Source organism: Pristiophorus japonicus, chromosome 15 (assembly GCF_044704955.1).
Source record: "Pristiophorus japonicus isolate sPriJap1 chromosome 15, sPriJap1.hap1, whole genome shotgun sequence".
NCBI classification, from domain to species: Eukaryota; Metazoa; Chordata; class Chondrichthyes; family Pristiophoridae; genus Pristiophorus; species Pristiophorus japonicus.
Window position 1 is genome coordinate 94,579,077 of NC_091991.1, and position 72,089 is coordinate 94,651,165.

General features: G+C 48.3%; 1 protein-coding gene across 5 annotated transcripts; it reads right to left on the reverse strand.

The window, feature by feature from the left end:
* Positions 1-13,580: 13,580 nt before the first annotated feature.
* On the reverse strand, positions 13,581-57,589 carry wdr91 (WD repeat domain 91). Of its 5 annotated transcripts, none has more exons than XM_070900716.1 (16): positions 57,522-57,589; positions 55,570-55,713; positions 48,339-48,518; positions 46,508-46,715; positions 41,987-42,069; positions 41,265-41,371; positions 40,314-40,497; positions 40,012-40,212; positions 35,299-35,489; positions 34,267-34,417; positions 27,330-27,424; positions 21,247-21,406; positions 19,735-19,843; positions 18,949-19,061; positions 17,998-18,195; positions 13,581-15,194 (listed from the first exon to the last, which is right to left on the reverse strand). In XM_070900716.1, exons 2-16 carry the CDS (start codon positions 55,690-55,692, stop codon positions 15,024-15,026), a joined length of 2,274 nt encoding a protein of 757 aa, XP_070756817.1. In that variant the 5' UTR covers positions 55,693-55,713; positions 57,522-57,589; the 3' UTR covers positions 13,581-15,023. The 5 variants fall into 5 exon arrangements, with proteins under 5 accessions (XP_070756817.1, XP_070756816.1, XP_070756818.1 ...); XM_070900715.1 differs by lacking the exon at positions 57,522-57,589 and adding an exon at positions 57,433-57,504; XM_070900717.1 differs by lacking the exon at positions 57,522-57,589 and adding an exon at positions 57,200-57,416.
* Between the last annotated feature and the right edge of the window lie 14,500 nt (positions 57,590-72,089).

Sequence of the window (72,089 nt, forward strand, 5' to 3'; positions counted from 1 at the left end):
TGTATTGATGTAAATTACCCTGTTTTTGTCCTCAACTATGCTGCAGGGCCCAAATGGCTCGCAGGCACTGTGATTGCCAAAGAGGGAAATAGGATTCTGGTAGCTAAACTTACCAATGGACAAATCTGTCGCAAACATGTGGATCAAACAAAAAGGAGGTTCAGCAACCCCATAGAAGAAGCAGAGGAAGAACACAATATAGAGTTCACTCCTCCACAGGTGACCGAACACAGAGACCAAAGAGAGGAGAGCCCAGTCACTGTGGGCAGTCCGGATAGGCCTGAGGCACCGCAAACAGCAGGCACTCAGGCCAGCGCCAAACAAACGGAGCCCCAACTCAGGCGCTCTACAAGGGAGCGTAAACCACCAGAGAGACTCAACCTGTGACCCCAATAAGACTTTGGGGAGGAGGTGATGTCATGTATTCAACCAGCAATGTAACCCATGTATAATCTGATCTAAGTTGGACACCGTGAGAACACTGACCACTAGGTGGTGAACTTGTGGGAGACACTCCTAACCTGGACCTTCAGGTATAAAAGGGGAAGCTGCACCCACTTCCTGCACTTGAGTGCTAAGGAATAAAGGACAGGTCACAGACTGACCTTCTCTCAAGCCTGGGCCTCGTGTGAATTTATACTGTATAGTAAGGATGTATCACTCTCTATCCTCTCTCTCTACCTCTCCCTTTGCCTTCTGTGCATGTGTGGATGACCCCTGACCTCCCGAAATGCGGGGAAACCTGCTTACCAAAAAAAACGCATGTGCAGAAGGCCGTTGCTAGGGAAGCCTTGCCTGCCACATCGCTAGGGCCCATTTCACATCTCTGGGCTATCGCCTCCCAAAAAAAGCCGAAAGTCACGATCCCAAAAATGGACCATGTTCCAGCGATCCTGAAGGCTGAAACATCGCTCAGGCTGGAACATCACCCATTTTTTGGGCCCTAGCGATCGAAGACTAAGTCTAGCCCGATGCTAAGCATGATGATGAACCAGGTAGGAAGCAAACCAGAATTAATAACTTTCAGAAATTGGATGGGAAATCTTTAAATTACTTTTATGTAAATGCAAGGAATGTTCGAAGTAAATTGTTAGAATTGCAATCCTATGCTGTTTTGGAGAATCTAGACATATTGTGTATTTCTGAGACATGGCTAGTTGAAAGTGATTGTCATGTATGTAACCTTTATGTTACAACACTGCAATATTGTATATATGTAAGAAATGCACACCTTGACCACAGGGGGTGAACTTGTGGGAGACACTCCTCACCTGGTCAATCCAGGTATATAAAGGCAGGGTCATCACTTCTTAGTCCTGTGAATAAAGGTTCAGGTTATGGAGTGACCTTGTCCATAGAATGTGCCTCATGTGGATTTGTGGTATTGTGTAAGGACTTTACATTGGCGACGAGAAACGGGAATCAACAACCCACGAGAATGGCCAGCAGCAGCCCAGATGAATGGTACTGTGTTGGTGAGGACTGGGGCGATTTCATTGAGAGGCTCCAGCAGAGTTTTGTCACGAAGGACTGGCTGGGAGACGCAGCGGCCGACAAGCGAAGGGCTCATCTGCTGACCAGCTGTGGACCTAAGACTTACGCGCTCATGAAAGACCTGCTGGCACCCAAGATTCTATACCCACCGACATCGGGAAGGACACAGCATACCGGATTTCATTGCAGACCTCTGGCGCTTGGCCAGCCTCTGTAAGTTCACAGACGCCTGCAGGGGGGAGATGCTAAGGGATTTCTTTATTGAGGGCATCGGTCATGCTGGGATTTTCAGAAAGCTAATTGAGACCAAGGACTTGACCTTGGAAGCGGCATTGTTGATGGCTCAGACTTTTATGGCAGGGGAGGAGGAAACCAAGATAATATACGCGCGCAGAGCCCCGCAGGCAGGCACGGGCAGTTCGACACACCCCAGGCAGCAATAGACCCACGAGTAAGTCTCCAACAGAGACAATGGCAGGCTGAACGGACATTTACGCCACCCCCCCCCAAGTGGACAATGCTGCCCGGGATGGGGCCATTGACACCCACTAACAGGGTGCTCAAGAGCAGTCAAAGGGACGCTGCCTTGCAACAGCTCTTTTGTTCACAACAATGGGAATCTCAGTTCATGCTGGAGGTGTGGGGGCAGACATGCTGCCAGGACGTGCAGGTTTCAACAGTTCGTCTGCAGAAATTGTAACCTCAGTGGCCATTTAGCCAGAATGTGCAGAAAGCCTGTGACCAGGCTAATATACGAGGCGGATGAACCAGATGAGGGGTCTGCGAGGCAGGTTGACACTTGGGGAAAATCAATGGACACTAAAGTTCAGCGGGTTCATGTGGCAAACATTCGCAGCTCATATACCAAAACACGACCTATGATGATGAAAGTCCTATTAAACGGCATCCCTGTATGCATGAAGCGGGACATGGGGGCCAGCCAGTCACTCATGAGTGGTCAACAATTCGAAAAGCTGCAGCCACTCAAAGCCAGCAGACCCAAACTAGATCGCATTGAGATGCAATTACAGATGTACACCAAAGAAATCATTCCAGTGCTAGGCAGTGCAATGTTGGGGGTCACACACAATGGATCGGTGAACCGACTGCCACTTTGGATTGTCCCGGGCAATGGTCCCGCAATGTTGGGGAGGAGCTGGTTAGCTGAAATGAACTGGAAATGGGGGGGGTGTGCACGCCATGTCATCTGTGGAGCAAAGTTCATGCTCACAGGTCTAACAGCAATTTGAGTCACTATTTCAACCTGGCATCGGGACGTTCAAAGGTACCAAAGTAGTGATACGCATCACCCCGGACGCTAGACCAGTGCACCACAAAGCCAGAGCTGTGCCGTATGTGATGCGGGAGAAAACTGAGAGTGAGTTGGACCGGTTGCTGAGAGAGGGCATCATCTTGCCCATTGAATTCAGCTACTGGGCGAGCCCCATCGTTCCCGTCCTAAAAGCGGATGGCTCGGCCAATATCAACTGGGTGTCCCTACAAGACCAATACCCGCTCCCGAGAGCAGAGGACCTTTTTGCCACGCTGGCAGGCGGCAAGTTGTTCACCAAGTTGGACCTCACTTCAGCCTACATGACCCAAGAACTGGCCGATGAATCTAAACTACTGACCACCATCACCACACACAAGGGACTGTTTGTTTACAACAGGTGTCCGTTTGGCATTCGATCAGCGGCCGTGATTTTTCAAAGAAACATGGAAAGCCTGCTCAAACCCATTCCCGGAATGATTGTATTTCAGGACGGCATCCTCATCATGGGTCGTGACACCGAGGAACACCTCCACAACCTGGAGGAGGTGCTACGCCGACTGGACCGGGTAGGCCTGCGACTCAAAAGTCTAAGTGTGTGTTTTTGGCTCCCGAGGTTGAGTTTCTGGGCAGGAGGGTTGTTACAGATAGGATTCGGCCCACCGAATCCAAAACGGAGGCGATTTGACGAGCACCCAGGCCCTGCAACACATCGGAGCTGCGTTCATTTCTGGGACTCTTGAACTATTTCGGGAAATTTCTGCCGAACTTAAGCACATTGTTGGAACTGCTGCACGTGCTCCTGCGTAAGGGTTGCGATTGGTTTTGGGGGGAACTGTCAGGAGCGGGCTTTCAATCCGGCGTGGAACCTACTTTGTTCAAATAAGTTGTTGATCCTGTACGACCCCCGTAAGAAATTGGTTCTGACATGTAATGCATCGTCCTATGGGGTAGGGTGCGTGTTGCAGCAGGATAACGCTGAGGGCCAACTACAACCTGTGGCTTATGCCTCCAGGTCACTCTCTCAAGCTGAACAGGGATATGGGATGGTTGAGAAGGAAGCACTCGCATGTGTCTATGGGATGAAAAAGATGCATCAATACCTTTTTGGCAGGAGGTTTGAATTAGAATCGGACCACAAGCCGTTAACATCCCTGCTGTCAGACAGCAAGGCTGTCAATGCCAATGCGTCAGCTCGCATACAGCGATGGGTTCTCACACTCGCTGCGTATGACTACACCATTCGGCACCGGCCCGGCACCGAAAACTGCGCTGACGCGCTCAGCAGGCTTCCACTGGCCACTGATCAGCCTGCCAGATCAAAATCTGGACCAACAGAGATCCCCTCCTATCCCCTCCTATCCTTGATGACGAAATGTGTCCTGACTGGGGATTGGGTGCCCGCACACGGAGCATGCCCTGAGGAGGTCAGACCATTTCACAGACGGATGGATGAGCTCTCCATCCAGGCTGACTGCCTTCTATGGGGCAGCCGGGTAGTCATGCCCCAGAGGGGCAGGGAAGCATTCATCAGGGAACTCCACAGCGAGCACCCAGGCATCGTGCTGATGAAGGCCATTGCCCGGTCACATGTGTGGTGGCCGGGAATTGATTCAGACCTGGAACACTGTGTTCGCAGGTGCACGACGTGTGCCCAGCTGGGCAATGCCCCCAGGGAGGCCCCACTCAGCCCGTGGCCCTGGCCCACCAGGCCATGGTCACGTATTCACGTAGACTATGCGGGCCCGTTCATGGGAAAAATGTTTCTCATTGTGGTTGATGCGCACTCGAAATGGATCGAGTGCATCATTTTGAATTCGTGCATGACATCCACCACCGTGGAGAGTCTGCGCGCAGTCTTTGCGACCCACGGCTTGCCGGACATGCTTGTTAGCGATAATGGCCCATGTTTCACAAACTACGAATTCCGGGAGTTCATGTCGGGTAATGGCATTAATCATGTCAGGACAGCACCGTTCAAGCCGGCCTCCAATGGCCACGTGGAACGTGTGGTCCAAATCATAAAACAAGGCATGCTCTGGATTCAAGGACCCTCCCTCCAATGCCACCTATCGTGCCTCCTGCTGGCCTATAGGTCCCGACTGCACTCACTCATGGGGGTCCCGCCCACGGAGTTACTCATGAAACGAACACTCAAAACTCGGCTGTCCCTCATTCATTCAGTCCTGTCCGACACTGTTGAGGGCAAGCGCCAGTCCCAAAACGAGTACCATGACCGAAATTCAAGGGGGAGATGTCTAGAAATTGATGACCCTGTATTTGTTTTCAATCATGCTTTGGGGCCCAAATGGCTTGAGGGTACTGTAATAGACAAAGAGGGGAATAGGGTCACAGTGGTTAAACGTAACAGTGGGCAGATATTCCGCAAGCATGTGGACCAAGTTAAAAAAAAGGTTCAGCATAGACACTGAGGAACCTGAGGAAGATCATGAGATGGTGCTCACACCACCGCCAGTGAACGAGCAACAAGAACATTCAGCAGCATGCACAGTCCCGGCAGTCAGCCCGGACAGGCCGGAATCACCACAGGCGACAGACAAGCATACCAAGGCTCAACAATCAGAGCCCCAACTGCGGCGCTCCACGAGAGAGCACAGACCACCCGAGAGACTTAACCTATGATCCCAATAAGATGTTGAGGGGGAGGTGATGTCATGTATGTAATCTTTATGTAACAACAACAATACTGTATATACCTAAGAAATGCACACCTTGACCACTTGTGGTCACCCAGGTATATAAAGGGAGGTCCCATGCAGGGTCATCACTTCTCGGTCCTGTGAATAAAGGTTCAGGTCATGGAGTGGCCTTGTCCATAGAATGTGCCTTGTGTGGATTTGTGTATTGTGTAAGGACTTTACAGTGATGGGCCGGAACTTTACCTAAAGGACTACAAGGCTTTCAGAAAGGATAGGGTAGGTCAAAGGGGAGATGTGGTTGCTATTTTTATCAGTGAGAATTTAACAGCTGGAGAGAGATTTGGGGGGCATAATTGCCTCTTTTTCTAGCCCTGTTCGTGCCTCCACGGGCAAGGCAGTTTTTGTCCGGGTGAGGGGGGCACTTCCGGAGGCGATGACCCAGCAGTTCCGCGCCCCATGATTCACGCCCTGGGTCGCCACGCAACCGACGATGACATCATTGCCATGCATGGTGACCCTTCTCCGCACCAACCCCTTAACGCTCCATGGTGGAAATTGCCGGTCACAAGGTTGGCGGTCAGTTGCTGTCGGGACATTCTTTAAAGGGTAGGCCTGCAGCACCCGTGCTGCAATCTTTGTTTGTCAGCCGACTCTTGGGTGGGCTTGACCATGGCGGCCCTATCATGATCCAGGGCACCATCGTGCAGCCCCGCACTCTGTCTTGGGTGCCAGGCCGCTGGCCCGGTCTCATGAGGCTCTGGTGGCCCAGTGGAGGTCACCAAAAGGCCATTCAGAGTGTGCAGCAGCCCTCCCCTTTAATGGAGGAAGGAGGCTTGTGCCAAGAGTTTTTCGGAGGCTTTGGAGGGAGGTGGCACAGGACGTCTCTGCTAGAGACATGGAGCCGCGAACTGCGACCCAATGTCACAAGAAGTTTAACAACCTCATGAAGGGATCCAAGATGATTGGAGACCAGGCTCCACTGCATGGGCTTAGCACACACACACACACACACACACACATAATCCTACTATCCCCCTCCGTCCTTCCCACAGGTCCTCTCTCCCTGGGTTTCAGAGAATGCAGTGTAGGCCTCCTGACTTCGCTGTTGGCCCGTGCTGCACTTTCCCTGGGCCCCGACCTCGCTGCTGGTCCACCCTGCTCCACTCCTGGATCCCAACATCGCTGCTGGGCTTCGAACTCACTGCACCTCTCCCGGGCCCCGCTCCTGGGTCCCGACTTCGCTCCTCCTCCCGTCCTCGGTGTTCCTCCCAACCTCGCTCCTGGGCCCCGACCTTGCCGCCCCTCCCTCCCGACCTCGCTGTTCCTCGCGACCTCGCCCCTGGGTCCCGACCTTGCCGCCCCTCCCTCCCGACCTCGCCCCTGGGTCCCGACCTGGCTGCTCCCGACCTCACTCCTGGGTCCCGACGTTGCTGCTGGCCTGTATGACTCGGCTCCAACTCAATCCGACGGCAATGAGCAACGAGGAAAAAAATAGACGTCGAAGAGCCCTGCATCGGGGAACACGGGCTGCAAGGATCGGTGACATTTTGATAAGGTATTGCATAAGAGACTTCTCGATAAGATCGGTGCCTCTGATATTACTGGAAATATATTGAGTTGTATTCAGAACTGGCTGGCAGGACATTGACAAAAAGTAGTTATAGATGGACTTGGATCTGTTTGGAGATCGGTCACCACTGGTGACCCCCAGGGATCAGTGTTAGGACCGTTGCTTTTTACTATTTTTATTAATGATCTGGATGTAGGGGTTGGGGGCAGGCACAATTTGCAAATGATACCAAGATCTGTGCAAGTGTTAGAACTGTAGAAGATGCTCGTCTGCTTCAGGCAGATCTTAAGACTGGAAAATGGTGTATAACTTAGATAAATGCAGTGTTATGCATGTGGGCAGGGCAAATGCTCAGCATTCATACATCCTCCAGGAAAAGGCATTAAAGATGGTGGAGATAGAAAGATTTGGGCATTCGAGTGCATTCCCAGAGAATAGTAGACCTCTGGAACGAGCTACCGTTTCATGTGGTGGATGCAGACTCACTGAATTCCTTCAAGCAAAAGCTGGATTTGTTTCTGGCTGTGGCGGAGATCACACCTTACAGAAGATAGGTGCTTTGTAAAATGATTCATTCTGGGATATGGGCGTTGCTGACAAGGCCAGCATTGATTACCTATCCCCAATTACCCTTGAGAAAGTGGTGGTGAGCCGCCTTCTTGAACCGTTGCAGTCCTTGTGGTGAAGGTACTCCCACAGTGTTGTTAGGAAGAGAGTTCCAGGATTTTGACCCAATGACAATGAAAGAACGGCGATATATTTCCAAGTCATGATGGTGTATAACTTGGAGAGGATCTTACAGGTGATGGTGCTCACATGCGCCTGCTGCCCTTGTCCTTCCAGGTGGTAGAGCTTGCAGGTTTGGGAGGTGCTGCTGAAGAAGGAGATGCTGCAGAGCATCTTGTAGATGGTACACACTGCAGCCACAGTGCACCGGTGATGGAGGGAGTGGATGTTTAAGGTGGTGGATGGGGAGCCGATCAAGCGGGCTGCTTTGTCCTGGATGGTGTTGAGCTTCTTGAGTGGTCTTGGAGCTGCACTCATCCAAGTAAGTGGAGAGTATTCCATCACACTCCTGACTTGTGCCTTGTAGATGGTGGAAAGGATTTGGGGAGTCAGGTGAGACACTCGCCGCAGAATACCCAGCCTCTGACCTACTCGTAGCCACAGTATTTATGTGGCTGGTCCAGTGAGGTTTCTGGTTAATGGTGACCCACAGGATGTTGATGGTGGGGGATTCAGCAATGGTAATGCCGTTGAATATCAAGGGAAGGTGGTTAGACTCTCGCTTGTTGGAGATAGTCATTGCCTGGCACTTGTGTGGTGCGAATGTTACTTGCCACTTATCAGCCCAAGCCTGAGTCTTGCTGCATGCAGCGATGGATTGCTTCATTTTCTGAGGAGTTGTGAATGGCACTGAACACTGCAATCATCAGCGAACATCCCCACTTCTGACCTTATGATGGAGGGAAGGTCATTGATGAAGCAGCTGAAGATGGTTGGGCCTAGGACACTGCCTGAGGAACTCCTGCAGCGATGTCATGGGGTTGAGATGATTGGCCTCCAGCCACCACAACCTAGGTATGACTCCAGCCAGTGGAGAGTTTTCCCCCTGATTCTTATTGAATTCAATTTTACTGGGACTCTTTGATGCCACATTTGGTCAAATACTGCCTTGATGTCAAGGGCAGTCACTCTCTCCTCATCTCTGGAATTCAGCTCTTTTGTCCATGTTTGGACCAAGGCTGTAATGAGGTCTGGAGCCGAGTGATCCTGGCCAAACCCAAACTGAGCATCGGTGACCGTTATTGGCAAGTGCCACTTGATAGCACTGTCAATGACACCTTCCATCACTTTGCTGATGATTAAGAGGAGACTGATGGGGTGGTAATTGGTCGGATTGGATTTGTCCTGCTTTTTGTGGACAGGATGCCAGTGCTGTAGCTGTATGGAACAGCTTGGCTAGAGACACGGCTAGTTCTGGAGCACAAGTCTTCAGCACACAGCCGGGGTGTTGTCGGGGCTCATAACCTTTGCTGTATCCAGTGCGCTCAGCTGTTTCTTGATATCAGGTGCAGTGAATCGAATTGGCTGAAAACTGACTTGTGTAATGGTGGGGACCTCAGGAGGAAGCCAAAATGTATCATCCACTTGGACATCTGGCTGAAGATGGCTTCAGCCTTATCTTCTGCATTTGCGTGCTGGGCTCCATCATTGAGGATGGGGATATTCATGGAGCCTCCTCCTCTCATTAGTTGTTTATTGTCCACCACCATTCACGACTGGATGTGGCAGGACTGTCGAGCTTTGATCTGATCCGTTGATTGTGGGATTGCTTAGCTCTGTCTATAGCATGCTGCTTCCGCTGTTTAGCATGCATGTAGTCCTGTGTTGCAGCTTCCCCAGGTATGTACCTCATTTTTAGATATGCCTGGTGCTGCTCCTGATATGTTCTTCTGCACTCCTCATCAATCCAAGGGACCAACCCTGGTTCAATGGTAATGGTAGATTGAGGGATATGCCGGGCCATGAGGTTACAGATTGTGGTGGAATACATTTCTGCTGCTGCCGATGGCACACAGCGCCTCATGGATGCCCAGTTTTGAGCTGCTAGATCTGTTCTGAATCTATCCCATTTAGCACGGAGGTAGTGCCACACAACACGATGGAGGGGGTCTTCTCTGTGAAGACAGAACTTCTTCTCCACAAGGATTGTGCGATGATCACTGCTACCAATGCTGTCATGGACAGACAGATGCATCTGCGACAGGTAGACTGATGAGGACCAGGTCAAGTAGGTTTTTTCCTTGTGTTGGGTCTCTTACCACTTGTCGCAGGCCCAGTCTGGCAGCTGTGTCCTTCAGGACTCGGGCAGCTTGGTCAGTAGTAGTGCTCCCGAGCCACTCTTGATGATGGGCATTGAAGTCCCCCACCCAGAGTAAATTCTGTGCCCTTGCTACCCTCAGTGCTTCTTCCAAGTGGTGTTCAACATGGAGGATATTGATTCATTAGCTGATGGAGGGCGGTAAATGGTTATCAGCAGGTTTCCTTTTCCATGCAGGGAATTAAAGGCCAGCATGATCTCCTGGACTAGTTTCGATCGCCTAGATGGGTCGGAGAATAATTTCCCAGATTTTTTTCCCCCAAATTGGCCTGGGTTTTTCATGTTTTTTGGGGTCTCCCAGGAGATCACATGGTTTCGGGTGGGTGGAGTGTAGGCTGCTGACTGTTGTTGCCAGAGACTACAAATAACCTTGCAGGATGCCCTTGACTAGTTCTGGGCCTAGAAGGTGCGGCTGTAGACCGCAACATGTGATGGGCGGCGTCAGTCTGGATGAGAGGCAGCAACAAGTGCAATGGTAGAGTGGCAGGCTCATGAATGCTGTCATCCTGAAAGAGGACAACAAGTTCCTGCTCCACTGACCCACTGCCACACCCCCGGGACAGCACCTCAGCATCCCTACAGCATTAAGACTTTGCGTCACTTCTGTCTGTGATGCAGTGGAAGCTGCCACATCGCCCATGACATGCGTCACGAGGTCTGGATCCGCACGGTCTCTCTGGGAGTCCACCATCCTCTGCAGAGTAGAAATGATGGGCTCCATGGCAGAGCTCTGTGCAATGTTAGAGGCAGACTCCACACTCACCTTTGCCAAGAGGCTCTCCGACCCAAGCCATTGGACCTAACATTTTGGAGTGCATGCCCATTACCCTTCTTGTGCTTCCCCATCGAGGCCCTCATCTGAGACCTGTGCAGCAGAACTCGTGTGCGAACTCTCCTTCCGGGGAGCTGGCTCCCAAGCTACCCTTTCCCCTTGACCTTGCTGCAGCCCATAAGTCCTCGGTGCATCACCCAGTGTAGACCCCACTACTAAACTTGCCTCTAAAGATCGCGTAGTGCCAGTATCTCAGGTGGTGCCTGCGGGTGAGATGCAGTGACCCAGTGCTTTGCTTGTCCTCCTCTTCTCCTCAGGAACAGGCTGCTCAGCTGGTTGCTGATTATTTGACAGCATAAAGGCACAAGACTCGCGTGAGGGCAGGATTGGAGCAAGGAATGCATTCTCAGGAGGTGGAAAGTGAGAAAGGATGGTGGCATGAGGGGGAAGTGGGATGAGGAGGAGGGGATGAAGATACCATTGTTGCCTCCAATGGAGTAGATGTTGCCGACGGTCACCCATCCCCTGCTACTCAATGAGTTGCAGTACTCGCTCCTTGAGGTCTGTAAGTTGCTGGAGCTGCGCATCACCCCCACTTGCTCTCTGCTGCTCCCTCCTGCCGTGGGCTACCTTGGCCTGAAAGAGAAACGAATGTGCGCAAGTCAGAGTTCAACTATGTGTTTGGGAGATATGCCTGCCATTGTTGAATAACTAATTGTAAGCAAGGCGTGAGATGTGGATGTGAGTTTAAGTAGGTACAGATGCTTGGTGGGTGAGTGGTGGGGAGAGTGTGGTGCTTTGTACAGTGAGTACAGACTGAGGTTCAGATGCTTGAATGTAGGACCTGTTGAAGCACATGCTCACTTTGACCACGCGAGTGAGGCTGTTAAATTTCTTCCGGCACTGTGTCAGGCTGCGTACGCCCTGACTGGTCAAGACCCCCTGGCCACTTCCCTCCACATTGCCCTGAAGACCTGGGACAATGGCCTCCCTCCAGTGGCCGAGAACAGCACTACCCTCCTTCGTTCCACTCCCGTAATCAATGCCTCCAATATCTGGTTGGTGAAACGACAAACTCTCTCCCTGGGCGTGGGATCAGCCATTGCGATCAGGGCATTGAGTTGGTGCAGGTCGCCTTCACAGCCAGCAATGCTGATAATGAAGACCTGCACAATGATGCAACCTCCCCTTTAAGAGCCGGAAGGAGCCAGTATGAATTGCCAATTGCATTGCACTGAAATTCATTATCGCTCTGCTATAACGCCCTCCTGAGCTCATGAGTGTTCCAGTTTTTTCCTGGAGCACTAACAGCCAATTTACTGGAAGCTGAGAATCATTAGCGCCTGCCGTTCATTTTTCATGATTTCAAAAGTTAGCACTCCAAACAGGTGCTCCCAAATTTCTAGCCCTAGACCCCCCACCCAAACAGTTTCTCTCTGTCTACCCGACCTGTTCCCCTTAATATATTAAAAACTTCGATTAAATGACTCCTTAATCTTCTAAATTCCAAGAATACAACCCCAATTTGAGTCATTTCTCCTCATAATTTAACCCCTGGAGTCCGGGTATCATTATGCTAAACCTACTCTGCACTCCCTCCAAGGCCAATATATCCTTCCTAAGGTGTGGTGCCCAGAATTGCTCAGTGCCCCAGGTGTGGTCTAACCAGGGCTTTGTCCAGCTTTGGAATAACTTCTATCCCTTGTATTCTGGTCCTCTAAATATAAAAGCCTTTTTGATTATTTTCTGCACCTATTCATGACATTTTAATGATCTATGTACCTGGACCCCCAAGTCTCTTTGGAACTCCACTGTTTTTAGCCTTTCACCATTTAGAAAGTACCCTGTTCTATCCTTTTTAGGTCCAAAGTGTATGACCTCGCATTGAAATCCATTTACCACAGTTTTGCCCATTCACTTAATCTCATAATAGCTCTTTGTAATTTTATGCTTTCATCTATACTGCCTACGCCGCCTATCTTTGTGCCATTGGCTTATTTGGATATATGGCTTTCTATTCCACCGGACAGATCAGGAACATGACCGATTCCTGGCAGCAGATACATTACTTGGATAAAAATAAATCAAATCTGAGCATTACTGGACACCTCATGGGAAGTGTTATTATTTAATGTTGCTCAGTGAACTAATTATCTATCATGCAGCCTCTTGTTTCCCCCTCTCCTCCACTCAATGCTCTCCGCTCTACAGAAGCAGGGGCACAGAATGTACATTGCATGTACTTCAATGTCCGCCACCAACAGTGGCTCAGTATACCACCACTGACTCAGCTGGTTGAGTTCTGAAGGACATAGCTGCCAAAATGATGAGGAATCAACCGTGACCTCGCCAACCTACTGTCTATGATAGCATTAGTACGAGTGACCATTGAAAATCCTCGTGAAGCAAAGCTTCCACTCCAGTGAGGACATCCTCCAGCACTATCATTAGGTAGGATAAATAAAGACAGATCTAACAGCCCAAAACTGAACATCCATAAGGCGCTTTGGGCCATCAGCAGCAGAATTGTACATGACCAAACTGTGTAACCCTTATGACCCTTATCCCTCACTCCTTCATCACCATCAAAAATGGTATGCCAACCCAACTTCAACAAGTAGTATAAATGAGTCCATTGTCTCATCCCAGGCCCATTAGCCAGGAGGACCAGGGATGTTAAGCAATTTGTCATCATCTCAAGTGGCCCACAAATATTCACACACATTGTGATGAGGCCGATTCTATTTATGTGAGCAGTGCAGCGATACTCTTGTGGGGCTGTGGGTGGTCAGTTTGGTTGATAGGCCTGACTAATCTCAGCCCAGCAAAGTATCAGACACATGCCCCCTCTACTTCCTGGGTCAGAATTAACAGACCAAAAAAGGGGGAGGCTTGTGTGGAGAGTAGAAATGTGCGCCAAAAACAAGTCAGCCAGCCCACATGATTTATTATTTTTCAAAGGGAGGAGACCAGCTTAACAATTCCTATCAGGCTTCATTTCACAAAGTGTTTCAGGCTGCAGAAAGATTGGAGAATTGTACATGTCCATACGTGTGAAAGATAGGATATCCAATTCAGATCACAAGGGCATCCCACGGTTACATCTCCAGATTACACTACTGTATAATTAGTTAGTGCAGTTCAGGTGCATTCCTCAACACAAGACATTCAGAGCACTTACAGGAGTGAGCAGCAACACTGCATCCAACCGAAAATCGAAGGCAGGTTCAAAATTTGTAAGACTCTTAGACAACGTATTAACCATGAGCCATTGACCATTCCATTACCTTAGGGTAAGGAACACAAATCCATTCCCGGGAAAGATAAAGATCTGACCTGAGGCTTTGTACCATCCAAGCAGTTGGTATTCCACATCACTATCCCATTACATCTCCTCTTTGTAAAGCACTCAGTCTTTCTTCTACTTGAACAAACTATGTAAATGCAAGTTGTTGCCAAATTTACCAGATAAGAGTATTCTCAGATTCCTCCAAGTAGGGATCACAGTTTAAATCGCTGCAAGCCAGGGCAATTAAAAGTGAAGAATTCTGGACCAGGTGGTTTATTTTGTGCGAGGTTTCTTGCTTATAATTCAAACCCATCCAAGTTGTCAGTCTTCATACGTGAGGCTACACAGTGAATGCTTGCAGAATATTTGACAGTGGCAGGCATCACTCTCTGCCCAGATCCTGTTCTCAATCAACAGCCACAAAAGCACTTCAGCAGGTGGCACTGGATAGCAATGAGAAGCTGGCTAATAGTTACCCACCTACCCCAGGCGCCAGGGGCATTCAGTATCAACAGTTGTCCCAGCTGAGATCAGCCAAATCAGTGATCAAACCTGTGAATTTATGGTCTGGATCACACCAGCTGGTACTCGTATTCAGCAGATGAGCAGAACAACTGCTACACAATTTTAAAAAAACATGTTGTGACTCAAGTCCCAACTGTGAGGGGAGTAAACAAAATGCAGCATATTCTGCTCCAACAGAGGGCATGTTACATTGCAGTGACAAAGAGGACAAGGACCCAGTGTTAATGGGGTCCCAGGTTCTACCATTATTTTTAAAATCGAGTTTAGACAGTACACTAATCCTGGCACCTATATGGCACAGTATATTGTTTCTGAAGTTAATTGTTAGATATGAAACAATAGCAGGAATGGCTTTTCATACAAAAAGCTGTTAGTCAGAGAGCCAATACAGAACGGTGTAGTTGGAGGGAATGCAGAAAATGTCTGGAACCATTTGGTTAGTAGAACCTTCAAACATAGACACAGGTTCAATTGGAAGCACAATACTGCAATGCCCTGCACATTGCTAACGAAGCAAAGTCTCTCAGCAGCCACACCACAGCTTCAGTCCTGATGGGCTTTAGATTGATGGTTTTTGTGCCAGTAAAGTAGTCAGCTTTATCTTGCCATCCATAGATGCGGTCAGGCACGTCCCACAATCCATTGCAGTACACCAATCGACAGTGACCACAGGCGCTCGGTGACCTCCGAGGGACAGGCAAGGCTCCAGGGTTCGCTCTGTTTTCGTCAACTGGAAGGAAAGACAGAAAGCCCACTGGAGTTAACAGGCACAGAGAATCTAGAGCCTTTCATACTCCTGGATCGACTTTAGTCCACCCCATTAGCAGTTACTCCTGATGTCAGATGGATTAACTTTGAAGACCCGGTACTCCCAGTGTCAGAGAGCTAATACAGAACTGTGTAGTGGGAGGGAATGCAGAAAATATCATTCAAAACAAGCAGCCAGTGTCCTAACTCGCATCAAGTCACAATCACCCCTGTGTTTTCTGACATACATTTGCTCCCGGTTAAACAACGCCTCGATTTCAAAATTCTCATCCTTGTTTACAAATCACTCCATGGCCTTGCTCCTCCCTATCTCTGTAATCTTTTTCAGCCTCTCATCCCCACAAGATGTCTGCCCTCTTGAGCATCCCTGCTTATAACTGCACAACCATCGGTGGCCGTGCCTTCAGCTGTTTGGACCCGAAGCTCTGGAACTCGCTCCCTAAATCTCTCCACTTCTCTTTCCTCCTTTAAGAAGCTCCTTAAAACCTACCTCTTTAACTTAGCTTTTGGTCGTCTGCCTTAATTTCTTATGTGGCTCGGTGTCAAATTTATCCGTTTTGTCTTGTAATACTGCAGTGAAGCACCTTGGGACGTTTTACTACGTTAAAGGTGCTATATAAATAAAAGTTGTTGTTGTATCTATTAAAGAAAATGAAGATCTGAAAAGGCAGCAACTGAGGGGCAATTGTATAGAAACAAATATCAGTACTAAATGTTATATAAAAGGTAAATCCGGAGTATCACTTCAAGATATAAACACAACATTAGGAGAGAGTGCACAGCTTCAAACTGGTGATGGACAAATTAAGGAGGTAAAATGGGCTTGGCAGTCACTCTCATCTCAGTCACCTTATGGTCTCGTAAACGGGGCATAGGAAGAGAAGGAGGCCATTCAGCTCCTCAAGCCTGTTCTGCCATTCAATGAGATCATGAGGCTGATCCGTATTCCAACTCCATCTACCCCCGCCTTGGCTCCAGATCCCTTTATACCCTTTGCTAGCAATAGTCTATTGAGCTCAGATTTAAAATTCATTGAAGTATCATCTACTGCTTTTTTGAGAGAGAATGCCACACTTCTACCACTCTTTGCATGAAGAAGTGCTTCCTACCTTCTCACCTGAAAGGCCAGGCTCTGATTTTAAGGTTATGTCCCCCTTGTCCTAGACTCATCCACCAGCGGGAAAAGTTTCTCTCTCGACCCAATCAATTCCTATCAAAATCCTACAAAACCTCAATCAAATCATTGCTTAACCTTCTATATTCTAAGGAATACATGGTTAGTTTATGCAATCTCTCCTCACAATCTAATCTTGCAGCCCTGGTAACATTCTGGTGAATCTGCACTTCACTCATTCCAAGGCCAATATATCCTTTCTACGGTGCGGTGCCCAGAACTGTATACAGTGCTCCAGGTGTGGTCCAACAGAGTTTGTATAGCAAAACATCATCCCCTTTATAATCTAGCCCTACCATTGGCCATTCTGATTATTATTTGTACCTGCCGACTATATTTTAGTGATCTCTGTACATGAACCCCTAAATCTCTTCGGAATTCCACTGTTCCTAGCGTTTCATCATTTAAATAATACTTGGCTCAAAATGGATGACCTCACACTGACCTGCACTGAAATCCAACTACCACACTTTTCCCCACTTACTTCATCTATCAATGCCTCTTTGTAATTTTATTCTCCCGTCTACACTGCTTACCATACCACCAATCTTTGTGTCATTGGCAAACATGGATTTTTGGCTCTCTATTGCATAATTCCATACACCTTAACCTTCTCCAATAGTGTTCTGTGTGGTACCTTGGCAAAAGTACCTTCTGTTCACTGAGTATATCATTCATTTGAATATAGGGCTAGAGGGAGTGGTGTCCAAGTTTGCAAACGATACTAAAATAGGAAGCACAGTAAATAATTCTGAGGATCAAAGGAAGCTGAAAAGGGTTACAAGATGGTGGCATGGGCAAAGAAAAGATGGAATTTAATGCCAGTAAATGTGAAGTGGTTTAAAAAAAAGTTATAATGATACTTTGAATGTGAAAGGTTGGTGATGTGGAAGGAGAGGGGGATTTGGGGGTTTAGGGTCACAAGGCATTAAAAGCAGCACCTTAATTGGATAATTACAAGAATTTTGGCTATGACGAAAGGTTGGAGATGCTATGTCTGTTTTCTTTGGAACAGAGGAGGCTGAGGGGAGACCTGATTGAGGTGTATAAATTTATGAGGGGCCTGGATAGAGTGGCTAGGAAGGACCTGTTTCCCTTGGCAGATGGGTCAACAATCAGAGGTCATAGATTTAAAGTAATTGTGGAGAGGTTTAGAGGGGATTTGAGGGGAACTTTCTTCACCCAGAGGGTGGTGGGTGTTTGAAACTCACTGCCTGAAAGGGTGATAGAGGCAGAAACCCTCAACGTATTTAAAAAATACTTGGATGTGCATTGAAAGTGCCGTAGCCTACAGGGCTACGGGCCGAGAGCTGGAAAGTGGGATTAGGCTGGATAGCTCTTGGTCTGCCGGCGTGGACACGATGGGCCGAAATGGCCTCCCTTCCATGCTGTAAATTTATATTAAATTTCTATGATTCTATAAGGCCAAAAAAAATCTAATGGAGTACTGGGTTTATGGTGAGAGGTGTAGAATATAACTGGAGTTGTGCCTCAGCATGAATCATTCTTTAAGAGGGAAGAAACCGGGATAGGGGGAGACAATGAGATAGCCGATCTCGCATTACAAATCTAGGTAGGGCTCGTGACTTACCTTGTGAATGATTCCACCATTAGAGGAACAAATGAGCACATAGTGTCCCTCTGAGTCAAACGCAAACAGTCTTCCACGTGGCACCTGCACTTGCTTGTACCCACTGTACCCGGACAGTACAAACGGGCCAATAGCGTCCGACTGTACCCCACACTCGGAAACTTTGACTCCGCTCTTATGAATGTTCCACTGAATGAACTGGATCAGCAAGAGAATCAAAAATAAAACAGACTAAAATCATCAGGCAGAACCAATAAAACCTGCACATCTCTCAACTGTGTACACGGACCACCTTATTACAACTAGCTTCAAACCTATTCTGACTGCACCGGTGGAAGTAGAGTCACACAAGTGTCTAAGCAGAGAGACATGCACCACCCCCAGACACACGCAGCACCCCCGCCCGCAGACACACACACATCCCTGCCCACGCGCACACACACACCTGCCCGCGTGCACACACACACACCCCCCCGCCCGCAGACACACACACACACACACACACACACACCCCCATCCACGCATCCGCGCGCACACACACAGCTCCGCCCGCGCGCACACACACAGCCCCGCCCGCGCGCACACATACACAGCCCCGCTCGCGCGCACACACAAACACACACCCCCGCCCGCACGCGCACACACACCCCCCCGCCCGCGCACACACACACACACACCCCCACACACGTGCACACATACATACACACCCCCACACGCACACGCCCCCTCACAAGGGAGCCTCCTATGTGCTCCCACTGGGAAAATCCGAATCTGGAGAGACTAACATTTCAAATTGCAGGGAAAGTGAGACTCTGGAGGAAGGAGGATGATCCTTGGGTGCAGGACAGGTACACAGGTAGCGTTCTAATTGATCACTTGTGCTACCTTCCCTCCAATAGACTGGTTTGCTCACACCATCCAAATTCCCCTGTTTGGCAGCTGTCCCATTACCTTTCCATCCTCACCAATGCTGTAAACCGAGTTTTCATCATAGCTGAAATCCACTGAATAAACCTCCCCAGAATGTGCGTGCCAGCTCATGGCACAGTCGTACCGCTGCATGTCTGAAACACACCAAACAGAACACACTCTCACTCTGGAGACTATCAGTCTAGGTTGGAGGAAGGAAGAGTGTGAGAAGTTAGATTAGTCCCTGGTTTGGGGGGTGGGGAAGAGACAATGTGGCTCAACACGAGCACTTGCTGAAAGGCCGATGTGATGAACGGTGAGCCATGTCGTGCTGGAGCCGACAGGTGCTTGGCTCAGGAGTGCCCACCTCATTTTCTGCTTATGTCAGTTAGAAAAATCCCAGCATTTAAAACACAGACAGAGACCTTCAAAGGCCCCAATCCTTCCCCCACTGTCTAGTAGTTAAAAGCCTGTGTAAGAAAGTGCTCGATTTGATTCTGGTCTATGCTGAGTGAGCCAAGCTCCAGCTGGTCTCAGTACCCTTGGGCCCGGGACGGTGGGGAGGGCAGGTATCACACTGGTTATCACTATCCAGCAGCCCCTGCTGGAAGGTACATCAGTAGCCACTTGGCAAGATACCATGGGGTAACTGGTGTGTGTACAATTGGAGCCCAGTGGTCCATTACCTGGGGAGGACAGAGAGCTGGGAAAACAGGCTTTTTATCTTGTGTTCACATCAGATCGAACTGACTACAGCACCGTGTGATTAGACCAAAACTTGTTGAAACGAGGTTTTGAAGCCCAATACAGAGAAAATGTCCATCTTACCAAAGAGTCGGATGATGCCGTCGGCAGCTCCAGTCACCAGCAGATTTCCATTATGGTTGAAAGCCGTACAGTTAATAGCAATGGGCTCAGGATCCAGAGAAAACTGGTGCTGCAGGAAAACAAGTCAACCACTAAAAACTTTAAAGCTCAGCAGTTTGAAGATGCAAACACCGCAACTTCAACCTACTACAGTTTGCTATCAGACAGCGAGCTGCTGAACTAGACTTACCGCCCTGCACTGCTCATACTCCAGCCGGATTCCAAGGTCACTGTCGTCATCAAGTGGAGGAAATTAATCCCAACAACTGCCCATTTAAAGCAGCACATGGAACAGTCACAGAATCACAGAAGTTTACAGCACAGAAGGAGGCCATTTCGGCCCATCCTGTCCGCGCCAGCCGACTATGAGCTACCCAGCCTAATCCCACTTTCCAGCTCTGCAGGTTACAGCAATTCAAGTGCACATACAAGTACTTTTTAAATGTGGTGAAGGTTTCTGCCTCTACCACCCTTTCAGGCAGCGAGTTCCAGATCCCCACCACCCTCTGGGTGAAGAAATTCCCCCTCTAAATCTCCCAACAATTACTTTAAATCTGTGCCTCTTGGTCAACTTTCTTGTTGGGGCGGGGGAGTCAGATGATGGGACGAGACTAACAATAAGGTCAAGCTAAACTAAATACGCTTCATGCAGTGCCCGCAGTCACAGAAGGCATTCAGGGAGCTGGTATATGTTGAAGACCAGGACCAAGGACACCTATATCCCCAAGCCAGGAACCTAATGCGAATACATACATCTGGTGGGAGAGATGTGCAACTTATGAAATCGAGGTGTGAGGGAGTGCACAGTACTAAAAGGTTGGCCACTAAACTTCCCTTTGCTTATAAAAGGGACAGTTCAGCACACCGAATATACACATAGATTCCTCTCCCATTAGTCCCAGGCTGACTTTTTTCAAAATTTCATTCTGGGGTTGTAGGTGTTGCTGACAAGACCACATTCATTGCCCAGCACTACTTGCTCCGAAGGAGTGGTGGTGAGCCTTCTACAACCATCCTTTGTAGCAGTTTTATTCAACTGAGTGACTTGCTGGGCCCAGAGGGCAGTTAAGACTCAGCCATGTCTGTGTGGGACTGGAGTCACATATAGGCCAGACTGCGTAAGGGCAGCAGATTTCCTTCCCTAAAGGACATTAGTCACCCAGTTGGATTTTTACGACAATTTGACAGCTTCATGACTGAACTGGATTTTAATTTCCAGATTTTTAAAACTAAATTCAAATTCTCAAACTGCTTTACTTGGATTTGAACTCTCATTCCCTGGATCATTAGTCCAGGCCTCTGGATTACTAACCCAGTAACATAACCACTAGGCTACCTGCTGGAGACTGGCCCATTTAGAGTCTGCTGCAGTTTTCATCACAAGCTTACACAGAAAGGTTCTCGGGTAACGGAAGCTCTGCTTTTTAAAAAAAATTAAATGTTCATGTAATATGGGCAATGCAGGTTAAGTACCTGCTGCTTCATGGTCTTCGTATCCCACAGGAGGAGATTGCCTGGAACCAGGTTCACTCCTTTTTCTCCAGTATCCAGCAATGTCCCCAATTTGATGCTCGGAGCGGCTGAGGAGCAAACAAACGATGTACCGCTTGGACTGCAAGCTAGAGACAAGATCCTGGTAGACACAAAGAGGGGCAGCATGTCAGGAAACTACCCAGAGTATCCCATACTGACATGATACAAGTTAGGGAATAGAGTATCCCGTACTGACACTATACAAGTTAGGGAATAGAGTATCCCATACTGACACTACACAAGTTAGGGAATAGAGTATCCCGTACTGACACTATACAAGTTAGGGAATAGAGTATCCCATACTGACACTATACAAGTTAGGGAATAGAGTATCCCGTACTGACACTATACAAGTTAGGGAATAGAGTATCCCATACTGACACTATACAAGTTAGGGAATAGAGTATCCCATACTGACACTATACAAGTTAGGGAATAGAGTATCCCGTACTGACACTATACAAGTTAGGAAACTACTCAAAGTATCCCATATTGACACGACACCTGCTCTGCTTTGAAGTAAGAATGTGTTTACCATTTCTAACAATCTCCCCATCAACTGCTTCCCCTCCTCTATGTAGCCAAAACTCTTTCTAGAGTACAGACCGACAGATGTCTGCAGTTGTCTTCTACCTAAGCCATGTGCTCATTCTCAGACTATTCAGCTCTGTCAGCTGTGGCTCACTGACAGCACTTTCACCTCCGAGTCAGGTCATTAGTTCAAGCCCCAGAGACTTGAGCAGATAATCTAGGCTGATACGCCAATGCAGTACTGAGGGAGTGCTGCACTATCGGAGGTGCTGTCCTTCAGATAAGACATTATCTGAAGTCCCGTCTATTTGCTCAGGTGGATGTAAGCAATCCCATGGCACTATTCGAAAGAAAGCAGGAAGTTTTCCTTGTGTCTTGACCAACATTTATCCTTCAATCAACATCATCAAAAGCAGATCAACTGGTTATTTATCTAATTTGCTGCCTGTGGGATCTCATTGTGTGCAAATTGGATGCTGCATTGATTTCCCTACGTAATAGTGATGACACTTCAAAGTAATATACTGGTTGTGAAGCGCTTTGGAACATCCTAATAAAAGGCATTATATAAATGTATGTTCTTTCTTTGAAATGCATCACAGCTGAGCCAGATTCAATCTTCATCCATTTCCAGACAGATGGCTGGATTGTGATTAGGCACAGCTACCCGTGCTGATTGCTTCCCTCCCTAGCCAAGGGCACCAATATCAATGGTCCCCACTGCATTTGCTGCCTCAGCATAGGCCAGGGATAGAACCAGAGGCATTCTTGATCCATACCGCACAACACACCATGCGTGGGCTGCACTGACCAGCTGAGCCACTGGTCGGAAAACCCCCTGGATGTTCTAGTGAACTGTAAGTGATAAGTAGCTGATCGTCTAGGTAAGCAAACTAGCATGTCTTTTTTGGGGATTGTGATTCAGTGTCAATTCCCTGTACCTAACTGGTGCCTCGGAGAAGAAGTCTCACTGGATATTTGGTAAATACGTACAAATTGGAAAACTAGCTAAGACACTTTTTCACGCACAAATTCTCCTTCTCCAGATATCGGCGATGCACTCCTGGGTAAGTTTACTTAGTTATATCGGGCCCAAGTTTCCACATGATTTGCGCCTGATTTTTTAGGAGCAACTGGTGGAGAACGGATTATCTTAGAAATCGCAATTCTCCACATTTTTTTTTCTGCAGTTCTAGTCAGGTAGAACAGTTCTACTTTGGAACAGAATTTTTTCTTCAAAAGGGGGCGTGTCCGGCCACTGACGCCTGATTTCAAAGTTTCCACTGTGAAAACGTACTCCAAACTAAGTTAGAATGGAGCAAGTGAAGATTTTTGTAGAACTGAAAAAACCTGTTCTACACATTAAAAAATGAGGCGCAGGTTACAAATTAGGCGTCCAGAACAAGGTGGGGGGGGGGGGGGGAAAAGAGAACTCATTAAATTCTACAATAAATCCTTATTTATACTTCTACAAATATTATACAAATAAATCCAACCTGAATAAACATTTATAAGCAAAGAAAAGATTAAATAAACCATCTTCCTACCTGTGTGAAAGTGCTTCAGGCACGGAGAATGCTGCAGTCACGCGCGCCTGTTCTTCCCGCGTGGGGGGGGGGGGGGGGGGGAAAGAGGAGGTGCCCGTTCTTTCCCGTGGGGGGGTGGGGGGGAGGAGGCGCCCGTTCTTCCCGCGGCGGGGGGGGGGGGGGAAAGACAGTGAGAAGGCTGCAAGTGCTGATGGCAATGTGCTTTTATTAAAAAAGATTTCAAAAATTAAACAGCTACAAAGAACTACAAAAATGGCCGAGTGCCAATGTTTTTTTCACACTGAGCATGCGCGAACACCCCAACACGCACGCGCAGCGTTGCCGGCAGGAAAAAAACTAATTTAAATAGTACCCACCCCCTCCCACGTACAAAATCGGCGCGAGTGTAGGCTCCGCCCCCCTGGACGCTGCGCCAGGCAGACAAGGAGCTGCAGAACGCTCCAGAATCGCGATTTTTTTTTTTTAGGCGCCGTTTTAGGCGCGAAAAACGGGCGCCCAGCTCGGAGGGGCGCCCGTTTTTTATCGTGTGAAAACTTGGGCCCATCAATAGGTTGTCATACACAAGGCTCACCACATTTTTAAACCTTGGCTTAACAGTTAGAACTAAAGCCAAGTTTTGATTTGAACTGGCTAGTTTTAACTCCATCAGCAGTGTGATATTGAACCAAGTGTCATAGTAACTAAACACATGGGAACAAGCAAAACTGTAATTACTCATCAAAAGCTCAACGGTAACCATTTCTGAAGGTTTCTTGATTCTTTGCTGATGCCTCTGCAAGTTTATCTGGTGAGTAACTGAAGCATACAGAAGTCCCAGCTTCAATCTCTAGTCTGTGCTGAGCTGGTTATCACTGCCAGAGCAGCAAGGTTACTAGAATTGGCCTCAGTGCCCAGGGTTAGAGAAAGGCAGCCAGCTCATTCCCAATCAGTATGCAGTGACCCCAGCTGGACGTGTGCAAGTGGGGATTTGGGCAAGGGCAGGATCAGGACAATCCATGTCCAGGTTCACAATTGAAGCATGCCAACTTTCATGAGTTACTGAAGGGCAGGCAGGACCCCAGAGCCACGAGCAAGAGTCAGCACCTTCAGGGCAGATGAGAATGTTTGTAGGATAAACAAAATCAATCTAATTATACGTCACAGAACTGGATGCTCCGAGCACCAGCTACAGGCAACATACAATCGTCATCATAGGCAGTCCCTCGGAATCGAGGAAGACTTGCTTCCACTCTTAGGATGCGTCCTTACGTGGCTGAACAGTCCAATACGGGAACCGCAGTCCGTCACAGGTGGGACAAATTGTCGTTGAAGGAAAGGGTGGGTGGGACTGGTTTGTCACACGCTCTTTCCACTGCCTGCGCTTGTTTTCTGCATGCTCTCGCTGATGAGACTCGAGGTGCTCAGCGCCCTCCCAGATGCACTTCCTCCACTTAGGGCGGTCTTTGGCCAGGGACTCCCAGGTGTCGGTGGAGACGTTGCACTTTATCAGGGAGGCTTTGAGGGTATCATTGTAACGTTTCCTCTGTCCACCTTTGGCTCGTTTGCCATGAAGGAGTTCCGAATAGAGCGCTTGCTTTGGGAGTCTCGTGTCTGCCATGCGAACTATGTGGCCTGCCCAGCGGATCTGATTAAGTGTGGTTAGTGCTTCAAAGCTGGTGATGTTGGCCTGGCCGAGGACACTGATGTTGGTGCGTCTGTCCTCCCAGGGGATTTGTAGGATCTTGCGGAGGCATCGTTGGTGGTATTTCTCCAGCGTCTTGAGGTGTCTACTGTACATGGTCCATATCTCGGAGCCATACAGGAGGGTGGGTATTACTACAGCCCTGTAGGCCATGAGCTTGGTGGTAGATTTGAGGGCCTGGTCTTCGAACACTCTTTTCCTCAGGTGGCCGAAGGCTGCGCTGGCGCACTGGAGACGGTGTTGAATCTCATCAATGTCTGCTTTTGATGATAAGAGGCTCCCAAGGTATGGGAAATGGTCCACGTTGTCCAGGGCCACAGCGTGGATCTTGATGACCGAGGGGGGAGGGGGCAGTGCTGTATGACGAGGACAGGCTGGTGGAGGACCTTTCTCTTACAGATGTTTAGTATAAGGCTCATGCTTTCGTACCCCTCAGTAAATACGTCGACTATGTCCTGGAGTTCAGCCCCTGAATGTGCGCAGACGCAGGCGTCGTCCGCGTACTGTAGCTCGACCACAGAGGTTGGGGTGGTCTTGGACTTGGCCTGGAGACGGCGAAGGTTGAACAGGTTCCCACTGGTTCTGTAGTTTAGTTCCACTCCAGCGGGGAGCTGCTAGACTGTGAGGTGGAGCGTGGCAGCGAGGAAGATTGAGAAGAGGGTTGGGGCGATGACGCAGCCCGGACTTGGATTGGGTCTGTAATGGATCCGCAACATACAAAGGGAGGGGTTGGAAGACAGAAATGGGGGAAAGCGACAGGAAACGAGAATGCCACATGCACAGTAAATGAGATGGAGGAAACAGATAAAGGGCAGTTTCCAGAGTGGTTAGACGTGGGTAGTGGTGTCCCACAGGTTCAGTTCTGGGCCGCCTCTGTGCACTGTGTACATCAATGATTTTGATATAGGGCCAGAGGGAGCGGTGTCCACATTTGCAGACAATACTAATATAAGCATAGTAAATAATTCTGAAGATCAAAGGAAGCTGCAAGGAGATAAGATGGTGGAATGGACATAAAATGGCAGATGGAATTCAATGTCAATAAGTGTGAGGTGGTATATTTTGATAAAAAAAATATAAAAGTAATAATGATACTTTGAATGGGGGAAGGTTGGTGATGTGGAAGAGCAGAGGGATTTAGGGGTTCAGGGTCACAAGACATTAAAAGCAGCACCTCAAAGGAATAAGACCATAAAAAATATAATGGAATACTGGGTTTCACGGCAAGAAGTATGGAATATAAAAGTCCAGATGTAACGGTGCGTCTATGTAAACCCTCAGTAAGACCATAGTTGGAGTGCTGTGTGCAGTTCTGGGCTCCACACTAGGAACGATATTGAGGCGACGGAGAGGAAACAGATTCACTAGGATGCTGCCTGGTAGGAGGAAATCCAAATCTGAAGACTTGAAAAATTGGGGCCGTTTCTGTTTGAGGAGATTACGGGGTGATTTGATCGGTGTTTAAAATTGTGAAGAGATTGGACAGAGTCGATAGAAAATGACTGTTTCCAGTGATTGAGGGGTATAGACCAAGGGGAATAAACACAAAGAGATATAAGACAAAGAACAGAAGAAACACAGAGGGGTGTGAAGCTTTCGAATAGACTATCAAAGTTAGTGATTGAAGCAGAGATCTTTTCAACATTTAAGAATCAGTCAGAAAGGTAATTAAAGGAAGGGGGATGAAGGGATATGGGAACAGAGCTATAACAACTTGCATTTATATAGCACCTTTAATGTAGTAAAACGTCCCAAGGCGCTACAAAATTTGACACCGAGCCACAAAGAGATATTAGGGCAGATGACCAAAAGCTTGGTCAAATAAGTAGATTTTAAGCTTTTTAAATGAGGAAAGAGGTAGAGAGGTTTCGGGAGGTAATTCCAGAGCTTAGGTCCTTGGCAGCTGAAGGCACGGCCACCAGTGGTGAAGTGATTAAAATCGGGGTTGAGCAAGAGGCCAGAATTGGAAGAACGCAGAGAAGGGAGGGTTGTAGGGCTAGAGGAGGTTCGAGAGATAGGGGGAGGTGAAGCCATGGAGGGATTTGAAAACATGTACAAGATTAGGGCTCTTGTGGAAGATAAATATTGTGGAATGGTTGAGCAGAATGGCCTGTGTGTGTTGTAATTTCTATGTGCAAGGAATTTTTGATGCTGAAAAACTGAGCTTCAGCACTTCATCAAACCCGTTTTAAAACTGCAATCCCGTGAGTCCTCGCTTTGCCAATTCGCCCACGTCTCTTGTACACATTGAATCCAGAACCTACCTGGGGTAAGATTCATCGATTGTCAGCTCATACAGACTCTTCTTGGCTTCAGTATCGTAAAGTCGGACCGTTCCAACTTCACTGCCAAGCAACAGCTGCAGGAGAAATATGGAGCAACTTAAAAAACACAGCCGTGGTACAACACAATTTCACTATTCAGCACCCCGAGGAAAGCAAAGTCAGACCTTCACAGCAACTTGAACACACCTCATTCTTAATTGTGGTATTCATGGACAAACTGCAGCAAACAATCTCTAAAATTGGTGAAAATCCCATAGAATAGAAATGGAATTTGACTTATTCACGTTCCCATTGGCCCAGCTTATTCATTCAGTCACTATGCAATAGCAAAATGGGTCTAAGAGACAGACAATTGAACTGACTGTTCAGCAGACCAACATTGAAGTGCAAAGGGCCAGTGTAGTGTGGAGTTTAGCTTCAGCAGGACATTCAGCCTTGAAGTGCAGCTGGTGTAAAATATAGCTGAGCAATAAATCACCAAGTTTGATTGAATTTATCAAACTTTGAGTTTGTTGGGGGACAGGGGGTGTGTGGGCAGAACATCAGATGCTCTTGATGTGCGGTTCCTGGGGGAGATTGTGTGCCTGGGATGACCACACATACAGGAAGTGTCTACAACTGCTTAAGCATCAGCTCCAAGTTCCAGAGCTCCAGGATGGAGCATTCTGGGAATCACATTTCAGGAGGTGCTCACTCCACGGACAGATTGAGTTCGTGAGGAAGGGAAGTGGGTGACTATCCATCAGGGTAGCAGGAGGCAGTGGTATTCTGAGGCTGTTGAATTGACAAAGAGGTATTCAGTACAGAACACACAATAGGAGCAGCTCAGAAGAGGACAACCAAAACAATCTGCACATATAGCACCCTTAGCATGGGAAAGCATCCAAAGGAACCTCACAGAGGGATCAGCAGACAATCGTGGATGCTGGAAGAGATATTAGGACAGGTGACCGAAGGTTTGGCCAAAGAGGTGGGTTTTAAGGAGGTGGAGAGGCAGAGAGGTTTAGAGATGGAATTTCAGAATGGAGCCTAGACAGCTGAAGGCACGGCTGTAAATGGTGGTAAAGGGCGTGTGGGATGAGCCCAGGGTCAGACAGCAGAGTGGTGATGGGTTAAGGTGACTTGGTGCGATTAGAATAAGGGCATCAGGGTTTCGAATGAGTTCAAATTTACCGAGGGTGAAGATTGGGAGGCCAGCCAGAAGAGCATTGGCATTGTCGAGTCTGGAGGTGACATGGATGAGGTTTTTTAGCAGCAGAGCATCTGAGGCAGGAGCGGCGACAGGTGATGTTAGAGGTGGTAGTAGGATACAGCATTGAAAGCTCAGCTCAGGAGAAAGGACGTGAGGTTATGAGCAGACTGGACAGTAAAAATGAGACGATGAAACTATTGGATTGTTGTTAAAAACCCAAGTGGATCACAAATGTCCTTTTCTGTCGCCCTTACCAGTTCTGGCCTATATGTGATTCCAGTTTCACACCAATGTGATTGACTCAAAGTCTCTAGAGTGGGGCTTGAACCTACAAACCTCTGACTCAGGTGAGAGTCCTACTACTGAGCCGCGGCTGACCCCTGTACCTACACATGTCTGTGCCCCTTGGACTTGGAGCAAAGATGTGGCCATACCGGGGGAACCGACCAGGATGGAAGAGAGCAAGAGTTTTACTGGGAACAAGGGCATCAAAGGTGGAACAGAGGGAGTGGATGAGTGGATTGGTAGCTGTACAAGCATCAACAACTTGCATTTATACAGCAGCTTTAACATAATAAAACAGTACAAAGGCATTTCACTAGAGAGTTATCAAAATTCAACACCGAGCCATACAATGAGATATTTGAACAGGTGACCAAAAGCTTTGTCAAGAGGTCGGTTTTAAGGAGCGTCTTAAAGGAGGGAGAGGGGCGGAGAGGTTTAGGGAGAGAATTCCAGAGCTTAGGGCCCAGGCAGCTGAAAGCACGGCTGCCAATGGTAGGGTGATTAAAATTAGATGTGCAAGAGGCCGGAATTGGAGAAGCGCAGATCTCAGTGTTGTGGGGCTGGTGGAGGATAAAAAGATAGGGAGGGCCAAGGTCATGGAGGGACTTGAAAATATGGATGAAAATTTTAAAAATAGAGGCAAATGGAAGGTAAAAGGATCGGTAGTTGGCAGCTTGAAATTACAACTGTAAGAATTTTTTCTAGGGATGTACCAGAAGCAAGTAGGATTGGAAAGAGGCAGGGGACTGTGGATGAAGAGGGATATAACTAAGTGTTCGGAGGGACCAAGTCTACGATCGACATCCTGAGAGTAGAGTGGCCAAATGAGATGGCAAGGTTGAAGGGGTTGCTGTGAATATGGGTAGGAAGGTATCTATGAAGGGAGAGGTTAAGGAAGGACAGTGAAATCAGGTGAGTTGAGATGAAGATTGCAATCAACAAGGATGAGGAGTCGTCAGTGCAGTGGCTAAGGGAGGAAATCTCTGAGAAACTAGGGGAGGTGCTTGGGGGAGACAGGAGAATGAGGAGTTTATAGAAAACATAGAAACATAAGAGGGCAAGGTGAGTTGAGGCACGGGAAGGGTAGAACAAGGCTGAGAGGAGAAACCAAAGGCCACCCCACCTTTGCTTTGCGAGGAAAAAGTTATATAGAGATTAGAAGGATGGATTAGAATGAGCAAAATGGCCAGAAAAACAGATTTGAATTGTGTGTATGGAGTGGAAAGAAAGAGGAGCATAGATCTGGGAGGCAATGACACATTCAAGTACTTTGGGGATGAAAGGGGATAAGCTGGTAGTTAGCAAGGACAGAAAGTTTGAGGGTGGGTAGAACGCTTTTGATAAGGTCCCACATGGCAGACTGGTCACGAAAGTAAAAGCTCATGGAATCCAGGGCAAAGTGGCAAGTTGGTTCAGAGGCAGGAAGCAAAGGGCTGATGGGTGATTTTGTGACTGGAAGGCTGGTTTCAGTGGGGTTCCGCAGGGCTGGGTCCCTTGCTTATTGTGATATGAATCAATGATTTGGAATTGAATGTTAGGGGTATGATTAAGATGTTTGCAGATGACACTAAAATCGGCAGTATGGTTGATAATGAAGAAGAAAGCTGCAGACTGCAGGAAGATAATCAATGTACTGGTCAGGTGGGCAGAACAGTGGCAAATGGAATTCAATCCAGAGAAGTGTGAGGTGATGTATTTGGGGAGAGCTAACAAGGCAAGGGAATACACATTAAATGGTGGGACACTGAGAAGTGTAGAGGAACAAAGGGACCTTGGTGTGCGGGTCCACAGATCCCTGAAGGTAGCAGACCAGGTAGCTAAGATAGTTAAGAAGACATACGGAATACTTGCCTTTATTAGTCGAGGCATAGAATACAAGAGCAAGGCAGTAATGCTTAAAGTGTAAAAAGACACTGGTTAGGCCACAGCTGGAGTACTGTGTGTAGTTATGATCACCACATTACAAGAAAGATGTGCTTGCACTAGAAAGGGTACAGAGGAGATTTACGAGGATGTTGCCTGGACTGGAGAATTTTAGCTATGAGGAAAGATTGGATAAGGCTGGGTTTATTTTCTTTGGAGCAGATGAGGCTGAGGGGAGACCTTATAAAATTATAATAATGAGGTGCTTAGATAGAGTGATTAGGAAGGACCTATTTCCCTTAGCAGAGGGGTCAACAACCAGGAGGAATAGATTTAAAGTAATTGGGGGGAGGTTTAGAGGGGATTTGAGGGGAAATTTCTTCACCCAGAGGGTGGTGGGGTCTGGAACTCACTGCCTGAAAGGTTGGTAGAGGCAGAAACCCTCATCACACTTTAAAAGTACTTGGATATGCACCTGAAGTGCCGTAACCTACAGGCTACGCACCCAGAGCTGGAAAGTGGGATTAGGCTGGATAGCTCTTGGTCGGCCGGCACGGACACGATGGGCCAAAATGGCCTCCTTCCGTGCTGTAAATGACTATGATTCTATGAACACCAGTGAGTAAGATACATAGGGAGCAGGAGAGAATAGGCCAGTGTGATTAGATTCAGATTGCCCTGGGCAGGAGCTGCCACAAACACAATGTTCCGTAAACTTGTAAAGTTTTATGCTAAGGATGATATAGGTTGAGTTTATTGGTTGAGTTAAGAAAAAAAGTTACTCCCAGGGATGATCTAGAAAAAACACTCAGGTTCTTTTAGTAAACAGCACATGACAATTAAAAATTTCAAAATGCTGGAGAAGAAATCAGCTCCACAGAAGGGCACCTTGAATAAGCACAAGCAAAGGGTCGCAGAAGTGGAGAATGTCGTGGGAGGAGAGTTCATAGAAATGTATGGCGCAGGAGGCCATTCGGCCCATCATATCTGTGCCAGCCGAGAAAGAGCTAACCAGCCTAATGCCACTTTTCAGCTCTAGGTCCGTAGCCCTGCAGGTTATGACACTTCAAGTGCACATCCAAGTACTCTTTCGACGTGATGAAGGTTTCTGCCTCTACCATCCTTTCAGGCAGAGAGCTCCAGACCCCACCACCCTCTGGGTGAAAACATTTCTCAACTCCCCTCTAACCCTCCTATCATTTACTTTAAATCTATGCCTCCATGATTATTGACCCCTCTGCTAAGACAAACAGGTGCTTCCTATCCACTCTATCTAGGCCCCTCAATGTTATGCACCTCAATAAGGTCTTCCCTCAGCCTTCTCTGTTCCAAAGAAAACAACCCCAGTCTATCCAATCTTTCCTCAAAGCTAAAATTCTCCAGTCCTGGCAACATCCTCGTAAATCCCCTCTGTGCCCTCTCTAGTGCAATCACATCCTTCCTCAATGTGGTGACCAGAACTGTGCAGTACTCTAGCTGTGGCCTAACCAGTGTTTTACACAGTTTGAGCATAACCTCCCTGCTCTTGTATTCTATGCCTTGGCTAACAAACAAAAGTTTATCTACCTGGCCTGCTACCTTCAGGGATCTGTGGACCTGCACTCCAAGGTCCCGCTGTTCCTCTACACTTCTCACTATCCTACCATTTATTGTGTATTCCCTTGCCTTGCTCGCCCTCCCCAAATGTATGACCTCACACTTCTCTATTGAATTCCATTTGCCACTTTTCTGCCCACCTGACCAGTTCCAGAGTTACTCTGTCTACATCTTCGAAGTGATGAAGCAGATTCACCCCAACACCAGCATCTCCTCCAAGGCCATGAGCATCAGGAACTCCTTTGTGAGCAATATTTGAGCGCATCACGACAGAGGTTTCCCACCTGGCCCAGTAAAACACGTGCCAACACCATCAGCTCCCGGGAGATCCAGACCGTCATGCGCCTGATGCTGCCCGGGGAGCTGGCCAAGCACACAGCTCCAAGTAAAACTCCACAATGTACTGGAGACATCTATCTAGTGGAGGGACGGTGCGAATGGCACTGCAGGTTAGTACAGTGACTAGCAGTGCCATCTAGTGGAAGGATGAATGATCAAAGTCTAACCCTGCCGGGGCTGGAATGTTCTGAATGCAATGGAGTCAGCAGCAGAGAGACAAACAGTTTATTCTGCCCTCCTGAGAATCACTGATTATAATCGCTCAACCATTGGTGGCCATGCCTTCTGTTGCCTCGGCCCCAAGGTCTGGAACTCCCTCCCTAAACCTCTCCGCCTCTCTCTCCTCCTTCAAGACGCTCCTTGGAACATATCTTTTTGACCAAGCTTTTGGTCAGCTGCGCTAATTTCTACTTATGCGTTCGGTGTCAAATTGTTTTCTCTCATAATACTCCTGTAAAGCTCCTTGAGATGTTTCACTACGTTAAAGGCACTATATAAAGTTTTTGTTTGTTTAAATGTTTCAGTCATGATGGACACAGGTTTAAATTTAGTTTATTTTAGTTCAATTACACTTCTATTAATGTTCAATTGTATTAATGGTGTCTCCTCAGTTTGATGGGCACTTGTGTCGGCGCCTTTGTTATTAACACTGGGACATCCCAGCATCACCCCTATTGGTTTATTTAAAATCAGCAACTGAAGATCCTCCTTCTCTATAAACACCACATTTAAAGAACGAGGTGAAGACATCATCAGATAAGGTTAAATCTCAAATGGATGTCTTGTGATGACTTTGCTTTTAGCATCTTGTGAAACAGACAAATCTCCATTTGGCTTCATTCACAGGGTTTCCATTGGCTGGTTTACATTTCTGTAGATTTTTTTATTCCTCAAAGAATATTAAACAGAATCTTCAGGTTCAATTTACTCATGGAATTAAAACAGCAGCAACCCATAACAGTATTTGAGCAGCTTCAATGGGCACTGCCACACAGACAGGGAAAGGAAATCTGTGTCATGTTATACCCAGGGCACAGCTACAGAACCAAGTCTCCCACACACTGACCATCACAGGGATCAATCCTTTCCTCATCAGACATGTCCTCCCTGTATTCACGGGCCAGTCACCACTGAGGTTACAGCCAGAGATCTGTCACCGTGTCAACAAAGGAGAAACAGTGAGCGTGAGACAGGTTGGTGCAGACACAGGTCAAGGGACAATTGGACCTCAAGAAAGGAAGAATCGTGGAGAATTGTAGCCACGGGAAAAGTGGTTGTCCTCCCGCCAGGTGTCCTGGTGCCACTCTAACTCCGCGATTAGGAGAACTGTGGAAGCAGCTCAATGCTGACTCGCTAGCAGCCCCCGCCAAATTCCCCTCCACACTTTGCCACTGCACTACAAGGAAGTCGGCAGATTAGCACTTGTAGTTATATTTCCGAGCACAACAATCCATCGTACTTCACCCTGCCTGCGTCTCCCCATCACCATGCCACCCTGCTACACCACAGCACCACCCCACCCTGCCACTCCGCCCCGCCCCGCAGTACTTCACTAATGGCTCTTCCCATTTCATTTTCGTAAATATTTTGAAAGAAACCGCAGCTGTGAGAAATGTCCAGATAGCGCAGATTGTTCCTCACCAATCGGTCTGGTTTGGTGGCCCACTCCAAGGAAAGCAGCTGTGATTTGGACATTATGGTGGCCTTAGTCTGCATGCTAGGGTTGAATGTCCACACTTTAACGACTCCATCAACATCCAGACTGGCGACTCTCCTCCCAGAGCAATCCACCCTGAATCAATCACAAGACAAGCACTTACAAACCTGGAGCATTATGGTCAGAGACCAGGATTAGACCAATATCACTGTAACTGCACCATAAACCTCACCTGCACAACCACTGTGGACTCACATTATCTACAGCTGGTCCTCCAGGAGCATGAACACAAGTGCCTCTCTCCCAACACAGTTAGAAGTCTAACATCCCTCATACATAAGTGGGAGAGTCCTAAATCAGAGAACCCCAGAGAGATGCAGTTATTTATGTAACTGAGTTTAAATATCTGTCTATTCAAAATCAAGTAAAAGGAGTTTAAAAGAATCGATGTCTATGAATTGGCGATCGGTTAGTTTTCCTTGGAATAAAGCCAAAGAGCTGTCAAGCAAAGCCTGTGGATGACTAAACTTCATACAGTATTCAGTCACTTTAGCACTGCAGATTGCTGTACAGGTGTTGGAATAAAGTGCCTTCTCTTACTTTACTGCAGGCTGGTGCAGTTCACAACACTTGGTCCCTTTTTTCATTCAGACTCTGGGTGCCAATTATACACATTCGATTCAAGGCCAATGTAAGGAATACTTCTGGTAGTAGAAGTGATCCCTGGAATACAATTCCTTATCCCCACTAAAGGTGTTGCCGAGATCAGTCACTTCTCTGGAGAGAAAAGGCTTGCACAGTAGTGTGGATTAACGAAATCCACACACAATAACCACCCCCCAAAATAAATTAAACGCCTTGCATTATTGCTCAATTGCTTCCAAATCCACCACATACACAGAATGTCGGTTATGAGGGAGAATTTCATAACCCAGTCAAGTAGTTAGAAAGCACAAGATAAACAGAGACAATTCTTAACACTACTGCACCCCATCCCATCTCCTCCTCCCACTCACCTGCAGTGCATGATGGAGGAGTGATGCTCTGCATATTCCTCCTGACTCAATACTATGAAAGGCTGCTCACTCCCTCCCTCCGGGCTGCACTTGGCCAGTTTGGTAGGAGAGTCCAGTTGATCCACGGCCATCTCAGGACTGCTGGCAACATCAATCTCAGCGCTGCCGCCCTCAGGTTTTTTCTCCATACCCTACACACAGGGAAAGTACACAACTCGGTGACATCACACCCTTGCTGCAATCACCATCAGTGAAACTTAACACTCAACATTGTATTAAATAAAATAACTTAACCCTTCATAATGGCCTCGTGTGACTGTTTACCCTTATAGTAACTTATCAGACCGGATCAGAGGATCCCAGGTCCCTTTGCTACTCTAGCGAGCTCGCGAATGTCAGCCAGAGCAGCCGAAGGGATGGCACAATTAGCCTCAGTGCTGAAGGTAAAGTTCAGCCAGTACTGTCTCTCATAGAAACATAGAAAATAGGTGCAGGAGTAGGCCATTCGGCCCTTCGAGCCTGCACCGCCATTCAATGAGTTCATGGCTGAACATGCAACTTCAGTACCACATTCCTGCTTTCTCGCCATAGTCCTTGATCCCCTTGTAGTAAGGACTACATCTAACTCCTTTTTGAATATATTTAGTGAATTGGCCTCAACAACTTTCTGTGGTCGAGAATTCCACAGGTTCATCACTCTCTGGGTGAAGAAGTTTCTCCTCATCTCGGTCCTAAATGGCTTACCCCTTATCCTTAGACTGTGACCCCTGGTTCTGGACTTCCCCAACATTGGGAACATTCTTCCTGCATCTAACCTGTCTAAACCCGTCAGAATGTTAAACATTTCTATGAGATCCCCTCTCATTCTTCTGAACTCCAGTGAAGACAAGCCCAGTTGATCCAGTCTTTCTTGATATGTCAGTCCCGCCATCCCAGGAATCAGTCTGGTGAACCTTCGTTAACAAGACAAATAGCATTTACATGGGCAGGATCAGGCTTGACTGTAATGCTGTCTGATGAATAGCACTCGGCACTTTCTATCTGGGCTCACAATGCAGAAGTACCAGAGGACTCCTAGTGTCTGTGGAACTCAACCTCGCAGGAGTCAGCAGCTTCAGGAGCAGACTTGAGAATTTCAGAAATATTAAACTATTTATTGCACCATTATAAATGGTAACTGGCTGATATATTACTCATCCGATTTCATTAAACTAATCTGTAAACCAACAGAAAGTTTCAAAAACTAGGTTGCTTCAGGGATGGTGAGATGCTGAGCAGCAGTTTGGGGCTGTCAGAACCCTCAGCAATAGCCAGCTGAGTGGCATCCCCCTCTCTGTCTAGGCTGTATCTAAAACCAGCCCGCAGACAGCGTGCTGTGAGACACAACAACATACTAAACCTGCAGCAGGGCTCTAGATTTATTCAACACCTTCCAACAGCTAGGAAGGCACATGATATGTCGGCCTTTATTGCAAGGGGTTATAGAAACATAGAAACATAGAAAATAGGTGCAGGAGTAGGCCATTCGGCCCTTCTAGCCTGCACCGCCATTCAATGAGTTCATGGCTGAACATGCAACTTCAGTACCCCATTCCTGCTTTCTCGCCATACCCCTTGATTCCCCTAGTAGTAAGGACTTCATCTAACTCCTTTTTGAATATATTTAGTGAATTGGCCTCAACAACTTTCTGTGGTAGAGAATTCCACAGGTTCACCACTCTCTGGGTGAAGAAATTCCTCCTCATCTCGGTCCTAAATGGCTTACCCCTTATCCTTAGACTGTGTCCCCTAGTTCTGGACTTCCCCAACATTGGGAACATTCTTCCTGCATCTAACCTGTCTAACCCCGTCAGAATTTTAAACGTTACTATGAGGTCCCCTCTCATTCTTCTGAACTCCAGTGAATACAAGCCCAGTTGATCCAGTCTTTCTTGATAGGTCCGTCCCGCCATCCCGGGAATCAGTCTGGTGAACCTTCACTGCACTCCCTCAATAGCAAGAATGTCCTTCCTCAGGTTAGGAGACCAAAACTGTACACAATACTCCAGGTGTGGCCTCACCAAGGCCCTGTACAACTGTAGCAACACCTCCCTGCCCCTGTACTCAAATCCCCTTGCTATGAAGGCCAACATGCTATTTGCTTTCTTAACCGCCTGCTGTACCTGCATGCCAACCTTCAAGACTGATGTACCATGACACCCAGGTCTCGTTGCACCTCCCCTTTTCCTAATCTGTCACCATTCAGATTATAGTCTGTCTCTCTGTTTTTAACCAGCAAAGTGGATAACCTCACATTTATCCACATTATACTTCATCTGCCATGCATTTGCCCACTCACCTAACCTATCCAAGTCGCTCTGCAGCCTCATAGCATCCTCCTCGCAGCTCACACTGCCACCCAACTTAGTGTCATCCGCAAATTTGGAGATACATTTAATCCCCTCGTCTAAATCATTAATATACAGTGTAAACAGCTGGGGCCCCAGCACAGAACCTTGCGGTACCCCACTAGTCACTGCCTGCCATTCTGAAAAGTTCCCATTTACTCCTACTCTTTGCTTCCTGTCTGACAACCAGTTCTCAATCCATGTCAGCACACTACCCCCAATCCCATGTGCTTTAACTTTGCACATTAATCTCTTGTGTGGGACCTTGTCGAAAGTCTTCTGAAAGTCCAAATATACCACATCAACTGGTTCTCCCTTGTCCACTCTACTGGAAACATCCTCAAAAAATTCCAGAAGATTTGTCAAGCATGATTTCCCTTTCACAAATCCATGCTGACTTGGACCTATCATATCACCTCTTTCCAAATGAGCTGCTATGACATCCTTAATAATTGATTCCATCATTTTACCCACTACCAATGTCAGGCTGACCGGTCTATAATTCCCTGTTATCTCTCTCCCTCCTTTTTGAAAAAGTGGGGTTACATTGGCTACCCTCCACTCCATAGGAACTGATCCAGAGTCAATGGAATGTTGGAAAATGACTGTCAATGCATCCACTATTTCCAAGGTCACCTCCTTAAGTACTCTGGGATGCAGTCCATCAGGCCCTGGGGATTTATCGGCCTTCAATCCCATCAATTTCCCCAACACAATTTCCCGACTAATAAGGATTTCCCTCAGTTCCTCCTCCTTACTAGACCGTCCGACCCCTTTTATATCCGGAAGGTTGTTTGTGTCCTCCTCAGTGAATACCGAAGCAAAGTACTTGTTCAATTGGTCCGCCATTTCTTTGTTCCCAGTTATGACTTCCCCTGATTCTGACTGCAGGGGACCTACGTTTGTCTTTACTAACCTTTTTCTCTTTACATATCTATAGAAACTTTTGCAATCCGTCTTAATGTTCCCTGCAAGCTTCTTCTCGTACTTCATTTTCCCTGCCCTAATCAAACCCTTTGTCCTCCTCTGCTGAGTTCTAAATTTCTCCCAGTCCCCGGGTTCGCTGCTATTTCTGGCCAATTTGTATGCCACTTCCTTGGCTTTAATACTATCCCTGATTTCCCTTGATAGCCATGGTTGAGCCACCTTCCCTTTTTTATTTTTACGCCAGACAGGAATGTACAATTGTTGCAGTTCATCCATGCGGTCTCTAAATGTCTGCCATTGCCCATCCACAGTCAACCCCTTCAGTATCATTCGCCAATCTATCCTAGCCAATTCACGCCTCATACCTTCAAAGTTACCCTTCTTTAAGTTCTGGACCATGGTCTCTGAATTAACTGTTTCATTCTCCATCCTAATGCAGAATTCCACCATATTATGGTCACTCTTCCCCAAGGGGTCTCGCACAATGAGATTGCTAATTAATCCTCTCATTACACAACACCCAGTCTAAGATGGCCCCCCCCCCCTAGTTGGTTCCTCGACATATTGGTCTAAAAAACCATCCCTTATGCACTCCAGGAAATCCTCCTCCACCGTATTGCTTCCAGTTTGGTTAACCCAATCTATGGAGTGCAAGAGGTAAATAAGTCTTGCTGTAATTGTTCAGGGCTTTGGCGAGACCGCACCTGGAGTAGTGTGTGCAGTTTTGTTCTCTGTACCTAAGGAAAGATATACAGGGGGTGCAACGATGGTTCATGAAGTTGATTCCTGGGATGAGACGGTTCTCCAATAAGGAGTGATTGAGTAGAATGGGTCTTTACTCTCTGGAGTTTAGAAGAATGAGAGGTGATCACATTGAAATATATAAGATTCTGAGGGGGATTGACAGGGCAGACACAGAGGTTGTTTCCCCCGGCTGGAGAGTCCAGAACCAGGGGTCACAGTCTCCAGATAAGGGGTCGGCCATTTATGACTGAGATGAGGAGACATTTCTTCACTCAGAGGGTTGGAAATCCTTGGAATTCTCTACCCCAGAGGGCTGTGGATGCTCAGTCAGTCATTGAGTATACTCAAGGCAGAGATCGATTGATTTTTGGACTCTAAAGGAATCAAGGGATATGGGGATTGAGCGGGAAAGTGGAGTTGAGGTCAAAGATCAGCCATGATCTTATTGAATGGCGGAGCAGGCTCGAGGGGCCGTATGGCCTACCCCTAATCCTATTTATGTTCTTATGTTACTGAAGAGATCTTACACCACATTGTTAGTTGGGTACATTGTACCGTACCATGCACCAGTGATTAGTTGGTGAGCCAATTATAGAATACACTCAGTCAATCTGAGATATCCTGAGCACCACTTTAAGATCAATCTAGCTGTTACCTGGGCAGCGTATTTGGTCAAGAGCTCCCTCCGTTGTTTCTCGTGGTCCAGGACCTTCCTCTGTCGCTGTGGCACCGAGCTTGGCTCTCTGTCGTGGTCCTGCACCCTCCTCTGTCGCTGCTGCAATGTGCTGGGGTCAGCAGCTGTGCTCAACGGCACTTTCCCATCTTTGGTGGCCGAGCTCTCCCTACTCTTGGCGGCCTGAACATTATAAACAAAGAACAGCCAGCTCCCTGATGCAGGGCCAAAAATTGGAAGAGAGAACATTGAAATAACGAACAGGTTGTGCAAACTGCAAATACCTGATTGTTGGTATTATCTCGCTTTCCAGAGGACACAGGGCTCTGAGACAGCGGCGAGGACACAGAGTGCACTGGCCCCTTCACAGGGACTTTCTTGCTTTGTGGGAGTAACAATGACAAAAATGAGCCGGCTTTGGTCTGCGAGGACAGCAGTGACGAGGCCCTCTGACTGGACATCAAGTCTCTGTAAATCAACAGAAAATCAAAGCAGACCCGACCACTGACTGAATCCCGAGCCTACACACAGCGGGGCTAGAACACGACCCATCCACATCCCGCCGGGACGGCACGCGGAGCCAGCCGGTCCCGCCGGGACGGCACGCGGAGCCAGCCGGTCCCGCCGGGACGGCACGCGGAGCCAGCCGGTCCCGCCGGGACGGCACGCGGAGCCAGCCGGTCCCGCCGGGACGGCACGCGGAGCCAGCCGGTCCCGCCGGGACGGCACGCGGAGCCAGCCGGTCCCGCCGGGACGGCACGCGGAGCCAGCCGGTCCCGCCGGGACGGCACGCGGAGCCAGCCGGTCCCGCCGGGACGGTACGCGGAGCCAGCCGGTCCCACTGGGATTACACGGAGCGAGCCGGTCCCGCTGGGACAGTACACGGAGCGAGCCAATCCCACTGGGATTACACGGAGCGAGCCAATCCCACTGGGACAGTACACGGAGCGAGCCAATCCCACTGTGATTACACGGAGCGAGCCAATCCCACTGGGACAGTAGACGGAGCGAGCCAATCCCACTGGGACAGTACACGGAGCGAGTCGATCCCGCTGGGATTACACGGAGCAAGCTAATCCCACTGGGATTACAAGGAGCGAGCCAATCCCGCTGGCACCCGATTCAATCCACTGGAATGATGTTTTGCACTGGCTAGTGGAGAATGGCAACAAAAGCTCCTGAGATCAAAGCTCAGTGTTGTGGAACACGTGCTGTTCTTCAGATGCAGTACTCACAATTCAGAATCTCCCAGCCGGTCCATGTTCTGTATGTAAGGGGGCAATTTATGGTGAATCATCTCTTCCTCCCTCTTCATTCTTGGCTCTGCTTGTATCGCAAACAGCTGGGGCACAACATGAAACATTCAGTAAACCAAAACAGCAAATATTTCACACTACAAATGATAACCCTGCCATCAACAGGTAGTTCTGGCAAATCCCCATGACGATATGTGCGTGAAGAACACAATCGGTCGTGTAGGGAGGGCAAGGTGCAAATACCTTGAGAAACAAGCTCAAGGTTTCTAACGTCTATTAACAACTGAAAGTGCCCTGCACGGTAAAGGCCACAACTGATTACCAGCCTATGTGCTGGCTTCTCTCATGGTGAAAGCACATAACGAGAAAAATGGAAACAATGGCAGCTCACAGACTATCCGGTGTGCCGATTAGCATGGGAAAACTTGCCCGTTGCTAGCTCCGCCACCCCCCTCCCCGCCTCACCCATCCCCAGCCACCCCCAAGCTGTCCCCACTCCCCCATCCCCCCCCCCCCCCCCCGGGCTGCCCCGTCCTCCTCATCACCCCGTCTCTCAGCCCCCCCACCCACCAGCTCACCCATCCCCAGCATCTAGATCCGTCCCCAACACCCAGGCTCACTCGCGCCCCCGCCACCCATCCTCAGTCCCCTCCGTACCCAGCCTCGCCAGTCTTCGGCCCTCATTAGAATAAAAGTACTACCTTCTGCCGTAAGATTTCATTTTCTTCCTGCAGCTGGGAGCGTCTCTGGACCTCTGCATCAAAGTTCAGCAACACAGGAACAGGTGTCGGAAGTTAAAGAAAAAAAAAGCAAATACCACCTAGTTGATTCTCAGTTTAATCTAATTTTTAAAACTTTCTACACCTTTAAGGGGAATCTCAGTACTCCCTCTGGGAACTATCCGTCCATCTTTAATGAATCACCTCAGTCTGCTGCTGAGGTTCCTTCTGGGAAACTGTTATACTGTGTATATGGCAGTGGCATTATCAGACACATCAATTTTATCAGGCCCAAACCACAGTCAGATCAACTTAAATTGCAGGTCATTATTTCTGCAACTCGGACTGGTCACCTACAGTCCCTGTAGCATTGGAGTGACATTACTCACAATTCACTTGTTCCGACTGTCACACTTCAATCAGGAATAAGTAGCGAACATCAAGACGACTGACAGGAATATTGGAAGCAGGAAGTAGGCACAAGGCTGACGATCAACCTACTGACAATCAATGTTTGGGTGCGTGTCCCCTTTAAGGGGCTGTGAGGCCCTTATTGAAAAAGCTGGTCCCAGGATGCGCAGCTTATAAGGAAAGTTGTCGACAATAGGTCGACACCACTTCTCCCTCAGCCCCATTACTCTCTTGACCCCTCCACTGACTCTGATTTGTCATGCACCTTGTACGACATCCAATTTTGGATGAGTAGAAATTTCCTCCAATTAAATATTGGGAAGACTGAAGCTATCTTAGGTCCCCGCCACAAACTCCCTTCCCTCTGGCCACTGTCTCAGGCTGAATTGGACTGTTTGCAACCTCAACATCCCTAACCACCTACTCAGTCCTCTTTAACCTATTGGAACAAACTGTCAACTCGGACACAATCTATTCCCTTCATCGTCTAATAGACCCTAATCAGATCACCCCCAAGGGCTAGATTTTCCACTTTTTTTGCCTGCCTAACTCCCGCTTAATGTCCATTTTACTGCTGACATATAACACTCATATATCGCCCATTTAACCACAAAATGGAAATTGACGGGCATTTTTCGGAAACTTATCACCAAGCGTTACTTTCCCCATGTGCATAACACCGGGAAAAAATACTGCCCGCCCACTTTTTGGGGGAGGAATCATCAGAATGGATTAAATCAACGGCCATAATATCGCCCAGCATTACTTTCGGCACAGAATTAACGCCGAGATTCAATAATACCGTCCCCCCACTTTTTTTTGTCATAAAAGATCACATTTGCTGAATCTAACAGCCCAGGGTCACTTTCACCACTTCGCACACATATCGCCCACAATATCGCTCGCCCAAAAAACCGCCCAGAAAAAGTGGAACTAATCACAGCGTTATGGACGCCATGTTCTACATCACTTGTCGCATCCTTTAAAAGGCTGCTCTGCTTCAACCTCGGGGGAGTTCGAATGTACTCTAGAGGTTGTTGGAATTGATGTGAACATCTGAACAAACATCTTGACCATATTATGACCGATTGGAATTTAATAGGTGTCTTCATCGGGACATTCATTCTTTGTGACCAATAGGTGGAAAACAGAGCTATTGCAATAGGGCCTGTCCTTTCTCACCCTCTCTTGATGACCAATTACATGCTGCAGACTCGAGATGGCAGAAGGTACGCTCCACAGCATTATGTGCCCAATGCAAGACATGACAGACTGATGAGGAGGACCAGACGTTACACCCCCACAAGTACAGGGAAAAGCAATCTTACCTCAACTTGACCGACACCACCTGCCTTCAGAGACTGCGCTTCCACAAAGAGGTCATCACTGAGGTATGCCAGCTCACAAGGGCAGATCTGCAGCCTGCCAGCACCATCAGTACTGCACTGTCCGTCAAGGTCAAAGTCACTGCGGCACTGTCGTTCTACGCATCGGGTTCTTTTCAGGCCTCAGCTGGCAACATTTGCAATCTGTCTCAGCATGCCACACATTGCTGCATTAGACAGGTCACTGAAGCCCTGTACGCCTGCAGGAGGGACTTGATCAGCTTCTCTATGACCAGGGAGGCACAGAGTGAGAGGGCTCTAGGATTCTCCAGAATTGCAAACTTCCCCAAGGTGCAGGGAGCAATAGATTGTACGCACATTGCAATGCGGGCACCTTTTCAGGATGCAGAGGGTTTCAGGAACCGCAAGGATTTCCACTCCCTGAATGTCCAACTCGTTGTCGACCACCAGCAAATTATACTGGCAGTGAATGCTCAATTTCCGGCAGCATCCATGGTGCTCACATCCTGCGTGAGAGCATTGTATCTAACTTGTTCAACAATCAGCCACAAGGTCAATGTTGGATGCTTGGTGACAAAGGATATGGCCTCGCCACCTAGCTAATGATCCCCCTGCGTGACACCCACACCAAAGTCAAGAGACGATACAACGAGAACCAGAGCTACTCACAATATCGTGGAGAAAACCATTGGAGTGCTTAAGCAGCGCTTTAGATGCCTGGACCACTCAGGAGGCGACCTCCAATCCCACCCTGAGCAGGTAGCTCAATTCGTGGTGGTGTGCTCCATGCTGCACAACTTGGCTATCAGGAGGGGACAAGAATTGCCTGATGTGTCTGACAGTCCACCTCGCCACAGAGAGGAAGAGGAGGATGAGGAGGCGAGTGCATCGGCCCAGACAATCAGGCTCACGCTGAAGCCTTGCCCCCGCCCTGCTGTAGACAACATGAAAGGGCCCATGGTGGCATGATAGCTGCAAGAGCCTTATGTCAGGATCTCATCAATGGGCACTTTGCCTGAAAGAACGTTGGTGTTATTTACAAGGCTGACACACTGCTGGGTGTGCAGTCATACATCAATGGCAGGCATCACCTTGGTGACAGTTAAAAGTTTAAGTTGACTGAAGTTGTGTAATTATACCCTTTGATGTTAAGGAATCACCAGTGTGTAACGGTACAGCTATCCGAGACAACATTTGAACCAAACATTTGTCTGAAATCATCAATATTTCTGTAAAAACCAACCCCCCGCCCCTCCCCCTCTTCTCATCCCGACCTCAGCCCCTTCCTCTTCCCCTCATGACTCCAAGCCACCTGGCAGAGGAGCTCCTCAGGCGATGCTTCACTGGGGGTGGGGGGGTGGGGGAGATGACGGCCGAACCGCTGCTTGGACAGATATGGGAGAGAATGGTCCCGAGGTGAGAACGCGCTCCAAGCCAGAAGCAAGGTGTTCCTCCTGGCTCTCATGTGTTGTTGGCAATGGAGGTGCGGTACCTTGGGGTGCACTGCTGTGCTCCGGGACCACTGGGAGCCCTCTGCCACTAGTGTTCCTGGCTACCAGCTCCAGGGCCTCCACTATCCCTTCCATGTTAAAACTTATTTGTTGGACAAAAACTTGGTGTCAACTATGTTCTTGGTGCTTAGCAGGCTTTTTGCTGCTGGTGAATCTCCCTCGTGCCTCCCACAACAGCCAAACAAGCACACACGACAGCCACACATGCTTTCAGTCCCTCCCAGCTCCCTCTCTCTCTGTCTCCTCTTCTGCGCATGTCATGATGACCCTTGACCTCCTGAATCGCAGGAATCGAATATTGCCATGCCGTTGCTAATGACAGCGACACTTTACGGCAGATTTAACGCTACCGCCCATTTCATATCGCTCGCGGTAATGCCCAATTTCAAAAATGGAGACTAGGTGCTTTGAGAATGGGCGAGAAGCCGGCGATCTGAAAATCCATTTTTACCACCCACGCTGGAAATAACGCCCATTTTTGGGCGATATGTACAAAAGTGTACATATCGCCCAAATCTAGTCCCGTGTCTTTGTTTTACTAGATAACTAAGATGCTTTAAACTGAGAATTTGTCTAATGGCACTCCTCTGCACCCTTTCCAAAGCCTCAGTATCACCCATGTGAGGAGACCAAAACAAGGAGGAGACAGTATTCCAAGAAAGGCCTGACCAAGGGTCATGTACAAGGACAAAATAGTCTGCCTCGTCTTATACTCAATTGTCCTATGAATACACCCCAACACCCTATTCACTCTAGCTACCGCTTTGCGGCATTGCTCACGTACCTTTAGAGATCTATGCACTAGAACGCCCAGATCTGTTTCTCTCCACCTGCTTTAATGGTTTTTCCCTGACGGGTGTATGTATGTTCAGCATCCACCCAGCCCACTGCACTTTTCTAAGTTGAACATCATTTGCCAGTCATGAGGCCAATCCCTAGAGAAAAACACTGGGAAAAATAACATCAAACAACATTAAGTCACAGATTCATCAGTGGAAGAGCCTGAAAAGGAATAAGTGACAGGTGGGGGTAGATTTGTAACTGAAGGGTGGAAGGCAGCACAGAAAGGATTGATGAGGGGCTGAGATTGGCAGCAGGTATAAATCTGTTACTTTAAGGTGCCTCGGATTTCAGCCTGCTGAAAGCGTAAGTGGCGCCTGTTCTGCTAGGTTGACAAGTGGAAAAATCACAGAACGGAAATGCAGACAACAGGCTCCCCATTTTAAAAAGGATATGCATGCACTGGAACAGCACACTCAGGAAGTTGTGCAGTGACACCAGGAACGTCTCTGCCCACTGCTTGGAGAAGTAGGTGGCGAACACCAGGTTCTGATCTGGATTTGGAATGAAGGGAAGAACAAACCATTCCTTCCATTCTGGCTGGTTCTGCAATTCCAGCGCCTGCTTCTGGAAGAATTCCTGGGTTTTATCAATCCTATTAGACTGCAACAAAAAGAGAAGGGAAGGCATTACTTTCCTTTCCCAGCTCCCATCCCACCCTCTGCACACCAGAAAAGGCAAGACACGTTTGAGTAGCCTCCTCCAAACCCTTCCCCTGCACATAGCAGAGTCGTTAAAAATAACGTGCAACAGACCAGGAATGTCCTCCGGATCTGTGCTGAATTAACTGATCGCAGCCTGGACAGCACTTGGAGGCCTCTGGACCAGGGAGGAGAAAGATATGAAAGTGTTCCTGATCACAATCCAGGGGGCACCAGTAGGAATGTTTGTATGGAAATTAGGAAGTGTTTGGCCATGGCACCCCCATGATGGAATAGTTCATCAGCATTGATGTCCAGAATTTCATGAGGAATGGTAAATGTGGCACAGGAGGCCTGCAGCCGCCCCGAGAACGAGCTCCAGGGCAGCACACTGGGGGAGGGGGTTGCCTTAAGTATGAAGTGGAAATGTATGTGCCTTAATTCTGCAGACACCAGCACTGAATGAAAGCAGCGCTGTGCTCTCAGCATTCTCCTTGTACAGCTTTATTGATTATCTAATAACATAAGAAATAGGAGCCGGAGTAGGTCTTACAGCCCTTCGAGCCTGCTCCGCCATTCAAGAAGATCATGGATGATCTTCAACCTCAACTCCACTTTCCCATCCGATCCCCATATCCCTGGATTCCCCGAGACTCCAAAAATCTATCTATCTTAGCCTTTAATATACTCAACGACTGGGCACCCACAGCTCTTTGGGGTAGAGAATTCCAAAGATTTACAACTTTCTGAGTGAAGAAATTCCTCCTCATCGCAGTCTTAAATGGCCGACCCCTTATCCTGAAACTATACCCCCTCATTCAACACTCTACAGCTGGGGAAACAACCTCTCAGCATTTACCCCTCAGAATCTTGTTATGTTTCAATGAGATCACCTCTCATTCTTCTAAACTCCAGAGAGTATAAGCCCAATCTACTGCTGTAGAATGAAACTCACTTTCTTCCGTGTCAGTAACAGAAACTTGCAGATCTGGGTTAGATACAATGTAAAGCTCCCTCTGCACTGTCTCATCAAACACTCCCAGGGCAGGCACAGCACAGGCCAGATACCTGGACAGGCTGGCTCAAGTAGTAATATTACAGGCTGCTAATCAGCTACCTGGGCAATATGGATCACACAGTGATTGTACAGACTGTAATCAGCTACCTGGGCAATATGGATCACACAGTGATCGTACAGGCTGTAATCAGATACCTGGGCAATATGGATCACACAGTGATCGTACAGACTGTAATCAGATACCTGGGCAATATGGATCACAGTGATGGAACAGACTGTAATCAGATACCTGGGCAATATGGATCACAGTGATAGAACAGACTGTAATCAGATACCTGGACAGTATGGATCACAGTGATGGAACAGACTGTAATCAGATACCTGGACAGTATGGATCACAGTGATGGAACAGACTGTAATCAGATACCTGGGCAATATGGATCACACAGTGATCGTACAGACTGTAATCAGATACCTGGGCAATATGGATCACAGTGATGGAACAGACTGTAATCAGATACCTGGACAGTATGGATCACAGTGATGGAACAGACTGTAATCAGATACCTGGACAGTATGGACCAGGTAGTAACGGTACAGGCTGGTTTTCAGCTTGTTGACAGTGTGTCGATATGTATCCTCCAGCCTGCTGAACAGGCGACGATCGAGGTAGCCCCAGTATTCACGCAGTCCATTGAGGTCATAACCCTGAACCAATTGCTGCAGCTGTTCCACAATCTTATCAACCTAAAAAAAATAATAAAGATTATTACACCACTAGCAAAGTTAGCTTTTTAAAACATTATAATTTATGTACTGATGCGAGTGTTCTTTCACCACTTGAAATCTCAAAAGGCAATAGCAACAGGTTCTGTGGCTGACATCAGTCATGCACCTCGCATCAGCACTTACTGTTAGCCGTGGCTCAGTGAGCAGCACTCTCGCCTTAGTCAGAAAGTTGTGGGTTCAAGCCCCACTCCAGAGACTTGAGCACATAATCCAGGCTGACACTCCAGTGCCGTACTGAGGCAGTGCTGTCAGAGGTGCTGCCCTTTGGATGTAGAATTCGAAGAAGAACAGGGGCGTTTACCTCATTGTCCTGGCCAATATTTATCCCTCAACCAACATCACCAAAAACAGATTACCACATTGCTATTTGTGGAACTTTGCTGTGCGAAAAGTGGCTGCTAGATTTCCTACATTATAATAGCGACTACACTTCAAAAGTATTTCATTTATTGTAAAGCACTTTGCGACGTCCTTAGCTCAAAATAGACACGATAGAAAATATTTTTATTTTTAGTTCAACGTATTACATCACATTACAGTATAGAGAAACAGCTCAATGAGAAGGTAACAGACTGCAACACCGAACCGTCAGGATTTGTGTGTTTTAAAACGGAGGCAACAGGACCAGCAGCTGACAGCAATTATTACACAACCTACAGCCTGCCACTGAGCAATCAAAGTGTTTGATTCAAACCTGTGCCTCCATTGTTCTACAGGTGGCATCTACTGCGGCCAACCTCAAGCCAGGTCTTCGTTGGTGGCCTAGCACAAAGTGCATAAGATTGTCCCAGCAACAATCCTCCCTCCCCAGAGAGCAAGGGTGCAACAGTGTGCCTCTGCTTGAGTCCACAGCACAACACGGACCGGCCCGAGTCCCCGCTCCCCCCACCAGCCCGTGTCCTGGCCCTCGTCCCTGCCCCCACAACACGGACCGGCCCGTGTCCCCGCCCCCCACAACACGGAGGGGCCCGTGTACCCGCCCCCCACAACACGGACCGGCCCGCGTCCCCGCCCCCCACTACACGGACCGGCCCGTGTACCCGCCCCCCACTACACGGACCGGCCCGCGTCCCCGCCCCCCACTACACGGACCGGCCCGCGTCCCCGCCCCCCACTACACGGACCGGCCCGCGTCCCCGCCCCCCACTACACGGACCGGCCCGCGTCCCCGCCCCCCACTACACGGACCGGCCCGCGTCCCCGCCCCCCACTACACGGACCGGCCCGCGTCCCCGCCCCGCGTCCCCGGCCCCCACTACACGGACCGACCCGCGTCCCCGCCCCCCACTACACGGACCGACCCGCGTCCCCGCCCCGCGTCCCCGCCCCCCACGACACGGACCGCCCCGCGTCCCCGCCCACCACGACACGGACCGGCCCGCATCCCCGCCCCCCACGACACGGACCGACCCGCGTCGCCGCCCCCCACGACACGGACCGTGTCCCCGCCCCCCACGACACGGACCGGCCCGCGTCCCCGCCCCCCACGACACGGACCGGACCGTGTCCCCGCCCCCCACGACACGGACCGGCCCGCGTCCCCGCCCCCCACGTCACGGACCGACCCGCGTCCCCGCCCCCCACGACACGGACCGTGTCCCCGCCCCCCACGACACGGACCGACCCGCGTCCCCGCCCCCCACGACACGGACCGGCCCGCGTCCCCGCCCCCCACGACACGGACCGACCCGCGTCCCCGCCCCCCACGACACGGACCGTGTCCCCGCCCCCCACGACACGGACCGACCCGCGTCCCCGCCCCCCACGACACGGACCGACCCGCGTACCCGCCCCCCACGACACGGACCGTGTCCCCGCCCCCCACGACACGGACCGACCCGCGTCGCCGCCCCCCACGACACGGACCGGCCCGTGTCCCCGCCCCCCACGACACGGACCGACCCGCGTCGCCGCCCCCCACGACACGGACCGTGTCCCCGCCCCCCACGACACGGACCGACCCGCGTCGCCGCCCCCCACGACACGGACCGTGTCCCCGCCCCCCACGACACGGACCGACCCGTGTCCCCGCCCCCAACACGGACACCCGTGTCCCCGCCCCCCACGACACGGACCGTGTCCCCACCCCCCACAACACGGACCGACCCGTGTCCCCGCCCCCAACACGGACCGACCCGTGTCCCCGCCCCCCCCACAACACGGACCGACCCGTGTCCATGGCCCCCCCACAACACGGACCGACCAGTGTCCCCGCCCCCCACAACACGGACCGGCCCGCGTCCCCACACCCCCCCCACAACACGGACCGGCCCGCGTCCCCACACCCCCACCAGCCCACGGACCGGTCCGTGTCCCCGCCCCCCACAACACGGACCGGCCCGTGTCCCCACCCCCCACAACACGGACCGACCCGTGTCCCCGCCCCCAACACGGACCGACCCGTGTCCCCGCCCCCCCCCACAACACGGACCGGTCCGTGTCCCCGCCCCCCACAACACGGACCGGCCTGTGTCCCCGCCCCCCACAACACGGACCGACCAGTGTTCCCGCCCCCCCACAACACGGACCGCCCTGCGGCCCCATCCCCCACAACATGGACCGGCCTGTGTCCCAGCCCCCACCACAACACGGACCGACCTGTGTCCCCGCCCCCCACAACACGGACCGGCCTGTATCCCCACCCCCCACAACACGGACAGCCCTGCGGCCCCACCCCCCACAACACGGACCGCGCTGTGGCCCCACCCCCCACAACACGGACCGACCCGCGTCCCCGCCCCCCACAACACGGACCGCCCTGCAGCCCCACCCCCCACATCACAACATGGACCAGCCTGTGTCCCCACTCCCCACAACACGCCCGGGACTGAACGCAAAATCAGATGCAAGAGTATCTTACTCAATATGTACTACCCATTTACTGCAAAGAACTGCACCTACAGAAAGGTATTAACAAATGTATTGGGCATAAATGTTAAACAGGCCGAGAGAGTATCTATCTAGATTACTGAAGCAGGTTCAGGAGGAGATAGCAGAAGCACTGAGAAAGAATATTGCAGTTTAGTGGAGGTGGCAGATAGGTGGCAAATGCAAGTCAATGGAGAGCAACATGAAGTAGAGCATTTTGGGGGAAAAAAGTGAAAGGAAGTGTACTCTAAATGGGAAGATCCTTATCAGAGTGCACGAATGGAGAGATCTATGGATGCAGACACTTCAAATGGAGGTTGCCAAAATGATGAACACTGTTGAGAGTAAATACAGTTTGTTTCAACTGGTGATGGGCCAACTGGTCTCCTCCTGTGCTGTAAACTTGTATAGTTCAATTGGAGGAAGCTGCAGGGCTATGGACAGAGTAAGCAAGCTTGGAAGGCAGAGGAAACAAAGGCTGGAAAATAGACAAGGGAATTTGGCAGTGCTCAATGGTATATACTTCAAAGGAAGGAGTCTAAGGAATAAGCAGATGAGCTGAGGACACAGATAGACACGCATTTACTGAGACGTGGCTAAAAGGGCAGGAATGGCAGCTCAACATTCCTGGTTACAAGATTTTCAGACAGGATAGAGAGGGAGATAAAAATGGAGGGGATGTGGCAGTATTGATTAAAGAAACAATTACAGCTGTGAGGAGGGATGAAATGTAAGAAGGATCATCAAATGAGGCCATACGGGTTGAACTGAAGAACAGAAAAGGGGCGATCACACTGCTGGGATACTATAGACCCCCAAACAATGAGAGAGAGATAAGAGAGCAAATATGTAGGCAAGTTTCTGAGAATGCAAAAACAATAGGGCAGTAATAGTAGGGGATTTCAAACTATTACTGGGATAGAATTTGTGTGAATGGTATAGAGGGTGCGGAATTCCTAAAAAGCATTCAAGAGAACTTTTTTAGCAAGCCAACAAGGGAGGGGGCAGTTCGGGACTTAGTTTCATTCCCTAAAACTGGGCAGGTGGAAGGAGTATCAGTGGGAGAGCATTTTGATGGTAGTAATCATAATTCAGTTAGATTTAGGGTAGTTATGGAAAAGGACAAAGATAGACGAGGAATGAATTGGGCCAATTTTGCTGAGCTGAGAGGTGATTTAGCCAAAGTGGACTGGAAATGGCTGCTCTGATCTGTGTCAGAGCAGTGGGAGGCCTTCAAAGAAGAGATAATGAGGGCTTAGAGCAAGAATGTTGCCTTAAAGAAAAAGGGCAGGGCTAACAAATCTAGAGCTCCCTAGATATCAAGGGACATGCAGGGTAAGATAAAAAAAAAGGGAAGCTTATGACAGATAGCAAGAATGCAACACTGCAGAAACTGTACAGGAGTACAGAAAGTGCAGGGGTGAAATTAAAAAGGAAATTAGGAAAGCAAAGAGAGGGCATGAAAAAATATTGGCAAGTAAAATCAAGGAAAACCCAAAGATGTTTTAGAAATACACTAAGAGCAAGAAAATAACAAAAGAAAGTATAGGGCCTATTGGAGACCATAAAGGTAATGTGTGTGTGTGTGTGTGGAGGCAGACGACGTGGGTAATGTTCTTAATACTTTGCGTTTTTTTTCACAAAAAAGAGGGATGATACAGATGTTACAATGAGGGAGGAGTGTGAAATATTAGGTGAAATTTACGTAGTGAGGGAGGAAGTTGAAAGTAAATAAATCCCCAGGCCCAGATGAAACACTGTTAAGAGAAGTAAGAGAGGAAATAGTAGAGGCTCTGACCATCATTTTCCAATCCTCTCTGGCTACAGGGATGGTGCCAGAGGACTGGAGGACTGCTAATGTTGTATAGTTGTTTAAAAAGAGAGAAAGGGATAGATGAGTAATTACAAGCCAGTCAGTCTATCCTCGATGGTGGGAAAATTATTGGAAAAAATTCTGAGGGACAGGATAAATCTTCATTTAGAAAGACACGGATTAATCAAGGACAGTCAGCAAGAATGTTAAGGGAAGGTCATGTCGGACTAACTTGATTGAATATTTTGAGGAGGTAACAAGGAGGGTCGATGAGCGTAGTGCGTATAATTAGTGTATATGGATTTTAGCAAAGCTTTTGATAAGGTTCCACGTGGCAGACTGGTCACAAAAGTTAAAGCCCATGGGATCCAGGGCAAAGTGGCAGGCTGTATCCAAAATTGGCTCAGAGGCAGGAAGCAAAGAGTAATGGTTGATGGGTGTTTTTGTGACTGGAAGGCTGTTTCCAGTGGGGTTCTGCAGGGCTCAGTACTCGGTCCCTTGCTTTTTGTGGTATATATCAATGATTTAGACCTAAATGTAGGAGGTATGATTGAGAAGTTTGCAGATGATACAAAAATTGGCCATGTGGTTGATAATGAAGAAGAAAGCTGTAGACTGCAGGAAAACATCAATGAACGGGTCAGGTGGGCAGAAGAGTGGCAAATGGAATTCAATCCGGAGAAATGTGAGGTAATGCATTTGGGGAAGAATACACAATGGTAGGACACGGAGAAGTGTAGAGGAACAGAGGAACCTTGGAGTGTATGTCCACAGATCCCTGAAGGTAGCAGGACAGATAGATAAGGTGGTTAAGAAGGCATACTGGATATCTGCCTTTATTAGGCGAGGCATAGAATATTAAGAGCAGGGAGGTTATCCTTGAACTATATAAAACACTAGTCAGACCACAGCTGGAGTACTGTGTGCAGTTCTGGTCACCACATTACAGCAAAGATGTGATTTCACTAGAGAGGGTGCAGAGGAGATTTACGAGGATGTTGCCTGGACTGAAGAATTTTAGCTATGAGGAAAGATTGGATAGTCTGGGGTTGTTTTCTTTGGAACAGAGGAGGCTGCGGGGAAACCTTATTGAGGTGTATAAAATTATGAGGGGCCTAGACAGAGTAGAAAGGCAGGACCTATTTACTTTAGCAGAGGAGTCAATAACCAGGGGGCATAGATTTAAAGTAATTGGGGAGAGGTTTGGAGGGTTTTTGAGGAGAATCTTTTCACCCGAGGGTGGCGGGGGTCTGGAACTCACTGCCTGAAAGGGTGGTAGAGGCAGAAACCCTCACCACATTTTTAAAAATATTTGAATGTGCACTCGAAGTACTGTAACCTACAAGGTTACGGACCCAGAGCTGGAAAGTTTCATTCGGCTGGGTAGCTCTTTGTTGGCCGGCATGGACACGATAGGTCGAATGTAAATTTCTATGGTTCTATGAAATAAAGAGGTATATTTTGGATTATTAAAGCAAAGACAGCTAAGCACAGACACAAATGGCTTTCTGTACTGCAAATTTCTATGTTTCTAGGACTAGTGAATTGCTAAAACAAGGGGCACAGACCGAGAATTATCACAAGAACTACAGGGGAACTTAGAAGAATGTTTTTCATGCCGAGTTGTGAGAACATGGAATGCTTTAATACAATGCTTGCCAGGGCTGTATCATAATTTGAAAGAGATATGGATGAATGTTTGAAAAAGAAAATGAAAGGAACAGAGGAACAGGGAGCAGCCATTCAATTAGACCGTGGCTGTTCTGCAACTTAACTAGATTTATTTGCCTTTGCTCCATATTCCTTAATACCTTTGTCTAACAAGTATCTATTGAGTTCAGTTTTGAAAACTCCAATTGTCCCCTGGCCTCAACAGCTTTTTGAGGAAGGGAGTTCCAGATTTTCACCACTCTCTATGAAAAAGTACTTCCCGATTTCACTCCTGAACGGCCTAACTCTAATTTTATGAAACCTTTGCTCTGGATTCCCCCACCACAGGAAATAGTTTCTCTCTTTCTACTTTAATCCTTTAATCATTTTAAGCACCTCAATCAGCCAAGCCAAGCTTGAGCAACCTGTCCTCACAATTTAACCCTTTTAGCGCTGGTACCATTCTGGTGAATCTGCACTGCACCCCAAGGCCAATATATTTCTGAGGAGCGATGCCCTGAACTGAATGCAGTGCTCCAAATGGGGTCAGAACAAGGTTTTGTTACTGGATAGGTGAGTCCCTAATCTGCCTTTATTCTATGGAAGCTACATATGTCAGAAATAAACTTCAAACTCTGCCATTAATGCCAAGCTCGCCAGCCTTTACGGTCAACTCACTCGAAATCCCTTCTCCTTGTCCGCCTTGATCTCTGCGTCAAATGTTTTGAGCGTATTGCTGAATTCTCTGTGGAGGAGGTACTCCCGGACCAGCTCATCGGTGCGCTCCACTGCCGAAGCCATGGCTCAACAAATCAGGACAATCTGGGCAATGGGCAATGAGCACAGAGAGCTGTGAATGGGGGATGTACACTCACCGTGTAATACAGCATTGGACAACGGTCCCCGATTCTATAACACGCAGCAATAGGCAGTGACTACCCTGGGCAGTGATCCTGCAGGCAGTGACCCCTCGTGGGCAGTTACTCCGTGCCCCATGGACAATTACCCCCGCAAGCCAGCCACCGTGGGCCATAACCATGTGCCCCATGGGCAGTGACCCTGTGGGTCGTGGGCAGTGACCCAGTGGGCAGTGATCCTGTAGGTCCTGTAGGTCATGGGCAGTAAACCTGTTGGCAGTGACCCTGTGGGCAGTGGTTGCAGTGACCATGTGGGTCATGGGCAATAAACCTGTTGGCAGTGACCCTGTGGACAGTGACCCTGTGGGTCGTGAGCAGTGATCGCAGTGACCCTGTGGATCGTGTGCAGTGACCCTGTGGTCAGTGATCGCAGTGACCCTGTGGATCGTGTGCAGTGACCCTGTGGGCAGTGACCCTGTGGATCGTGTGCAGTGACCCTGTGGGCAGTGATCGAAGTGGCCCTGTGGGCAGTGATCGCAGTGGCCCTGTGGGCAGTGACCTTGTGGATCGTGTGCAGTGACCCTGTGGGCAGTGACCCTGTGGATCGTGTGCAGTGACCCTGTGGGCAGTGATCGCAGTGACCCTGTGGGCAGTGACCCTGTGGGCAGTGATCGCAGTGGCCCTGTGGGCAATGACCCTGTGGATCGTGTGCAGTGACCCTGTGGACAGTGATCGCAGTGACCCTGTGGGCAGTGATCGCAGTGACCCTGTGGGCAGTGACCTTGTGGATCGTGTGCAGTGACCCTGTGGGCAGTGACCCTGTGGATCATGGGCAGTGACCCTGTGGGCAGTGAACGCTGACCCTGTGGGTCGTGGGCAGTGACCCTGTGGGCAGTGATCGCAGTGGGCACTGACCCAGTGGGTCATGGGCAGTGACCCTGTGGGTCATGGGCAGTGACCCTGTGGGCAGTGATCGCAGTGGGCAGTGATCGCAGTGGGTCATGGGCAGTGACCCTGTGGGCAGTGATCACAGTGGACACTGACCCTGTGGGTCATGGGCAGTGACCCTGTGGGTCATGGGCAGTGAGCAGTGACCTTGTGGGTCATGGGCAGTGACCCTGTGGGCAGTGATCGCAGTGGGCAGTGCCCTTGTGAGTCATGGGCAGTGACCCTGTGGGCCATGGGCAGTGACCCTGTGGGCAGTGATCACAGTGGGCAGTGACCTTGTGGGTCGTGGGCAGTGATCGCAGTGGGCAGTGACCCTGTGGGCAGTGATCACAGTGGGCAGTGACCTTGTGGGTCGTGGGCAGTGATCGCAGTGGGCAGTGACCTTGTGGGTCATTGGCAGTGACCCTGTGGGTCGTGGGCAGTGATCGCAGTGGGTCGTGGGCAGTGACCCTGTGGGCAGTGATCGCAGTGACCCTATAGGCAGTGATCTTAAAGCCACCTACTGGGAGCCAACCAGGCTAATCCCGCCCGCTCAGAACAGACAGGCCGAGATTGTGGCCATCCCCCAGCAGTACAGGCCGGGCTCCCCCGCTCAGAGCCGGGGGCTGTCACACCACTAGTGGGCTGGGCCCTTCACCCGGAAGGCCTCACTCCAGGCCTTGGCCGGCCCGGGGCAGCCGGTGCCCAGCTGGCAGGGACTGACTAACCAGCCGCACTCCCTCCTCCCCTCACTCACCGGGACCAGCGAGCCGACAACCGCCACCACACCACGTAACACGCGCTAACCAATCCCGTCCAGAACGCTCCATTCCCCCATCAACTGACCTGAAGCCGATGTGTGCACCTTCCACCCACATCACGTGATGGCCACTGACCAATCCTGACACAGTGCGCTAGTTTCTCTCGTCTTTCCCGTCAGAAGCCGAGCGCGTGACTCGAGCCCGCCCCGGGGCCGGAGACCAGGAAACCCCGCGCGTGAGCCCCGCCCCTTCACCCCACCCAGAGCACCGCCTCCTTACCCCACCCAGAGCCCCGCCCCTCTCCCCACCCCACCCGGAGCCCGTGCACCCCACCGTCCCCAAGCTTTTTCCCATCCCTACCGTCACCTGCACCATTCCCACAATGGCCCCCACAAAAAGCCCACCCCCATTCCCATCGGGAGAGCCCATTCCCATACCCATCGGGAGAGCCCATTCCCATACCTATCGGGAGAGCCCATTCCCATACCCATCGGGAGAGCCCATTCCCACCCCCATCGGGAGCGTCCATTCCCACCCCCATCGGGAGAGCCCATCCCCATCGAGAGAGCCCATTCCCATTCCCATCGGGAGAGCCCATTCCCATACCCATCGGGAGAGCCCATTCCCACCCCCATCGGGAGCGTCCATTCCCACCCCCATCGGGAGAGCCCATCCCCATCGAGAGAGCCCATTCCCATTCCCATCGGGAGAGCCCATTCCCATACCCATCGGGAGAGCCCATTCCCATACCCATCGGGAGAGCCCATTCCCACCCCCATCGGGAGCGTCCATTCCCACCCCCATCGGGAGAGCCCATCCCCATCGAGAGAGCCCATTCCCATTCCCATCGGGAGAGCCCATTCCCATTCCCATTCCCATCGGGAGAGTTCATTCCCATTCCCATCAGGAGAGCCCATTCCCATCGGGAGAGCCTATTCCCACCCCCATCGGGGCCTTTCATTCATCTTCAGCCCTGGCTGAAGCTGCACTATTTAAAGAGATCCCACCTCTGATAAGGTCAGTCAGTTTTGGCTGCCTGGGACTTTTGAAGCCATTTTGTTTAGCCGTTTTGGCTGGGTTTTGGCAGTAGTGCAGAGCAGTTGGACTGCTGATTTTTGGCTGTAGTGTGGCTCCATTGACTGCAGGAGGCCCAGAAAAGATGGGAATGTTGCTCGGATTACCACTGAGGGTGACACAGCGGCAGCAACAGCAGCAAGCACGGCAGCAAAGAAGATGGCGGAGACGTGACAGCAGGTGGGTCTTCGAGAGTAAGATGTTGTACCTCAACATGTCAGAGGAGCAGCGTGTGAGGAGGCTGGGCCTCAGTGGGCACTCACTGACCTATGCCACCTGTTTGAGCAGGAATTTTAGCCAAACACCAGGACACACAGCACAATCTGTTGCTGTGAAGGTAAAGGTGACTCTCAACTTCTGTCACTGGCTCATGTAAGTGGCTACGGTAGCACAGTGGTAATCCAGAGGCTGGACTAATGATCCAGCGAACACGACTTCAGATCCCACCATGGCAGTTTGAGAATTTGAATTCAGTTTCAATTAAAAAACTGGTAAAAGTGACAGTGACGTATGTAAAAACCCAACCTGACGTCCTTGTCCGGGACTCCAGTCCCACACCTGAAGAGGCCCAGCAAGTCATTAAATTGTATCCAACGAATGGACTGCAGTGGTTCTCTGTCCATTACTACCATTACTTGTAGAAACAATCTGCATAGAGGACTGAGGCAGTTAGAGTTAGCAATAATACAGAACTAGGTGGGGTCACAGAAAATACTAATGTCCAAGTTAGGTTTGGAATGCATGTGTTGTTGATAAAATTGGCGAGCTGGAGGTGCAAATAGCCACATGGGAATATGATGTTGTAGCGATAACGAAGACCTGGCTCAAAAAAGGGAGGATTGGATGCTTAATATTCCTGGGTACAAGGTATTCAGGAAAGATAGAGAAGGAAAAAAAGGGGTAGCAGTTTTGATGAAGGAAAATCAGTTTTGGTTTCCATATTTAGGAAAGGATATACTTGCTTTCGAGGCAGTTTAGAGAAGGTTCACTAGGTTGATTCCGGAGATGAGGGGATTGACTTATGATGAAAGGTTGATGAATGAGAGGTGATCTTATCGAAACGTATAAGATTATGAGGGGGCTTGACAAGGTATATACAGAGAGAATAGAAACATAGAAACATAGAAAATAGGTGCAAAAGTAGGCCATTCGGCCCTTCGAGCCTGCACCACCATTCAATATGATCATGGCTAATCATTCATTTCAGGATCCCATTCCTGCTTTCTATCCATACCCATTGATCCCTTTAGACGTAAGAGCCACATCTAACTCCTTTTTGAATATATCTAACGAACTGGCCCCAACAACTTTCTGTGGTAGAGAATTCCAAATGCCCACAACTCTCTGAGTGAAGAAGTTTCTCCTCATCTCGGTCCTAAATGGCTTACCCCTTATCCTTAGACTGTGACCCCTGGTTCTGGACTTCCCCAACATCGGGAACATTCTTCCTGCATCTAACCTGTCCAATCCTGCAAGAATTTTATATGTTTCGATGAGATTCCCTCTCATTCTTCGACATTCCATTCAATACAAGCCTAGTCAATCCACTTTTTCTTCATATGTCAGTCCTGTCATCCTGGGAATCAGTCTGGTGAATCAGCGCTGCACTCCCTCAATAGCTAGAATGTCCTTCCTCAGATTAGGAGACCAAAACTGCACACAATATTCCAGGTATGGCCTCACCAAGACCCTGTACAGCTGCAGTAAGACCTCCCTGCTCCTATACTCAAATCCCCTAGCTATGAAGGCCAACATGACATTCTTCACCACCTGCTGTACCTGTATGCCAACCTTCAATGACTGATGTACCATGATACCCAGGTCTCGTTGCACCTCCCCCTTTACCAATCTGTTACCATTCAGATAATAATCAGCCCTTCTGGTTTTACCGCCAGAGTGGATAAGCTCACATTTATCCACATTATATCGCATCTGCCATATATTTGCCCACTCACCTAACCTGTCCAAGTCACCCTGCAGCCTCTTAGCATCCTCCTCACACACAGCCACCCAGGTTAGTGTCATCTGCAAACTTGGAGATAGTACATTAATGATTTAGATGAGGGGATTAAATGTAGTATCTCCAAATTTGCGGATGACACTAAGTTGGGTGGCAGTGTGAGTTGCGAGGAGGATGCTGTGAGGCTGCAGAGTGACTTGGATAGGTTAGGTGAGTGGGCAAATGCATGGCAGATGAAGTGTAATGTGGATAAATGTGAGCTTATCCACTTTGGTGGTAAAAACAGAGAGACAGACTATTATCTGAATGGTGACAGATTAGGAAAAGGGGAGGTGCAAAGAGACCTGGGTGTCGTGGTACATCAGTCATTGAAGGTTGGCATGCAGGTGCAACAGGTGGTTAAGAAAGCAAATGGCATGTTGGCCTTCATAGCAAGGGGATTTGAGTACAGGGGCAGGGAGGTGTTGCTACAGTTGTACAGGGCATTGGTGAGGCCACACCTGGAGTATTGTGTACAGTTTTGGTCTCCTAACCTGAGGAAGGACATTCTTGCTATTGAGGGAGTGCAGCGAAGGTTCACCAGACTGATTCCCGGGATGGCGGGACTGACCTATCAAGAAAGACTGGATCAACTGGGCTTGTATTCACTGGAGTTCAGAAGAATGAGAGGGGACCTCATAGAAACATTTAAAATTCTGACGGGGTTAGACAGGTTAGATGCAGGAAGAATGTTCCCAATGTTGGGGAAGTCCAGAACCAGAGGTCACAGTCTAAGGATAAGGGGTAAGCCATTTAGGACCGAGATGCGGAGGAACTTCTTCACCCAGAGAGTGGTGAACCTGTGGAATTCTCTACCACAGAAAGTTGTTGAGGCCAATTCACTAAATATATTCAAAAAGGAGTTAGATGAGGTCCTTACTACTAGGGGGATCAAGGGATATGGCGAGAAAGCAGGAATGGGGTACTGAAGTTGAATGTTCAGCCATGAACTCATTGAATGGCGGTGCAGGCTAGAAGGGCCGAATGGCCTACTCCTGCACCTATTTTCTATGTTTCCATGTTTCTATGTTTCCTTCGTCTAAATCATTAATGTATATTGTAAATAGCTGGTGCCCCAGAACTGAACCTTGCAGTACTCCATTAGTCACTGCCTGCCATTTTGAAAAGATCCCATTTATTCCTACTCTCTGCTTCCTGTCTGCCAACCAGTTCTCTATCCACATCAGTACATTATCCCTAATACCATGTGCTTTAATTTTGCACACTAATTTCTTATGTAGGACCTTGTCAAAAGCCTTTTGAAAGTCTAAATACATCACATCCACTGGCTCTCCCTTGTCCATTCTACTAGTTATATCCTCAAAAAATTCTAGAAGATTTGTCAAGTATGATTTCCCTTTCATAAATCCATGCTGACTTGGACCGATCCTGGCACTGCTTTCCAAATGCACTGCTATTACATCTTTAATAATTGATTCCAACATTTTCCCCACCACCGATGTCAGGCTGACCAGTCTATAATTCCCTGTTTTCTCTCCCTCCTTTTTTAAAAAGTTAGCTACCCTCCAGTCCATAGGAACTGATGCAGAATCTATAGAATGTTGGAAAATGACCACCAATGCATCCACTATTTCTAGGGCCACTTCTTTAAGTACTCTGGGATGCAGCCTATCAGGCCCTGGGGATTTATCGGCCTTCAATCCAATCAATTTCACCAACACAATTTGCTGACTAATAAGGATTTCCCTTAGTTCCTCCTTCTCACTAGATCCTCATTCCCCTAGTATTTTTTTTATTATATAAGGATGATTATTTGTGTTTTCCTTAGTGAAGACAGAACCAAAGTATTTGTTCAATTGGTCTGCCATTTCTTTGTTCCCCATTATGACTTCACCTGATTCTGACTGTAAGGGACCTACTTTTTGTCTTCACTAATCTTTTTCTCTTCACATATCTGTAGAAGCTTTTGCAGTCAGTTTTTATGTTCCCTGCAAGCTTACTCTCTGTTAGATCTCTTAATTTCCAATGAAATACGATTTCCGATGGTAGTTTTAATTTTTTAATCTTGGCAGAGAGTAACAAGCTGCTGGCTGATTGCCAGTTCCTTTGTCTTACTGAAACCACATGGTCAAAATGGCTGTATTTATACCTGGATCAATTTACAGAAAAGAACTCGCCTTCTTTGACCTTATTGGCTCAATTGAAAGTCTTTTAACGTTTTAATTGGCTCGCTACCCAAGGTCCGAAAATGTTAAGTTGATTGATGACTTAATGCAATGTGGCCTGTGTTTTTTCATAGCCTGTCTAAATGCAGCCTGTTTGAATTCTCTATCAATCCCCCCTTTGATTCTTTCACAAACTGAATCATAAAACATCAGGTATCACTGGTTAAACATTCTACAAAATAATTTCATAGATGTTAATAGAGTTTCCTTCTAAAATTTGTTGATGTGTTTCGCCACATGTCCGGACTAGTATCTTCCACACAAATTTACACCAACCCGAGTTCCATCGTGGCCACAATGGAAGTCTGGTTTTAGCAGGTTAATTAACCTTATTCCAATTTAATCCAAATCAATATCTTAATTCAACCAGTAAACCATCTTTCCTTAAGCATAATATACCCCTGTGCCATGTACAGACGGTCTGCTGGGACCTGCTAGGTGTCTCACCTGCGGGACAGCAGCTACAGCCGCCTGGTCACAACAACATTTAATCAACATAAACAAACAATACAAAAGTAAAAGGTATTTACATGTAATTCCCTTGCTACCCTACTATTTCCCTTTGGTGCAGAGGGTCGGCTAGTAAGAAGTAGGCCTATGCCTAGAATACCTACAATCAATACTACAGTAAATTTATACATTTTCGCGAAAAGTAATTGTCCTTATTAGATTTCAGCTTCAGTTATGGGTGCTCGTTTAACGTGTGAAGCGTGGATCCAGGCTTTCTTTCCTTGGACTTTAACAGCTGCCTGGGTGGTCAATAACACTTGATAAGGTCCCTCCAACTTGGCACCCAAAGGTTCTTTATGAAACTTTTTCACGTACACCCAGACTCCCGGGATGATATCGTGTCCTCCTTCGGGTGGATTACCCCAAGCTGCGGATACCTGTCGGGAAACAGAACTAATAGCATTGGTTAAGTTCTGACAGTATGATAACAAAGTGTCACTCATTAAGTGAACATCAGCTTTCCGTAAATCGATAGTTCCTGGCAGCGACATGGGTCTTACTGTTATAATTTCAAATGGGCTTAGACCTGTAGTTCTGTTCGGAGTTGCCCTAATGCTACATAGCACTATTGGTAGTGCCTGGGGCCATGCTGTTCCTTCTTGGTGATATTTGGCAAGCTGTTGTTTCAGAGTTTGATTCATTCGCTCTACTTGTCCTGATGATTGTGGATGATAAGGACAGTGTAAATCCCACGTAATGTTCAGTAACCTACAGACTTCTTGGCAGACAGCACCTGTGAAGTGTGTTCCCTGATCTGAGTCACTGCTACTCGGAACTCCCCATCGGGGAATGTAATCCTTACACAAGACCTTTGCAGTGTGATTGGCTGTGGCTCTTTTAGTTGGGACAGCTTCTACCCATCTAGAGAATCTGTCGACCATGACAAGAATGTTAGTGTATCCTTGGCATGAAGGAAGAGATATATAATCAACCTGCAGATGCTGGAATGGTCCGACAGGGGCAGGGGGCCTCAGTTGGGGCATTACCGTGATGGGTCCAGAATTATTTTTCTGGCAGACCACACAGCGGTCTGCTACCAGCTGGGTATGTTTTTTAAATCCCCGACCCCACCAGCTTTTTTGGAACCGTGCCGTCATCTGTTGTGAGGCCAAGTGTCCCCACGAGTGGATCTGTTGGGCTAAAAAAGGCATAAGCGCTTGTGGCGCGACTGGCTTGTCGGTAACTCTTTGTCTCCAGACACCATCTTCACATAGCTTAATTACTGCCTCAATCCATGTCCATTTTTTCCTCTCGGGAGCACTCGCCTTGCATTGTTTGAAGGTCTCGTGTCAGAGTCCTGAGTGCTTTCAATCTGCACATCTGTGTTGGTTCTTCTGGAGGAACGCCCTGTGAGGCGGCATCTTTACTGCCTGGTCGGCTAGGGCATTTCCCTGTGCTTCCGTGGTATTTTCCTTGGTATGGGCCTTACACTTCAGGATGGACACGTCCTGAGGTAATTGTATGGCCTCCAGTAAGTCTCGGACTTCTTTTCCATTTCGGATAGGTGTACCAGCAGCAGTGAGGAATCCTCTTTTCTGCCATAACAGACCAAAGTCATGAGCGACTCCAAAAGCATAACGCGAATCTGTGTAGACATTAGCTGTCTGTCCTTCTGCTATTCGACATGATTCTGACAGGGCCCGTAACTCGGCCTGTTGTGCTGACGTTCCTGAGGGTAAACATCCTTTTGCCACTACCTCATATAAGGTTGTAACTGCCCATCCTGCTTTTCTGGTACCATTGTCCACAAAGGAGGAACCATCTGTAAACAGGATGAGGTGTGGGTTGTGCAGAGGCTCCTCTGCTGCTAAAGCTGCTTCTTCTGTTTCTTTTAAAATCTCCACGCAGTCATGCTCTTCACATTCTCCCCCCTCTTGCTCCCTCGATTCTGACATCGGGAGCATAGTTGCGGGATTAACCGGGCTGGCCCGGACGATATGGAGATTAGGAGCTTCCAAAACTGCTGTCCAGTGGGTCCATCTTGCTGCTGTCACCTGAGACATTCTATTCATAGACAGCAAAGCGTGTACGGTGTGGGGACACTTGACAATCAGCTTTTGGTCGAGGACTAGACCCGCAGTGGTCATTACCGCTCGACATGTAGCTTCCATGGCCCTTAGGCAACTTCCCCATCCGAGGGCTACCGCATCCAGTTTTGCCGAATAATAGCCAATAGGTCTTTGCCGATCCCCGTGTTCTTGTGTCAGTATAGCTGTCATATATCCTTCTTTCTCATGGACAAACAGGGTAAATGGCTTACCACTGTCGGGGATTCCCAGAGCTGGTGCCGAACCCAAAGCCTTTTTCAAACTCAGGAAGGCCTCTTGCTGTTCCTTAGTGAGGGTGATGGCTTCTTTAGAGGCACGTTTCCCCTTTAAAATATCATTCAATGGCTGAGCAAGCTGTGTGAAGGAGTCAATCCAATTTCTGTTAAAGTTACACAATCCCAAAAAATACCTTAGTTACTGAATAGTGGTGGGATTTTTAGCAGGCCGAATGGCTGCAGTTCAATCCTGGGTAAGTTCTCTCTTCCCTTGTGAAATCTTTTGTCCCAGGTATACAACCTCTTCTTGGGATATTTGTGCTTTGTCGATGCTGGCTTTATGTCCTTTCAGCCGAAGGTGATTCAGCAAAGCTCGTAAATCTTGTTCATGCTGTTCTTCCGTGTTTGAAGCTAGCAGGATATCGTCTACATATTGGATGACTGTGGATGACAGGGGAGGTAATTCTCGCAAATGGCTTTGTAAAGCCACGTGGAATACCGTAGGGCTGTTGTGGAAACCCTGCGGTAACCGGGTCCAAGTATACTGTTGTCCTTGGACCGTGAAAGCAAACCACTGTCAAACCTCCGGTGCCAGAGGCACTGACCAAAATCCGTTGGCCATATCTATAACCGAGAAATATTTATGTTCCGGTTTGAGGGCATTAAAAATGGTGGAGGGATCTGTGACCAAAGGAGCTTTTTGATCAATACACTGGTTAGCTTTCCTATAATCGACAGTCAAACGCCAAGTCTCATTAGATTTCTGTACCGGCCACACGGGGCTATTGGAGGAGCTATGCGTTTTAATAAGCACCCCTTGTTTCTCCAATTGCTGAATAATCGGCAGGATTCCCGCGATGGCAGTTGGACTGATGGGATACTGTTTAGTGCATGGAGGCTTGGTCCCTGTAAATGACGCAGGATCCATCTGGAGTAGGCCACAATCGTTCTTATCTTTAGCCCATATCGGGTGTTCCTTCAATTCTTCTTTCTTCAAAGTTCTAATTGACCTTGTCACCCGACCATCCTCGAAATGCAACGATGAATCTATTTGGATTAGAACGTCCATTCCCAAAAGGGGTTGATCTACTGGGCCTATCCAGACTGGCGTGGTTAGTTCATGTGGACCCAGCCCTATAAGTACCGGTGTTGTCCTTTTAATTTCCATTTTATGGCCCCCAACTCCATAGGCTGTACGTGCCCTACCATCCAACGGCAAAAAGTCTCCATATTTTAGGGGTAAACATGTTAATTCCGCCCCTGTGTCTAAAAGACAGTCCACATCCTTATCGCCCACTCTCACAGTTATATATAGCCCATCTCCCCTTTGTTGTATTAGTGCGAGGAGGGGGGCCAGGGTGGGCTCTAATCGTTTTTTGCTATCCCAAGTAACTCCTTCTGTTGTTGTATTGTCAGTCGCTTAAATGCTTCTATGAGGTCGTTATCTTGTGACAAGCCTGGTTTGTTGGCTGAATTGTATCCCTGGTTGCGTCCTCTTCCCCGGCTGCGACCTTGCTGTTTTGCCCTGCACGTCTTGGCCCAGTGACCTTCTTTCCCACAATAATGACATTTTCCGGGTAATTTTCCTAATAACTGTTTATTGGAATCCTGGGATTTCCATCCCATAGCCTGTACAGCTCGGACTTTAGCTCCCATATCCCGATCTAATTGGTTACATCGATCCACCAATGCTGCAAAGGTAGTTCCTCTACCTTCCCAGTCCGGTAACACTACCTTAAGCATTTTGGACAGTTCTGGCTTTAGACCTGTCACGAAAGCTGCTTTCAGGGGTCCAAACGCTTGTTCATCCATTTCCTCATCCGTATTATTCATACCCGAATGTTCTAGCCACGTGCATCTAAACCGCTTGTCATGCTCCAGGACCTCCTCTGTTCCTTTCTGTTGGCAGGCTGCAATTTTTCCCCAGTCTGTCTTAGCTGGACTGAAGGCTTGAAGCCAGTGTTTAATCGCCTCCCATCCTGCGTCTAATTCTTGCTCATTCTGCCCCAAAGCTTCATCTACCTTGTCGTGCAATTTTCTTCCCTGTGTTTTTGGCACCATTATGGTCAAAATTTGCACTCCGTCCCAGGGATGAAGTTGATATATATTTCTTAAGCGGTCCAATTGATCCCACGTTTTTACTCCCCCTTTCTTTGGATTGGGCAAATCTTTGGACCATTTATCAATTTTCTCTGGGTCTGCCGGATCATGAACTAAGTATTCTTCGTACACCCTTCTCTTTGTTTTTTTGGTTCCACCCTCATCCGCAGTCTCTTCTGATTTGACTACAACTCGTCTTTTTTTAAACGGGGCAAAGCGCACCCCTAATTCTTCATCATCCTCCGACACTGTATTGTCGGAGGATTCAGAAACCGTATCTATTCCTCGGTCGTGTCATCGGGTTTGCGCTTTTAATTTATCCAAACATGGGTACCCTGGGAATTGATCAATACATTTTCCTTTTCCTATTACTGTCTCTTGACCTAATTATTTTTTCCATTCTTTAATTTCACCTTTAAGATCTTTAACTTCCGCTTCTAGCTTTTCAAGTTCAAGCTTTTTCTGTCGCAGCTTGCAATTGATCCTTTGTACTGGTCAGTTCTCGATCATGTTGGGAACGCATTATAATTTCATTCCAGTTTTGGATCTGGCCCATAACTGCTAGGGACCATCTAGTTCGCTCTTTATTTTTCATACGGGTCGTTTTTCCCCAGACCCTTTTAATCTCGTCCAAGGACCATTGTCCTTTGGAGGTTCCGTACTTTTGTTCGATCTTAATACAGGTTTTAGATAAGTTGAATTGTTGCTCTATGTATTCTTTCAACTGTTCGAGAATTAAATCTAGCGAAACTTCTGGTGGTGCCTGCCCATCTTTAACTGTTGTAGGCAATTCTTTGTTCTTATCTCCTGCTGCCATTATACTGAGTTCTTTACTAGGGTCTCGAGTCACAGGCTTGCTAGCCGATCAATAGGTCGGTGATTAATTAACTAACACACCGCCGAAGTTTAGACGTCTATGGGACCTCGAGCCGACTACCAACCGGAGGGTTCGCAAACCGGAGGCTTTCGGAATCGCGTAGAAGGAGAGGCGAATTTAGACTTTTGACCGAAGACTTTTTAAAAAGAGGAGTCCTTACCTCAATTATTTCCAATGAAATACGAACTCCGATGGTAGTTTTAACTTTTTAATCTTGGCAGAGAGTAACATGCTGCTGGCTGATTGCCAGTTCCTTTGTCTTACTGAAACCACATGGTCAAAATGGCTGTATTTATACCTGGATCAATTTACAGAAAAGAACTCGCCTTCTTTGACCTTATTGGCTTAATTGAAAGTCTTTTAATGTTTTAATTGGCTCGCTACCCAAGGTCTGAAAATGTCAAGTTGATTGATGACTTAATGCAATGTGGCCTGTGTTTTTTCACAGCCTGTCGAAATGCAGCCTGTTTGAATTCTCTATCACTCTCATACACCATTTTCCCCCTCATAATTAAACCCTTTGTCCTCCTCTTCTGAATTCTAAATTACACCCAGTCCTCAGATTTGTGTTTTTTTGGCCAATTTATATGCCTGTTCCTTGGATTTAACACTATCCCTAATTTCCCTTGTTAGCCACGGTTGAGCCACCTTCCCCGTTTTATTTTTACGCTCGACAGGGATGTACAGTTGTTGAAGTTCATCCACGTGATCTTTAAATGTCTGCCATTGCCTATCCACCATCAACCCTTTAAGTATCATTTGCCAGTCTATCCTAGCTAATTCACATCTATACCATCGAAGTTACCTTTTTTTAAGTTCAGGACTCTAGTCTCTGTATTAACAGTGTCACTCTCCATCTTAATGAAGAATTCTACCATATTATGGTCACTCTTCCCCAAGGGGCCTCGCACAACAAGATTGCTAATTAATCTCTCATTCCCAACACCCAGTCTAAGATGGCCAGCTCTCTAGTTGGTTCCTCGACATATTGGTCTAAAAAATCATCCCTTGTACCCTCCAGGAAATCATTCTCCACCGTATCGCTACCAGTTTGGTTAACCCAATCTATATGTCGATTAAAGTCACCCATGATAACTGCTGTACCTTTATTGCATGCATCCCTAATTTCCTGTTTGATGCCATCCCCAACCTCACTATGATTGTTTGGTGGTCTGCACACAACTCCCACTCGCGTTTTCTGCCCTTTGGTATTCCGCAGCTCTACTCATACAGATTCCACCTCATCCACGCTAATGTCCTTCCTTAATATTGTGTTAATCTCCTCTGTAACCAGCAACGCTACCCCACCTCCTTTTTCTTTCTGTCTATCTTTCTTGAATATTGAATACCCTTGGATGTTGAGTTTTCAGCCTTGATCACCCTGGAGCCATGTCTCCGTCATCCCAATTATATCATATACGTTTACCGCTATCTGCGCAGTTAATTCATCCACCTTATTACGAATGCTCCTCGTATTGAGACACAGAACCTTCAGGCTTGTTTTTTTAACACCCGTTGTCCTTTTAGAATTACGTTGTAGTGTGGCCCTTTTTGATCTTTATCTTTGATTTTTCTGCCCTCCACTTTTACTTTTCTCCTTTCTATCTTTTGCTTCTGACCTCATTTTACTTCCCTCTGTCTCCCTGCATAGATTCCCACCCCCCTGCCATATTAGTTTAAATCCTCCCCAACAGCACTAGCAAGCACTCCCCCTAGGACATCGGTTCCAGTCCTGCCCAGGGGCAGACCGTCCAGTTTGTACTGGTCCCACCTTCCCCAGAACCGGTTCCAATGTCCCAGGAATTTGAATCCCTCCTTCTTGCACTGTTCCTCGAGCCACGTATTCATCTTAGCTTTGGGAGTTAGATATGGCCCTTATGGCCAGAGGGATCAAGGGGTATGGAGAGAAAGCAGGAAAGGGGTACTGAGGCTGAATGATCAGCCATGATCTTAATTGCATGGTGGTGCAGGCTCAAAGGGCCGAATGGCCTGCTCCTGCACCTAATTTCTATGTTTCTATGTTTCCATCCTGCTATTTCTACTCTGACTAGCACGTGACATAGTAGCAATCCTGAGATTACTACCTTTGAGGTCCTACTTTTTAATTTAACTCCTAGCTTGCTAAATTCAGCTTGTAGGATCTCATCCCGTTTTTTACCTATATCGTTGGTACCTATATCCTCCCCCTCCAAAATGCCCTGCAGCTGCTCCGAGACATCCTTGACCCTTGCACCAGGGAGACAACATACCATCCGAGAATTTTGTTTGCAGCCACAGAAATGACTGTCTAATCCCCTGTTAATAGGGCCTAATAGGCTGCATCCCAGAGCACTTAAGGAGGTGGCCCTAGAAATAGTGGATGCATTGGTCATAATTTTCCAACAATCTATCAACTCTGGATCAGTTCCCATGGACTGGAGGGTAGCTAATGTAACAGCACTTTTTAAGAAAGGAGGGAAGAGAGAAAACGGGAAATTATAGACCAGTTAGCCTGACATCAGTAGTGGGTAAAATGTTGGAATCAACTATTAAAGATGAAATAGCAGCGCATTTGGAAAGCAGTGACAAGTCAGCATAGATTTATGAAAGGGAAATCATGCTTGACAAATCTTGTAGAATTTTTTGAGGATGTAACAAGTAGAGTGGACAAGGGAGAACCAGTGGATGTGGTGTATTTATACTTTCAAAAGGCTTTTGACAAGTTCCCACACAAGAGATTAGTGTGCAAAATTAAAACACATGGGAGAGGGGGTAATGTATTGACATGGATCGAAAACTGGTTCGCAGACAGGAAGCAGAGAGTCAGGATAAACAGGTCCTTTTCAGAATAGCAGGCAGTGACTCGTGGGGTGCCGCAGGGCTCAGTGCTGGGACCCCAGCTATTTACAATATACATCAATGATTTAGATGAAGGAATTGAGAGTAATATCTCCAAGTTTGCAGATGACACTAAACTGGGTGGCAGTGTGAGCTGTGAGGAGAACGCGAAGAGGCTACAGGGTGACTTGGACAGGTTAGGTGAGTGGGCAAATGTATGGCAGATGCAATATAATGTGAATAGGTGTGAGGTTATCCACTTTGGTGGCAAAAACATGAAGGCAGAATATTATCTGAATGGCGGCAGATTAGGAAAAAGGAGGTGCAATGAAACCTGGGTGTAATGGTACATCAGTCATTGAAGATTGGCATGCAGGTGCAGCAGGCGGTGAAGAAGGCAAATGGCATGTTGGCCTTCATAGCTAGGGGATTTGAGTATAGGAGCAGAGAGGTCTTGCTGCAGCTGTACAGGGCCTTGGTGAGGCCTCACCTGGAATATTGTGTTCAGTTTTGGTCTCCTAATCTGAGGAAGGACGTTCTTGCTATTGAGGGAGTGCAGCGAAGGTTCACCAGACGATTCCTGGGATGGCAGGACTGACATATGAGGAGAGACTGGATCAACTGGGCCTGTATTCACTGGCGTTTAGAAGAATGAGAGGGGATCTCATAGAAACAAAGACAATTCTGACGGGACTGACAGGTTAGATGCAGGAAGAATGTTCCCGATGTTGGGGGAGTGCAGAACCAGGGGTCACAGTCTAGGATAAGGGGTAAGCCATTTAGGACCGAGATGAGGAGAAACCTCTTCACTCAGAGAGTTGTTAAGC

Excerpts from the sequence above, each read along its gene's own strand:
- wdr91 (XM_070900716.1), bottom strand. The coding sequence starts at position 55,692 with ATGGCTTCGGCAGTGGAGCGCACCGATGAGCTGGTCCGGGAGTACCTC. Across the intron at positions 48,519-55,569 it reads ACAAGGAGAAGGGATTTCGA|GTTGATAAGATTGTGGAACA; the intron begins GTGAGTTGACCG and ends TATTTTTTTTAG. Across the intron at positions 35,490-40,011 it reads TGACCAAATACGCTGCCCAG|GGTATGGAGAAAAAACCTGA; the intron begins GTAACAGCTAGA and ends CCCTGTGTGTAG.